The sequence below is a fragment of the Cibotium barometz genome, chromosome 60 (assembly GCF_041138505.1).
Source record: "Cibotium barometz isolate CiBa-2024 chromosome 60, ASM4113850v1, whole genome shotgun sequence".
NCBI classification, from domain to species: domain Eukaryota; kingdom Viridiplantae; phylum Streptophyta; class Polypodiopsida; order Cyatheales; family Cibotiaceae; genus Cibotium; species Cibotium barometz.
In genome coordinates this window covers 36,800,704-36,872,792 of record NC_141105.1, presented here as the reverse complement: position 1 = coordinate 36,872,792, position 72,089 = coordinate 36,800,704, and the positions used below count along the sequence as shown (strand labels likewise).

General features: G+C 40.7%; 2 protein-coding genes and 1 non-coding gene across 5 annotated transcripts; 1 reads left to right on the top strand and 2 right to left on the bottom strand.

Moving 5' to 3' along the window:
- The first annotated feature begins 12,188 nt into the window (after nucleotides 1-12,188).
- On the top strand, nucleotides 12,189-18,013 carry LOC147605309 (zinc finger CCCH domain-containing protein 45-like). Of its 2 annotated transcripts, none has more exons than XM_086793882.1 (6): nucleotides 12,189-12,532; nucleotides 14,755-15,039; nucleotides 15,171-15,295; nucleotides 15,394-15,551; nucleotides 15,785-16,090; nucleotides 16,205-18,013. In XM_086793882.1, the coding sequence occupies exons 1-6, from the start codon at nucleotides 12,395-12,397 to the stop codon at nucleotides 16,876-16,878; spliced, it is 1,686 nt and encodes a 561-aa protein (XP_086650008.1). In that variant the 5' UTR covers nucleotides 12,189-12,394; the 3' UTR covers nucleotides 16,879-18,013. The 2 variants fall into 2 exon arrangements, with proteins under 2 accessions (XP_086650008.1, XP_086650007.1); XM_086793881.1 differs by having other exon boundaries at nucleotides 12,201-12,532; nucleotides 15,752-16,090.
- Nucleotides 18,014-44,698: 26,685 nt separating this feature from the next.
- TRNAI-AAU (transfer RNA isoleucine (anticodon AAU)) lies at nucleotides 44,699-44,772 on the bottom strand. The gene has a single exon. It is a non-coding gene; the product is annotated as a tRNA-Ile (tRNA).
- Nucleotides 44,773-46,563: 1,791 nt separating this feature from the next.
- LOC147605307 (T-complex protein 1 subunit gamma-like) lies at nucleotides 46,564-66,410 on the bottom strand. 2 transcript variants are annotated; one of them, XM_086794433.1, is made up of 14 exons: nucleotides 66,173-66,410; nucleotides 61,265-61,326; nucleotides 60,623-60,695; nucleotides 56,426-56,493; nucleotides 56,166-56,235; nucleotides 56,000-56,068; nucleotides 55,836-55,907; nucleotides 55,642-55,715; nucleotides 54,992-55,269; nucleotides 54,475-54,859; nucleotides 54,213-54,338; nucleotides 54,019-54,123; nucleotides 47,195-47,269; nucleotides 46,564-47,103 (listed from the first exon to the last, which is right to left on the bottom strand). In XM_086794433.1, exons 1-14 carry the CDS (start codon nucleotides 66,195-66,197, stop codon nucleotides 46,918-46,920), a joined length of 1,668 nt encoding a protein of 555 aa, XP_086650559.1. In that variant the 5' UTR covers nucleotides 66,198-66,410; the 3' UTR covers nucleotides 46,564-46,917. The 2 variants fall into 2 exon arrangements, with proteins under 2 accessions (XP_086650559.1, XP_086650560.1); XM_086794434.1 differs by lacking the exon at nucleotides 61,265-61,326 and having other exon boundaries at nucleotides 66,173-66,311.
- Nucleotides 66,411-72,089: the final 5,679 nt, after the last annotated feature.

The following is a 72,089-nucleotide window of genomic DNA, read 5'->3' as shown; positions in this document are numbered from 1 at the left end:
AGAACTTGTTGAAGTCGAAGATTTATCTTATGTTCCACACGAACCTGAAAAGGTACTTGAATTCAGTGAAAGGAAACTTTGTAGTCGACTAATCCCTGAGGTTAAAATTTTGTAGAAAGATAGGGAAATAGAGGATTCGACTTAGGAGTCGGTTGAGAATATTTAGCGCAGATTTCCTTCTTTTTGCAAGAGTGAAATGTTTTGAGAGAGGGGAAGTATGTTATGTGCACATTATATGTGCATATACTAGGAGGCTAACCCACATTAGGCTTGTGAGCATGGGAGCATTTGAACAAGCTCTAGTGGAGTATGGGTTAGGACTAACCTTAAGGGTTAAGGTTAGGGTCAGGCATCCAAGGGTCACACATGGGAAATGGAGAGTCAAGAGTCACTTGAGGGCCCTCCATAATAGGGGCATGGGGCACACTCAAAGGGATGTTCTATTGTGTAGAGGATTGTATCTACATTCTTGCCATTTCACTATAGAGCTGAGTTCTGTTGTATTGGAGTTATACCTCTTGGTGGTATGGGACACTAAGGTTAAGGTATGTGGTACTCCATTATATTTCATGTGTGCAACCCTTGGGCTCGGGGGTGGTTGGGTGGTAGAGTTTATGCCTGATTTATGTATGTTTATGCTGTTGATTATCTAGAGAGATCTTAGGGTTTTAACAGAGAGAAAGAGAGAGAGAGAGAGAGAGAGAGAGAGAGAGAGAGAGAGTCCTATCCTTCTTCTCTAAGAAAAGCAAAATAATGTAGCTACGTCATTTTGTGAAGAGAGAGAGAGAGAGAGAGAGTCCTCTCCTTCTCCTTTAAGCAAAGAAGAATATACAAGAGAGAGAGACCTCACCTTCTCCTCTATAGAAACGATAGTAACGACAAAATGACAAAGGGAGAGAGAGACTTGTCCTTGTTCTCTACGCTATGCAAGAGAACGACATAGGGAGAAAGAGAGATACAATGTAGGTCACCAAGAAGAGTGTTGAGAAATCTGGTGCCATGGAGTGCAAGGAAGGTAGGGAGTGAGTGTAAGTCTAGCAAGGTGCCACATAAGCAAGTAGGAATCATCCCACATGAGCTAACAAAGCCAAGATGTACCCACCTCATATAAAAGGGGTCACTTTTAAGCAATCAAATCAAGGAAGCTCTCAAGTCTTGCATCATCCACCTTAGCTTAATTAGTTCATCTTCTCATCATTATGAGTGCACTGAAGAATCATCCACCTTAGCTTAATTAGGTTTGTTCCCAACAATGAGGCAATCTGGGATGTCCTCGAGTCAAGTTGTAAGCCTCATAAAAAGTTTTGACTTGAATGGTTATGTGGTGGAATTTGGTGAATGCACAGTTTGAGGATGAATTGAATGTAGAGTGATTTGACTTGAAGGGCAAAAACTTCATGGTTTGGGATGGAAATAATAGGCTTAAGGTATGGTTGTCAACGAATTCGAGAATGTATGTTTTGTAAAGGAGTAACTTCCAGAGCTTTATGGTTAGCATTGGTTTGACATGTAGATATGCTTTTGTGCAGCCTATGAGCTTTACCCATCTTGACATATAAGGGTCAAATGTGTATTCATTGAGGTGGACAAACATAGAGAAGAGGAGTTGCTTCTTGTGTTGTGATGAGCAACAAATCAGTAAGATACAATCTCAATGGCTCTTTTGAGTAGGTTCTTCATAATGGTCTCATTTTATGTTAATTTTGTGGATCATAGGGTCACTCATAATCACTTTTACCTTGACTCTCGCTCACGAGATCTTTATATTTAAAAAGTTAGGGGCAGTAAACAAGACTTCCTTCCTTACAAATTTGAGTGATGATGAGAAAATTATTTTTTGACTTAATTCTCCACCATAACATTAGGAAGAAAGAAATAGCAAACAAATGATATGTATGTTCCTCATTACTAGATGATGCATAGTTACCATGTTGCACTCTACCACCATAAAGATCATTCTGCTTTTTGTAATAATCTCTAGCTATATGTCCAAGTTTACCACAATATCAATGCCATGCATATTCTACTGTTGTGGTTACTAATGACCTCTACCATGAGATCCAAATCTCCCTCTAGCATGAGAGAGAGAGAGAGAGAGAGAGAGAGAGAGAGAGAGGTGTCAGTCACTAAGTTGTACTAAGGAAAGGTGGAGAATTTAGGTCCTACGGTATATAATACAACCTTTTACTTTAACATTTTGTAAAAATTACACATGTTTTAGAAAGTTTGAGGGATATGTGTGTGTGTGTGTGTGTGTGTGTGTGTGTGTGTGTGTGTGTGTGTGTGTGTGTGTGTGTAGATATGTAGATATGTAGAGAGAGAGAGAGAGAGAGAGAGAGAGAGAGAGAGGTGCTTCACCCGTGTGCTCTGCGAACATGCACATTACCCTCTTGGTACTACACTGCTACCATATGGCACATAGCTCTAGAGAGGAGCTCTCAGACCTGCCACATGGTAGATATAGGATTAGTTTCTTGTATTGATGCCCCGAGGGCTTCACCTAAAAATATGTAAGTGTAGCACATGAGTTCATCAGGAGGGGTATATTAATTTAAAAAAGTTAGAGATTTCATTTACAAGTGGGGGTTTTTTAACCTATTTTTTAAAAAAAGTGTAAGTTTATGAAGAAAAAGTCACCTCATGTTGACACGTGATTGAGCTATATCCCACATGTTGACTGTGTGGTGCTTGGAAAAATATGACATATATATAATAATTAGCCTTAGTACCCTCTCATTCCTCCAACACCCTTGGGTGAGTGGGCAACATGATGAGGTGATGGGGGGGACTCTCCCATCGTGTCTGAGGTCGATCCTTTCGCTAGGCCAACAGTGGTATCAGAGCGTTAGGATTGTGATTGTGTTGGTCTTCGCCATTAGCTTCTCAGCGTGTTTGCCTGCCGCTTGTGACATGCTTAGAGCTACAAAGCTCCCATGGGTGGCTGTTGGTGGGTTAAGGTCACGTTGGGGCCTGTGTTGCACCCAGGTGAGCCTACCACCACTCTTGGGGTCGATGCCAAGTCGGGGTTGTGTGCCTGCCTTTGTCCGTGTGGCTAAAGTGGAGTTGTGTGCTAGCTGACTGAACATCATCACGTTGTGTAGCATTCCGCGGGACGAGGGGGGGGTATTGGAACATTGTCGCCTCGTGCGCTGACACGTGGCTGAGCTATATCCCACATGCTGACTATGTGCTTGGAAAAATACGATATATATATAATAATTAGACTGAGTCCTCTCTGATCCCTCCAACACCCTTTGGGTGAGTGGGCAATGGGGTGAGGTGATGGGGGGGGGACTCTCTCACCGTGTCTGAGGCGGGATCCTTTTGTTGGGCCAACAATGATAGGGCTTAGGAAAATAACAAGGCTTTAATACCAAATGTTGAATATTCATGGAGGCTTATAAGCAACAAGGAAGCTAATCGTTAAACATAATGATGGGAGAGATTATGATTAAACCAAGAGCACTAGGTTAATTACACATAATGGACATTGAGATTAGCATAATCACACCATGAGTGGAGAAGTCATGAATCGTATGCCATTCATAAAAGCGTGCCTCTTAAATAGGTTGAATACAAGGCATAAAATGTGTATGGAAAATGTCAAGCACCTCCTCAATCATCTCCTAGATTCTCAATGATGCCCTCCTTGAATCTCTCATCAAAGTCAACATTGGTGGGTTCATAAATACATGGGAATATGCGCCTTCTTCTAGGTAGAAATGATGCATTTTTACAAGAGTAAAGCTAAGGTGTTATGTGCCCCAAATAACCTTAGAACTTGGGCATGAATATTGGGTGTATTTCCTAACACGCACGTGTCTCTGTGAGTGCATCGTCATGTAATAAAGCCTTAATGAAGGCGGCTGATGCTACCCTCATGCTCAAACTGTGTGTCAACTCTGTGTACACACGTGAAATAACGTGTGTGTCACCTCATGTGTGTGTATGTGTGTCTTTGTGTGTGCATGCATCGATGTATATGCACGTGTATGTATCTGTGTACGTGTGTGTAAGAGAGTGAGAGAGTGTGGGTGTGTATCTATATGCTTGTGTGTGTGGATGCGCGTGTGTATCTAGGTGTATGTGTGTGTATGTATGTACATGTGTGCACATGCTCCTTGTGTATGCATGTGTGTACATGCATACATGTTTGTGTGTGTGTGTGTGTGTGTGTGTGTGTGTGTGTGTGTTTGCACGCTCGAGTGTGTGCATGCACGTGTATATGTATGTCTGTGAGTTTTGTACGTGTGTATGTGTGTTCGTGTGCAGGCATGCAAGGTGTGTGTATACGTGTGTATGTGTATACATGTGCGTGCACTTGTGTGTGCATGTATACATACACGTGTGTATGTGTGCACGCTCAAGTGTGCATGCATATGTATGTGCATACGTATGTGTGTGTGTGTTGTGCATGTATGTACAATGAAAAGATGCAGGGGAGAAGAGAGCTTGAGCTCTTGCAAGCACACACACACACTCACAAAACCCTAAAAGAGAGCACACAAGGTGAGAGGCTGAAAATCTTCTTCTTCTTCACTCAACACTCAGCACATCATATACAAAGATAAGAGCACACACCATATGAAAGGTACTCAACCAAATACATACTAGGGTTCTCTATAGTGTGAACCCAACTAAATGAGCTGGCGCTATAACTATGCCAGTCTCTAGAATGGCTTCACACAGCCTGTCATCCCACTGGCTGCATATCACCCATGATTTCACCAACCATGCCAGTGGTGTAAGTGTGGGGCCTATCCCCCAGGTGGGTCATCAGTGTCCACCGCCTCACTAGATGAGCTCGATATCTCAACACTCCCCCTCGAGCTCAACTCCATCTCATGTACACCAAAGTGAAGCCCTGAATCTACGGAGCTTCTCTGTACCCAATGTTTTGGTGAAGATGTCAGTGACCTGATCCTGTGTGCTGACATAAACAAGGTCAACGTCTCCTGCCAAGACCTTCTCTCTGACAAAACGGTAGTGGACCTCTATATGCTTCGTAGTACGAGCATGAAAAACTGGGTTCCTGGCCAACTGTATACTGCTAATGTTGTCACAGAAATGACAACTTGTCTATCCATTGATAGACCCAAATCTACAAGTAGCTTTCTCAACCAAGCTACCTCACATGCTGCCATAGCAGCACCTCTGTACTCGGCCTCTGTACTAGATAGAGCAACCGTAGGCTGCTTCTTGCTGCTCCAAGTCACAGCAGCACTCCCCAAAGAAAACATGAAGCCACTAGTAGATCTTCTATCTGAGATACTACTAGCCCAATCAGCATCTGTGTACCCATGTACACATATCTCTGTCCCAATTTCATAAAATAGTCCACAATGCAAAGTAGACCTCACATACCTCAGTATGCATCTCAATGCATCCAAATGTGGCTTCCGAGGAACCTACATAAACTGACTCACCAACCCAACAGCATAACTCAAATCTGGCCTGGTGATCGTCATATAGATCAAGCTTCCTACTATGCACCTATACATAGTAGTATCCTCCAAAATCTCTCCTGAATCTGCACTCAACTTGCCATTCTGATCCAATGGCACTGAGATAGGCTTACAGCCTGTCATACCATACTTGGACAACATGTCCAAGCCATACTGTCTCTGCAGTAATCCAATACCATGTGGTGACGTAATCACCTTAATGCCCAAGAAATATCTGAGCTCCCCCAGATCCTTCATCTCAAACTTCTATCGAAGTAAGATCTTTACATCAAAGATCTCTGCATCATGGTTCCTCGTAATGATCAACAAGTCATCTACATAGATAACAACAAGCACAACCCCTCTATGACTGTATCTCACATACAGCGAGAAATCTGCTTAGCTACATGAAAGCCAATAGTGTGACAAGATATTCAAAAATCTTGTCAGACCATGCTCTTGGTGCTTGTTTTAAGCCATACAAGGCTTTCTTCAACCTGCAAACATGCTCGAGGTGACTCACATCCTCATAACCAGGTGGCTGCAACATATACACCTCTTCCTGCAAATCCCCATGCAAGAATGCATTCGTTACATGTAAAGACCATTTCTTTGACGCAGCCACTGCTATCACAACTCCCACTGTTGCCATCTTCGCAACTGGGCTGAAAGTTTTCTCATAATCAATGCCATATGTCTGCGCATATCCTTTGGCTACCAATCTAGCCTTGTACCTGCTAATGCTTCCATCACTGTTATGTTTTACTTTGTACACCCACTTGCATCCAATGGCTTTCTTGCCTTCAGGCAATTGCACTAAATCCCAAGTCTCATTTCCATATAGTGCATCCATCTCATCCATAGCTTTCTCCCAACACACATTTCCAACAGCCTCCTCTCCTGGTCCACTCAAAGACTATGATTGCTGATTTTGTGCAACCACATTTTCACTCACATCAGCCCCAACAGCTTCTTTTTCAGCAGCATACCAGCTGCTCATCTCATCAAAGACAACATCCCTGCTTACCCTCAACTCACATGTAGCAGGGTTATAACACTTGTACCCCTTTTGCTCAAGGGAGTATCCAATAAACACACTTTTTTTGCTTTTGGATCCAGCTTAGTTCTCAGCTCATCTAGCACATGCACAAATGCAATGCATCCAAAGACTTTCAGATGAGACAAATCAGGTTTTCTGCCAGTAAACCTCTCCTCTGGAGTTACATCATGTATGGCTGCAGTTGGAGTCTTGTTCATGATGTAAACTGCTGTAGAAACAGCCTCAGCCCAAATAGCTATGCGGCATATTCTTGTCTTCCATCAATGCTCACGCAATCTCAGCAATGTGCCTATTTTTTTGCTCAGCAACTCCATTTTGCTGCAGAGTGCACCTGCATGTAAACTGTCTCCGAATACCATTATTCTTCAAAAATTCAGAGAACTCATTAGAGAAGTACTCTCCCCCTCCATCTGACCTTAGGCACTTTACATATTTCCCTGATTGCTTTTCAACCATAACTCTGAAATTCTGAAAATGAGTGAACACCTCACTCTTCTCCTTCATGAAGTATACCCACACTTTCCTTGTGTGGTCATCAATAAATGTCACATAATACCTACAGCCTCCCATAAACATGGTCTTCGTAGGACCCCATACATCTGAATGCACAACATCTAGTGCATTTCTACTCACATTTCTGTTACGTGGAAATACATGCTTTGTTTGCTTTCCAAATTGGCATGCTTCACATATTCTCTGCATACCTTCAACTTTAAACTTTGGCAGCCCTGTCACAATTCCTTTAGTCTACATAGACTTCATTCTCTGCACATTCACATGTCCAATTCTTTTATGCCCAATGTCTGTGTCTGCAACAATTCCTGAACCATTTGCAAACATCGCATCACTCACTTCAGGCATGTTTACATTCAATGTAAACATTCTGCCCACTCTGTTGCCTTTTGCAACCAACCTGCACACTTGTCTTTAAAGTCTTCAACATAACAACCATCAGGGTAAAACCGAACCTGCAAACCCTGCTCAATCATCTGGCCAACTGAAACCAGATTCTTTGTTATGTTCGGAACATGAAGTACATCTGCAAGGTACTTCACTTTGCCATCCTGCATAGACAATGGCACATCTCCAACATGGCAATTAGATGAGCAGTGTCATCCCTTGTTTCCACAAAACCTGGTCTTTCAAGGTTTTTCATCTCCTTGAACCACTTCCCATGACTTGTCATGTGGTTCGAAGCACCTGAATCAACGTACCATACATCAGCTTTATGTGCTGCGCTTCAACATTTTCAGACATGGCATTCACGACATGCTGCATAACAAACAACCTTTCAGTATCCTCATGTTTGTTTCTGCTCGAGGATGCATAGTTGTTTTGTTGCAATTTCCCATTTTGCATGTCAGCCTGCTTCTTATAATAACAATCTGCCTGCATATGTCCAGGCTTACCATAATAAAAGCATCCACGTGTATCATTATGCTGCCTTTGCCAATTTCCATGACCTCTTTGACTCCCCCTGCCTCTAAATTGGCCTCTTCCGCCTGCGTGTTATTGTTGTTGTTGTAAATTCTAGGACTGTTATTGTTGCTTGCCATAATTCTGATTACCTGTTCGGCCACCTCCTTGACTGCGTCCACCTCCTTGATTGCGTCCACGGCCTCCTCTACCTCGTCCTCTTCCTGAACTTGTGTAGAAGGCCTGTTGCTCTGAGCTGTTTTTGTTTTGTGAAGACTGTTGGTCTTCACCCAAGCTCTTCTCTTCTATAATCAACATAGACACCAAATCTGTGAAATTGCGAATGTTTTCCCGAGTCTGAATAGACGTCTTAACGCCTTGTATTGTGGCCTGAGACCACATAGACAGACTTCCCACCTTGTCATCAACAGAAACACCAATAGATGCAAGGGATTCCACGATACCCTTTATCTTCAATGCATAGTCATTCACAGACATACTCTTTTTCTCCACAGTATGAAGTTCATTCTTCAACTGTATCTTTCGTGCCTTGGTATTTGTTTCATAGAGTTTTACCAAGGTGTCCCACGCCTCCTTGGGAGACTTGGCATCCTGGAATGTGCCCAATCATGGTGTCCTGTATACTGATAGAGAGCCAATACATAACTTTTCTGGCTCCTTAGTTCCAATCCTTAAACTCTTTCACATCTGCAGGCAGTCGGATTGATCTTCGGTATCTCCGGTGCCTCTTCATGCCCCTTTTGCGATCAGGAAATTCGTCAACCTAAACCTCCAAGCATGGAAGTTGTTCTTATCAAGTTTCTCAGCAACAATCTGGTTTATGCCATCATTTGACATCTTGCCAGAAACAGCACTCTAGTTTGTTCTGCACAAAGTGCTGTATTTTCTGTAGCGGTACTGTACTACACTCAAATGTCACAACCAGTGACCTCAATGTGTATACATACGCCCAATGGTAACTGTTAACCTCCTTGCAGCACACACAGTGTCTGCACAACCAATCTGTCTTCCTGTAGTTCTTAAAACAGAGTTCTACAGAGAATCGATGACTTACTCGCAGTGCTCAAAATCGCCTGCTCTCTGAAAAATGGAGGTCGTAACGCGCCCGAAAAATTCCGTCCGATAGGACAATATAGTTGCCCTATAGCTTTACTCCCGCGAAGAAAGCTCCTCAATTAGAGATCGTTTGTCGGTGCCTCCCGTAGAGCTCCCAAGAGACAAGGGTGTAGTCGCCACAATCTGGTTTATGCCATCATTTGACATCTTGCCAGAAACAGCACTCTAGTTTGTTCTGCACAAAGTGCTGTATTTTCTGTAGCGGTACTGTACTACACTCAAATGTCACAACCAGTGACCTCAATGTGTATACATACGCCCAATGGTAACTGTTAACCTCCTTGCAGCACACACAGTGTCTGCACAACCAATCTGTCTTCCTGTAGTTCTTAAAACAGAGTTCTACAGAGAATCGATGACTTACTCGCAGTGCTCAAAATCGCCTACTTTCTAAAAAATGGAGGTTGTAACGCGCCCGAAAAATTCCGTCCGATAGGACAATATAGTTGCCCTATAGCTTTACTCCCGCGAAGAAAGCTCCTCAATCAGAGATTGTTTGTCGGTGCCTCCCGTAGAGCTCCCAAGAGACAAGGGTGTAGTCGCCACAATTTGGTTTATGCCATCATTTGACATCTTGCCAGAAACAGCACTCTAGTTTGTTCTGCACAAAGTGCTGTATTTTCTGTAGCGGTACTGTACTACACTCAAATGTCACAACCAGTGACCTCAATGTGTATACATACGCCCAATGGTAACTGTTAACCTCCTTGCAGCACACACAGTGTCTGCACAACCAATCTGTCTTCCTGTAGTTCTTAAAACAGAGTTCTACAGAGAATCGATGACTTACTCGCAGTGCTCAAAATCGCCTGCTTTCTGAAAAATGGAGGTCGTAATGCGCCCGAAAAATTCCGTCCGATAGGACAATATAGTTGCCCTATAGCTTTACTCCCGCGAAGAAAGCTCCTCAATCAGAGATCGTTTGTCGGTGCCTCCCGTAGAGCTCCCAAGAGACAAGGGTGTAGTCGCCAACACAAATAGGGAAGAGTAGTTGAAGCTCTTACCCTCGTACCGCGTCCTGTGCTTCTCTTGCTTGAGCTCAGCCCTTAGCATGAACCTGGCTCTGATACCATGAAAAGATGCAGGGGAGAAGAGAGCTTGAGCTCTTGCAAGCACACACACACACTCACAAAACCCTAAAAGAGAGCACACAAGATGAGAGGCTGAAAATCTTCTTCTTCTTCACTCAACACTCAACACACCATATACAAAGATAAGAGCACACACCATATGAAAGGTACTCAACCAAATACATACTAGGATTCTCTATAGTGTGAACCCAACTAAATGAGCTGGCGTTATAACTATGCCAGTCTCTAGAATGGGTGTCACACAGCCTGTCATCCCACTGGCCGCATATCACCCATAATCTCACCAACCATGCCAGTGGTGTCTATCTCCCAGGCGGGTCATCAGTGTCCACCGCCTCACTAGATGAGCTTGATATCTCAAAAACAAGTGTGAGTATGTGTGTGTGTGTAAGCATGCAAGAGTGTGTGTATATGTGTGTATGCCTTTAAGTATATGTGCCTTTCATGTATATGTATGTGTGTGCACACATGTGTGGGTGGGTGTGCATATACATGCATGTATGTATCGATTCAATGTACATGTGAAAGTGTGTGTGTCGATTCTGTGTGTTTATGTGTGTGCAAATGAGTGGAAGTGTATGTGTGTATATGCATGCATATGTGTGTCGAGTGTGTGCACGCCAACTCTGTGTGTGTGTTTGTGTCAATAGTGTGTGCACACATGTCTGTGTCTGAAGCCTTAATGAAGGTGGCTCAGGCTACCGTCATGTTGAGACTATGTGTGCCAACTTTGCGTGCGCGTGCATAGGATTGTGTGTGGTGCCGACAATCACATTTGTTGTGAGTGCACCATGTGTGTGCTTATCTGTGCACGCACCTATGTATATGTACGTGTATGTGTCTGTGTGCACATACGTAAGAGAGTGTGTGCGTGTGCATCTATGTGCATGTGTGTGTGGATGCATGTGTAAATGTATGCATATGTGTGTGTGCAAGCGTGCACATGCGCTTATGTGTGCATGCATACATACATGTGTGTACACTGGAGTGTGTGCATGCAGGTGTATTTGTATATGTATGTATGTGCATGTGTGTGTATGTGCGTCATGTGCATGTGTGTGTATGTGCATCATGTGCACGTGTGTGGGTGTGTGTGCACACACATGCATGTGGGTGATTAGGTGTGTGTCAATTCTGTGTGTATGCATTTGAGTGTGTGTCTTTGTGTATATGCGTAGTCATTTGTGTGTGCATGTGTGCATGTAAGTTTACGACTATATGCGCGTATGTGTGTGTGTGTGTACATGAGTGTGTGTGTGTGTGTGTGTGTGTGTACTACGTACGAGAGTATGTGTGCATTTGTTTGTCTGTGTGTGCAAGAAGCGAGTGTGTGTATGTGCGTTATGTGCACTTGTGTGGGCGTGTACACGCATGTGTATGTGGGTGATTGGGTGTGTCGATTCTGTGTGCATGCACAGTTGTGTGCATGCATGTGCATATGCAAGTGTGCTTGTATGCTTGCATGAGTCTGTGCGTGTATGTGTATGTGAGTGTGCTTGAGTTCGTGCGAGCGTGTGCGCACGTGCACACGAGACAGTGTGTGTGCATGTGTGTGTCTGTGTGTGTAGGTACACGTGTTTATGTGTGCATGTATGTAGATTTTTTGTTAAGAAAAAATGTTTTTCAAAACTAGAAATGGTTATTGCTTGTACTTTTTTTTAAATTGGTGTGAGGTGTGCTTACTTATTATATCCTCAAATAGATACACCTTACATATAATGATGGGGTGTTGTATTTGAGGAAGAGAGATAAGTTTCCATTACATAAGTGAGCACTAGCACTGTCCCCTCCTTACACCTCTAAAATTTGAATTTGAAATGTGAATGAAGCTTGTCCTTCACACTTTAATTCTCCTTTGTTACAAGTGGTGAAATAAAATGGTCTCGAGTGACACGTGGATTAATGCTATGACAAGGGAAAGAATAGTGAGAAGAATAATAATGTAGAGGAGATAAATGAGGACACATGGCAACCACAAGTTATTTAGGTGCCACGCTGCCACGACAGCCTTTTTTTATCAAGTAAGAAAAAAACAAACGCGATTTTAGAAACGCAACGCAAATTCAAAAAAAATAAAATAAAATCCCCCTGAAACCCTAAATTTCTAGGGTTCCCTATATCTTCTCCATCACAACCACCCCAGCATCGTCGGCACTTGAGAAGATAAGATAAGAAGATTGGCATCTCTAGCAGGAAAACGTCCTGTGTTTCAAGGCTCCCTTGCTATCCTAATCCAAGACACGCACATGGCCCCAGAAGTCTTCTTCTCTCACTCTGTGAGGGGTGAGGAGCACTTCTCTCCTGTAAGCAAGAGAGTTGAAGGTAGGCCTAAGCGTGGAAGAGAGAAAACTGTGACTTGGCCGACGGAAGATAAGATGTGTCAGGTGGGTTCTTCTGTGCTCTTTTGAATCGCTACCGCATAGTTTGTGCTTTCCGCAGTATAGGTCTCGATGTACGGACGCATGGCATCATCGCGAAGCGTGGCCGTATACACCGCCACATGCCTTAAAGCATGGCCGACACGCCTTAAAGCGTGGCCGTACACATTCCCAAGCGTAATATGCTCAGTGGCTCACGTTGCTAGACATGGCCGTACGCAGTGCAGGCATTCCGGGCGTATGATTGGGCATATGGTTGAAAGAATTTCTATCTGCGGCGTGCGCCATCTGCTCAGTTTGATCGCACGCACCTCCAGGCATGTTGTGTTCATCGCCAGGGGCTGCCAACCCCTAAGGTCCTTTCCTTATTGCCAAGTGGAGGAGAATACCACCAGGCCTGAGAAAGTGGGGTTGCCTATGCTTGCAGCCATCCAGTTTTTATTGATGATAGCCTTAACCTAGAAAATGGGTTTTGGAAGCTCAATGGCATCTTCACTGGGCTTTTCCAGGCTTGGTATTTCTTGTGACCTTATGTCAATGAGTTCAAAATTAGTGAAGCTGTGCCTGGTTTGGGGTGTCTAGTGTCTACGCTGGTCATCTTTCCTGATTTGTCCTTGCTTTGGCGGGTTTTTGCACTGACGGCATCGTTTCTGATTTTTCCTTTCTTTGATGGTGTTTCTTCAATCCTCACATCAGTGCCACTCCATTCCCCTGAGTGACCAGACTAAGAAACTGTCAACGTATTTGAATGGATGTCTCAGTGTGGGTGGTATCTGCTCAGTTTGATCGCACGCACCTCCAGGCATGTTGTGTTCATCGCCAGGGGCTGCCAACCCCTAAGGTCCTTTCCTTATTGCCAAGTGGAGGAGAATACCACCAGGCCTGAGAAAGTGGGGTTGCCTATGCTTGCAGCCATCCAGTTTTTATTGATGATAGCCTTAACCTAGAAAATGGGTTTTGGAAGCTCAATGGCATCTTCACTGGGCTTTTCCAGGCTTGGTATTTCTTGTGACCTTATGTCAATGAGTTCAAAATTAGTGAAGCTGTGCCTGGTTTGGGGTGTCTAGTGTTTACGCTGGTCATCTTTCCTGATTTGTCCTTGCTTTGGCGGGTTTTTGCACTGACGGCATCGTTTCTGATTTTTCCTTTCTTTGATGGTGTTTCTTCAATGCTCACATCAGTGCCACTCCATTCCCCTGAGTGACCAGACTAAGAAACTGTCAACGTATTTGAATGGATGTCTCAGTGTGGGTGGTATTATTCTAAATGGTTTAAAGTTCACACATTCTAAAGGTTTGCTACACTAATAAATGGTAGCGCGAATGTCACAAATTGATTTCTGGAGAAGGAGCCTTGAGAAAACTCATCTTGAAGGGAAGGGAGAAGGTGTTTCCAGTGGCATGAGATTCCCAACTTTAAATGTATACCTGGAGTGTCCAATCATAGATCATTAATGAGCTTTATGGAATGTCCTCACTAATAACAAGAAATTAGAATGTCTTTATGATGAGTAGTAGAAGTTTGAGTCTCTTGTCTATTCATTCCGCATGGAGAATGCATCAACATCCCCGAATTATTAAATGTGATATGTATCTATATTCTACTGATGATCCAATCATGGAACTCATCATGTTTAGAGCGGGGAGGTGCTGAACTCAAAGGTTCGACACATAGGTTCACTTATGCAATGTGCATAGGTAAGAAGATATAACATTGTGCCAAATATGGGCTTTGGTTGTTGGTCGGTGTTTGGAAGATTGATGCTGCTCGAGGCCATGTGTAGATTGGTTATTGTTCGACCAAAAACAATCAGGAGCCAAGATTGCTTGCATCCAGAAAAGCACCCGTTACTTTTCCCTTTGATTTGTGTGCACTGGAAGCATGAGGAAAATAATTAGGTTCACCTATGCAATGTGTATGGGTAAGAAGATACTGCTTGCAGCCAGAAAGGCACCCATTACTTTTCCCTCAAGAACTAATGATATGCCGCTATCTTGTGCACCAGAAGCATGAGCAAAGTTGTTTCCAAAGACTTGGCCTTGATTGTACGAAGAAATGCACTAGATTACACTCAGAAAACCATGGTTTTCTTTGGGAGAAAGCCATGAAACCATAAGACAACAGTGAAGATTCCTTGCAATTGTGTGTTTTTAAATTTTTACATGCGATGCCAAAAGGTTTTATACGTAAGACCACCCTTAATACCTAATTTGAGTTCTGAATTACAGGTACGATTGTTTCATTTGGAGGATGCTCCGTCTATGTTAGGGTCTGGAAATCGAGAGTTTTTGCAACCAAGGAACTTCCATGCACACAGCAATCTTTTGAATGAAGAATCAGATATACCCCCAGGATTCCATGGTTATATGGCAAAACGTGCTCGGGTTGATTCTATGTCGGAGGTGAATGAAGATTTGGGTACGCCTCCAGGATTCCATGGTAAATGTGCTCGGGTTGATGGTGTGTCAGAGGCATCTATGGCTATCGAAAACCCATGGTGTCAACCACAGAAGGTAGTGATATTCTGCATGTTATTGTAGTAGCATTTAGGTGATTTTAGATAGGGTGCATGCTGTTTCTACAGGCACCCTGAGTTCATGTGTCTCCATATCATGTTTCTCATTGATGTTATGTTCCTTCGCAGTTTGTCTTGGATTGTGCTTGGTGGGTGGCAGAAGGAGAAGAAAGTGCAGAAGTAGGTGTGCAGAAACAGAGAGAAATGAGGGTGTTGGAGGGTTTCTATCCCCGCCTGACTTCTATTCCTGACAGGTAGAAGTTGCAACATTAGGCTTTCTTGGGTTTAACAACCGCTTTTATTGTGTCCTCTCGATAGCTGCTTAATGTTGCATTGGATGGACTTTTTGCAGTTCTGCTGAACCACAAGAGAGTTTCAAGGTTCTTCATGACACTTTTATTCCGCAAATACCCTTGATCCCTGTTGAGGAGGAGGATGAGAACGGTGAAGAAGCTGAATGTGGGAAGAAGACCACTGAAGAAGATCATCTATCAGATGTATCTATGCAAGGTAAATTTAAAATAACAAATGAAGAGCATCTTTCTATTCTAAGGTGAATCTGTTTCGATGTTTCGGCGAAGGATGGGCTCCACAATTTTAATCTGGCCTGTATTTTGACATTTTTGAAAAACAGCAGGGCACTGTGGGTAAACTTATGGAACTACATCAGACTTATCAAGGCTTGTGTTTGTCTGATTATTGTGGTTCAGAACATCGAAAGCTCGCTGATTATTGTGGTTCAGAACATCGAAAGCTCGCTGATGGTCAGAAGGCTGAGCTTCGTACATCCAGAGAAGGCATCTTGCACATTATTCCTGAAGCAGATTCTAAGGAGTATAGGCAAGGCCCCCCGACAAGTGATGCTGATCCTAACATTGCTGCTGCAGCAGCTGCAGCTTGCATGGTCGTCAATAAATTGGGAGGAAGTGATCTGGTGGACCAAGAACTTCTAGTTGAGATTCTCAGAAACCCCACATTGATAAAATCTCTGACTTGCTCTAACCAAGTTCCCAAGGAATCAGCAGTACTAATCAAAGGAAATGAAGTAGGTACGGCTGGTCAACTAAATCAAAATCATCATAATCTCAAACGGTTTGTGGGAGAACCTTTTCCCAGTCCCTTAAATTGGTTACAGGCTGATTATGTGGGGCACTTGAATGCAGGTTTTCCTTCACCAGTGAGTGTGCTTTCGAAATGGACAGAAGAGGCTTTGATTAATGCTTCATCTAAAATACCACCAAATGCAAGTGAAACTGCAAATATATGTCACTTCGCGAATGTAAACTCTTGTATGCCAACAAGTTTGCCACCAAATGTTTCAGAGAGTCCCTGTCCTCCCGGGGGAACTGCCTTGAAGCCAGAGGTTGGAGCAATGCCGGGAGTGCATGCTTGGGATGGGAAAACTATTAGGGGTTACAATTCTTCACATAGCCCATTCAAATGTTTGAATCCACAAGACCCATCCCTTGTGCATGCAAAGATGATAAAAGATGTAGCTTCTGTTCCATGTCAAAATGGATTTTATAAAGGCCATATTCACAAGCCGAGTGTAGCGTGTAGCATGCAGTCAGTGCAGGCATTACAGAGTGCTAGCCCTTCAATGAATGGCATATTGCATCAGGACATGACTTCTCAGAGAGGTCTACCTTTTAGGAGCTTAGTGATAGATGCTGGATATAAAAACATGCAAACTGCCCTGGGCATCTTTCGTAAACCAGGAGGGAGGGCCAAAAAGTTGTGTGTGTACTTTAATACCCCTAAAGGATGCCGAAATGGAGGGAACTGTGCTTTTGTGCATCAACAATTGAGTCCAGAACTGAATGCCATAGCACAATAAACATGTGTTATTAGAGGCAAGTCCATATGCTGAGCGGAAGCCAGTTTTGAAGCTGAGAGGAATGGCTGGCCTGTTGGCTCGAAATCGGTGATGTCATAGTTGTGGAGCTTAGCTCATTTGTGGGGATGTTACAATTGTGGTGCCTAGTATGCCTGTCCTCTTTGGTGATGAACTGAATATTATTAGTGTGTGATATCTGTCGCTCTTCATGTACCTCAGGAGAGCTGCAGATAGGTGCAATTGATTTATATTCTCTCATGGGGTAACCATCTTTTCATGATGTTGAGAAGAGGAGAATGCTGAACCTTGATGTTCTTTTGGGAGGGGGAGGGCGAGGGGGGGACGGGCGCATTCCATTGCAGAAAGGTTAGCTCAACTTCCTTCTCAAATACACACAGCTTGACCCGACTTACATTGCCTTTGTAAACACCTACGCGTTACCAAGTTCAGTTGCTCAAGAACAATGAGAACATTGGTAAGGGCCTTGTCAGCACTATCAAGCAAACATCGTAACTCATAGTGAAGATGGTGGATTGTAATGATCATTTTTCATCCAGGTAGGTTTCAAGGTTGTCACTTCTCTAACTAATGGGCCTAAAGTTCACATTGCAGTGAAGAGGAATTCTTACCTTATTTGAATGTCCGGCTTGATTGGCTTTGGCCTTCACCCGTGACTGGCCATTTATTTTTACCAAGAATAGTCAAAATTAACTTGGGAGTTCAGGGGGTGTTGTCCAAATATGAGGAAAGATTATGAGCTTGTATTTCAGGACAGTTTGTGAGATGGACAACAAGCCTAGTCAGTGGTGGTCTTCATGGAAATTCATGGGTTTTGTTAAACGATACGGGTCTTGTGCCGATCTGGTAGAAACCTGTCCCTATAGAGAGGTGTACATGAGCAGGGTTTCTTCATCCGTCTTTGTAAAGACTCACATGCATAATAATGGATGTTGGAGTGTAGCTAAGACTCGCTTATTTTGGCCAGCAGGCCTATAGCGCCTCTACAAATGTTGTGTAAACTCCCCACTCCCCCCCCCCCCCTCTCTCTCTCTCTCTCTCTCTCTGTCTCTCTGTCACAGCTACTACTTCAATGAAAACTTTTGACATTTTGAATTGATCAATTATTTTACTCAAACTCATAATAATATATATGGAAACTCCATTTTGTTATGCTGCAAACAGCTGGGTCTTTTTGAATAGTTTTTTTGGCTTAGCTGGAGTCCTATTTGTTTATTTTCCTTGCATCAATAACTTTTGTTCGTGTTGTCAAAGAGAGAGAATGCACCCATTTGGTACTTGCAAGGCCGCATGGATCTCTCTCTCTCTCTCTCTCTCTCTCTCTCACACACCTTTAATGGGTTTGAATCTACCCTAGTGACATCAAGACGAAAAGTTGCAATGCCATTAACGATGCCCTCCTCTCTGTCTCTCTCTTTGTCCCTCTTTCTCTTGCAGCTTGCATTGCACCCAACCTGCAATTCTATTTATTAAGTTTCTCTCTCTCTCACCTCTCTCTCACCTCTCTCTCTCTCTCTCTCACACACACACACACACACACACCAATGTGCAATGCCATTAATTAAATTTTGATGGGATGGTTTCGCTTTGGATTATGTTCTTTGTGAGCCTTATATTTTCAGAGTCCTCTCCACACTAATCATGAGCTCCATAAGCTCCATTAGATTTTGAATATCTCGACCATTACCTTCTATCTTGACATGGAACAATAAGGGAAAGCATTCCATTGGTTGCCTTTTCTAGACATCAGCGTTGACGGGCAACATAAAAGAGGAGATTATGTATGGTTGACGATACTAAGACACTTTAGATTGTTCATCATACTTTTGGCATGCATTGTCTTTCATCTACCTCCTTTTCCATTGATGATCTATAGGCATGCTGTAGTTGGAACTTGGTTACAGAGTTTAAAGATGTCCTGATAGGCTTTTACGTTAAGCGGCTATCTTCCAAAAGTTTCTCCAAGAATCATTTATGTTGAATTTTCACATGCTATAATTTGCATCCTAGTGCATGCCTTTAGATCTATCACGAAATTAGAGTATCACAATATATATATAAGATCTATATATTGTAGTATGGTTAGATTTGATTTCTAGTAAGAGAACTTTGCAAAACTCTATCTATTACCTACATTCTTGATAACAAAAACAAACCCAAAAGAGGGCAAAAACAATAGATAGGAGAAGATAGAGGCCCTATAGCATGTCTTTATAAGCTTTCCAATCAAAATCAAATTCAATCTTACAGGATTCAAGGGTCCTCATTTTTCTTGTTGTGTTGAGGTACATAGCTTTAACTTTCTCCTTGTGTTGCTCTTTGATGGTAGAATAGTGACCTCTATTCCAAGAAATTTTCCTTGTAAACATGGTAGTAGTTTTTCTAGATTCCAAAGGGACTAAAGTATGGAGGTTCTAGTAGAATTTTTACAATGTAAATAGGTTAAACATGCATATGGAATATGGTGGAGAGTAGTATGGTATCAAGTTATAATTAAGGACTTACATTTTATGCTTAGTGTGGCTCTTGGTTCAATTTGAGGAAGATGTAAAGTTGTTAAAGCCTTGTTGGATAAACTTCTAGTCATATACGGTTATCCATTGTCGTCTCTAATCTCACTTGGAAGGTAGGTAATATTTCTCTTTTTTCAATGTATGTCGTTTTTTTCATAAGGTGACTACTAAATCTATGAAAATGTAGTTTGGGAAGTTTTATATCTTTGACCAGGCTTACTTCATACGTTGACATATACGTATTTATTGAGGGACCCAATGATTTTTATTAGGAAAAAATATAAGTGTAGCATCTTTTTTTTTTGTGTGGACACTAGATGTTAGGTTTTTTTAAATAGAAAATACATGTAGATAAAGGTGATATGGTACCCTTTCATTTCTTCACGAGAAAAGGATGCCTTATTCTTTTTTTGTTCCATTATTTTTTTGTGTCCTTTTAGTAATATATATTACACACTTGGAAGGGATTTGCATTGGTGAAATAATCACATAGGAAAAAATATGTTTTTGTAATGCTTAAAATTACATTTTTACGTCTTGTAAGGTTACCAAACAAGTGCTAAAGAGGCACAAAGAAGGATTAGAGGTACCTTAAGTTATGGTCGCAAGGATTAGAGGCAGCTTAGGTTGTTATGGTCGCATACAAAAAAAAAATCCTCTTCGTCTAAATTTCCAATTAAAAAAATCACCTCATGCAATTTCTACCTAGTTTTTGTGAATTCAATGGGTTTTCAAAGACACAACATGCATTACAATTTTTTTAAAGGTGATGTCCAACCAAACCCATTATCAAGATTTGGCTTGTGTTTATCATTACTCTTTTAGCTAGTTTTTTCCTTCTTTCTATGAAGCTTTAAACTAAAAATGTCTTTTTTTTAAAAAAAAATCATTACTTATAAAGTAATGTTAAGCTTGATGTGCTAAGTTAACTTGATCATTTAAAAAAAGAGAACAGAAATTTCTAGAAAAAGTCATGAGAAGATGTTATCAAAATCACATAGAATTTTAAAAATAGCAGTTTTAAAATTAAATCATTATGTGGACTAGGAGAAATTCACCTCATCGGACATATAATGCTGCAACCCTTCAAACCTCTTTGTCCCGAATATAAAGTTATCAATCTATATAGAGGAGCATACGTTTAATACAAAACCAAAAGAAATCCTACTTAGAATAAAATCACTTATATAATACACTTAAATTCTCTATAGGTTAATCATTTTTTATCACATCAATGTAAGAAGTGCTAGCTTGAAGCTCAAAGTTTGTCTATAAAGTTTACATTAGCAACAAAATCTTTCAAACAAAGCGTTCAAAACATGTAACATTGCATAAGTTACTATGCATGATTCAAAGAAATAAACATTATACATTCTCCTTATGATACATCATTCTAGGTCTTACCTCTTCATAAGAATTATTAAATGCTTGAAGATTGAGTGTTGGCTTTAAGACCATGACATGTAAAATAATATAAAGTTAAAACTAGAACCACATAAATATATGATACAAAAACACCCATGTAAAAAAGAGTCTTACATAGGAAAAGAAAATATCAAGTTTAGTTTTTTTATCTCTTCATTAGAAAATATTTCATTGAGGAGTCAATGCAAGCTCCAAGACCTATGAATACAAAACAATAAAAAAAGTGATAAACTATATATGAAGCTTCTTAAATAATGCATATAATATACATTAACATTTTTAAAGAATAATGTATATAAATATATATACATATACATAGAGTTGAAGCATACAATTAATAGTTTAAAAACTATAAAATATACTTACATGAAGTGAGGAGCTAGCATCCATGTCATTACTTGCTTCATCTATGGATTGAGTCATTTCTTGTGCTTTTAATGTCTCCTTCTATCAAACACAAAATGTCAAATGCATTAGATTGGTTTTAAAAGTATCAATCCAATTATTAGTTTCTAAAAGAAGGTTCATAAGCACAAACATTACACTTACATTATCCTTGATACTCTTCTTCTTATTGTACTTTCTATTTGCTTGTCTACCTCAAACCCACCGTTTATAGATATCTTCCTCCAACCAAACATATTTAGCTTCAATGAACTTTAGAGTTGCAATCTTACGATGATGCTCACAAATAATTCTTGCCATATGATTGGAACTACCTTTTCTTCTCCCTCTATTATCATGCTTCTTGTTTTGATAACTTTCCATTTATCATTAATCGATACACATAACCACCAATCCTTCCAATCATTGTCCTCCATTGCTACCTTCCATCTCTTTTCTTGATTATGAATCATTTTTAACCATGCTACTTTCACTTGTTTTGTTGTGTAACTCACTACTCTAGTAATTGCATATTTTAGATCAGTTGAGGAGAATGATACATCAAAATGAGACTTCAATTGAACCATATCATTCCCCTCTATCCAAGGTGGAATGCATCCGACGACACAGCTTGGCTGAATCAAGCGTGTTCTCAATCTTAAGTCATATGTGATGACTTTTTTTCCATGTTGAAAGGGAATAAACGTATGAAGTAAAGAACTAATAGGCCTTATGCAATCCCATGTGTATGGAAAATACACATTTTTCAACACACTCATGCTAGTGGTATAATCAACATCTAAGCTTTCAAATCCTCCCTCAACTAGAATACATGTTGTCTGTAGTAGTTAGCTCCAAAAAATAGCCTTAACTCACCATTACACTGAAATGAGAAAAGAGATGTTATGCATGCTTTCCAATATCCCACCATGGAGACTAATGTTACATCTTCATCACATTTCACCACAACTTGGTCCCTAATCTTATAGACCTCTCCCTTAAATAGGACTTTCTTATATTCTGTTACTCTCTCAATCCCCCAGTTTAAATACTGCTCAGCATACCTTCTTTCTTCAACTGTTGCATCCTTGCATTTTAGCTTCTTCCCTCTACAATGACAACACCTTTTTCATGAATTACTCTTTGGCTTGCACTTGCTATGACATTCATAGTAGTAATGGATGATACATGCATAAACCCCAATGCATGCCACTCAGGACATTCATAATAGCCATGTTTATCTACTAAGTATCCATCTAGAGTAGAAAGAGCCCGATGAAACTCTCTAAACATGGTTTGGTGAGGCAAAAGTCTATCAACATCTTTTTGAATATACATAAATACCCATGTAAACAATTTTCTTCGGTGATAGTTTGCATAAGAGATTTCATTGTCCTTGTTGTTGGTTTTGATGTTTGCATAGATTGAGACCTTATGCTCATATATATAATGCCAAAATCCGTCATGGCTACCATGACGTAAAATATCATCCAACAATTCTCTGGAACCTATATCCATACATCACAAAGTAAAGCATCATCACAAAGTAAAGCATCCAACAATTCTCTGGAACCTATATCCATACATCACAAAGTAAAGCATCATTACTATAGGTATGAATTTAAAAGGGATTACTATGATACATGTTAGTGAAAAGAAGAAAAAGTGAATAGAAACATTCATCATACCTGCAAACATGCTCTAATGGGGCTGAATTTGGCCCGATGAGCTCCTCTCACCTTACTCTCCAAGAAGTGAGCAATACTCTTATAATGTCGATTTCTTCTTGTGACCATCCATTATCTCATGAGTGTAGTTATAGAATGCTTGGGAAATATCTATGAGGAGGAGACCCAAGTCATAGAATTTCTTAGGAACACCTTTGACTTCACACAATATATATGACAAACACCATTGCACAAATTTTTGATTTTCTTCTTCCTTGTAACTCTCAAAATACTTGCTAGGAAACCTCAACCATCGACCATATCGAATCGAATAAGGTGTGACTTTTTTCATTTTGTGAGTTGCATCATCTATTTCTCTCCTCACTTTATTGTCCACATCTCTCATTAGAGAACTGATTTACTTTGAAAACAAGTTCAATGCTAATATGTGCATGCAATCATATACCAAATCAAGAGACAAGTCAAAGCCATATAAATCATATAGTCTCTGTTGGATATGCTCCATCACATGCACACATAAACATCCTTTTGGTAGAGTTCAAACTCAAAGGTTATTGGCCCTCTTTTACTATTGTAATAGGCTCATAGATCAACCATACAAGGCACGCCTACATCCACTTGCTTTGAGATATTCTTGGAGGCAAGAGGTGGAGATATTCTTGGAGTTAATGAAGGCGATGATTATGGAGGAGATTAGTACCTAATCACCATTAGCTCTAAGCTAATGCATGTATCTAAACCTATTTAAAGTGGCATCTAATCAATGCAATATAGACTCCATTCCCATTATTATATTATCATTATGTTTGTATCAACTTAATCCAAATGTGATTAGTATTAATCTCTTCTTGCTTAGCATAATTTATACCTTCATCATGGCCTTAATCTCTCATTGGGATCCCTAGTGATTTTCATCATGGTATCAGAGCTAGGTTCATCTCCATTAGCAAGTAATTAAGCATATAATTATGTCCTAATCATAATTAGCCTTCCTTCTCCCTTCTCTGCAAAAAATGTACCTTGCTTTGCAACTAAGATTTCTCCCTCCACACTTGATCATTTTCCAAGGCCTTTAGCTCATTTTGTAGCCAAGACAAAGTTCTATAATCTGCTCAAGGGAAGTGGCATGAATCTGCTTCCACACGGTGCCATTGACTCTGCAAGTAGGTGCAAGCCAAATTTGGGGAAGAAGCCAAATTTGACGCGCTCACTTAAAATAGGTTCAAGAGATTTTAGGTATACGTTGCTTATAATAGAAGATTTTTAAATTGCAAATCTCAAGCCAATGGCTGATGAGAATGGCAGCAACAAACGATCCATCAGTCGTGGTAGTAAATCACGTTTTCAGCGTGTCTGCAAAAAATAGGCATAAACCCTTTGCCTACATCAATCTAACATATAAGGGCTTTGCATGGTTCAAATTTTGTGTTATTTGATTGAAGGATTGATGAGATATGATCATTTTTTCCAAATCTGTGTTTTTTATTAATAGGGTACTTAGCACTTACTCCACTAATCTTCAGAAATCTAGGTTCAACCTTAACATTGCGGAGTTACTCTTTCACCCTATTGCCTTATTTTGAAAACCCCCCTTCATTTGAGCCTCCAATTAAGCCCTCCAAATGAAGGTATTTTTTGCTAATTAACAGTTGATTGCCTCTGCTAATCAAGTGATTAAGGCTAATCACTAAGGTTATTTTGGACCATTTAAGGGTTTATACATTACATTGGGGTGTTGCTACAACATCTCCAAGAATCACATCGAAAATTCCCCTTGGTTTTATGCCTCAATTTCTTGCTCCAATTTAGGGTACCAATCAACATTGCATTGTTTTGGGGAAAATGAGATTAGTGATATTAATCATGCTTTTAATCATAATATACATGGGATTAGACATTAGTTTTGGACTTATCCAAGGCAAAGACCTTCCCAAGTCTTTCATAGCATGGATTATTGCATTTGCATTACCCGAATCAATGGGTGGAATGAAGAAGATGAACATGAAGATATGCATTGCATTGGATATGTTTGTTCATATCATCAACATGAAGAAGCAGATCAAGAGCAACAAGGGCTACATCAAAAAAGAGAAGATCAAGTGCTACAACAACAACAAGGGTGAAGTAAAAATTGCTAGCACCTCTACACATGAAGCAAACATTTCACTTTACAACCATCATGTAAACACCTCTTATGATGATGAAGAGGCATCATGGGCTTTCTAAAGCCATGTAATACTCTCCATTGCCCATATGTAAATCACCTCTAACCACCTATGATGTAGGTCATGTGATATTTCTATGCCTACATTGTCTCTCACTTAGCCATGTAGCCCTCAAAGGTGAGATTGATGGGAGTGTTGGGTCTCCATACCCAACTCATGATAGAGCACATGAGGCACTATGTTTCATGGAGTTACGATGGGGCTTTGGAGGGATACACTATGCTTAGGACTCATGCATTTTTTATGTAGAACTATTCTCATAGGAGCTATGCTATTGCATTATGCTTTTATTTTCATGTTCCATGTATGGATCAAGGAGGGTGTTGGATATGCTCCATCACATGCACACATAAACATCCTTTTGGTAGAGTTCAAACTCAAAGGTTATTGGCCCTCTTTTACTAGTGTAATAGGCTCATAGATCAACCATAAAAGCCACACCTACATCCACTTGATTTGAGATATTCTTGGAGGCAAGAGGTGGAGATATTCTTGGATTTAATGAAGGAGATGATTATGGAGGAGATTAGTACCTAATCACAATTAGCTCTAAGCTAATCCATATATCTTAGCCTATTTAAAGAGGCATTGTATCAATGCAATATAGACTCCATTCACATCATTATATTGTCGTTATTTTTGTATCAACTTAATCCAAATGTGATTAGTATTAATCTCTTCTTGCTTAGCATAATTTATCTATTCTTGCTTAGCATAATTTATACCTTCATCATGGCCTTAATCTCTCATTGGGATCCCCTGTGATTTTCATCAGTCTCCACAAACTTGATCTACATGAAAGACTTGCCTCTTTTAGTATCTCTTCACATTGAGCTTGGGTGCTTGCTTGCTCTGCAAGAACTAAATGTTTGGACATCTCTTTGGTAGATCTTTTCATTGGAGCTCTGAATTGATACCTATTTTTATCATACAAGTACTTCCCTGAGCTTGCACTGTCCAAAGTGGCTATTGCTTTCTCTATACGACAAAAAGCTTCACCACCTTCTTTACATGATCCAATCTTGCATTGAGACGGATGGTCTCCAGACACCATCATTAGCATAGCACAAGCTTGGAATCTTTGGTTATAAAAGTGGTCATCTCTAAAGATAGATGACACAGGATAATTGAAGTGTAAATCAATTCCATGTATGAAGAGACTTTCCAACTCATCCATCAAAGGTTTCATAAAAACATGGAAAAGTTTGCTCGAGCTTCGAACAATTTTCTTGCAGTTTTATGGAATAAATAACACAGATATTATTCCAATCAAAGATTTCTTCCCACAATTGAGAACTTTGATCTCAACCACACCATAATTTTTTTTTAGGTCATCTTTGATGCTTGGAAGCCATCCTGGCAATGCAATAATAAAGCAAAATTACGTAGATCTCCCTGTCCATTCAATAAAAGACACATTAGAGTGTAGTAGTATGTAACACACTTTAATATATACGTATAGAGAATATACATATAACAAAAGTCTTACCTTACAAAATCTTTTGAGGCTTCGAGCTCGACAAGCCTTACAAATAAACTTGTACATTTTCTCACTTTCATTCCAGCCCTCTAGAAGTGCTTTTGATTTTAGTGAAGGCGGCCATGCTCGATAAGCTTGTTTACAATGGACATTATCACATATCAAGCGCAACTCAAAATATGATTGTGGATCCCAAAACTCTTTAATATTATTACACTTAGTACCATCCCAAAAATCATAAATTCTTTTAGAATCATTAGAGCTATTAGATACCAACCATTTCTCTTTATTTTGCCACGTTTCTAAGAAGTCACGGCACAAAGGTCTACTTTTTGCAAACAGCTTCAATTGTTCACCAATGGGAACATAATCAAAATATAAAATTTCCTTTCTAAGCATGGCACACTTTGGACACTTCTCATTGCATGTTAAGCAATCACGCTTTAATTTTTTCTTCCCTCGTTCATTGTTATTGCATTGACATTCAAGAGTGTCGCCAATGTAGTTGTCTTCTTTACTTGGTGGATAGAGCTCAGCAGCATGTATAGAATTCTCTAATCCTTGGCATATTGTATATCGATTTTCATGAACCATACCAAGTGTTGAAAACATGGTATTTAATTTCTTCTAACATGTGGGAACACTTATGGCATCTAGACCTCCATCCCATGTTTTTGGCAACTGAAGCCTAATGTTCATCCTAAAGTGCTTGCAATTCAATCACTCTATGTATGATTTTATCAACTAAAGACAACTCCATGGCAACCATGTCCTCCTCCTCCTCCTCCTCCTCCTCATGGTGATAATGTTCATCACGTGTATCAATAAACACATTATTATCATCTTCATGCATCATCCCATTCAAAGGTCCATTGTCTTGTTCATTGCGTTCTACAACTTTGACTTGTCTAGTGCCGCATTGCTCTATTTGAGCTACCTTTATTCTCCATGCATAGTCCATTGTATTCTTATGACTCTCTCATTATTATTCCTGACACCAATGTGTGTGCGCACTTCCTTTCCAGATCTATTTCAACTAGCTTCACTCTACTGACTAACCTAGAACTAATCTCTATCTTCCTACTCCCCTACCTGTCGTATACCAGTTCCCCAGTAGGATCGCCCAAAAGTGGTTCCAGACCACCTAGTCAGCTCTAGAGAAGTAGTGACTAATGCAATGCCCAATGCAATAGGCCAACTCTAGGACGTTGAGCTACTTGTTTACTCCCCTACCTGTCGTATACCAGTTCCCCAGTAGGATCGCCCAAAAGTGGTTCCAGACCACCTAGTCAGCTCTAGAGAAGTAGTGACTAATGCAATGCCCAATGCAATAGGCCAACTCTAGGACGTTGAGCTACTTGTTTGCCTAAGTATGGGGAGATTGATTATGAATGCAAAGAAGGTTAGTTCCTAAGGCTGTCTTGAATCTTGACAGTATTCCACGTCAAGATTGAACACTGAATAGACAAAGATTAATAGAGAGAAACAACAATAAAACAAAGACCAATCCATTCTTGAGTATTACAATATACTACCTTAGCAAGAACTCTACTCATGAACTGCTCACTCAACTCTCTTATTCCTCTATTCCGTACTTTTTTCTTTACAACCACGGGTACTACCCGTTTGTAACAAAGTCCGATAGCAATCTGGGAGGTGGCCAAATGGGCTAATTAGATGAGGCATAGCTTCTGAAACATCAAAAAATGGAAAGAATCAGCATTGGTTTGAAAAGAGTCTTAAACTATGCAATGGGTATGAGTGACAGAACATTATATTGCAATGTTTAATCAAAAAATAAACTGTGGTAGATAGGTGTGTAGCACAGGCTCCAAATGAGAGTCATGAAACTCTTAAATGTGATGCATTGTCCAAGTCAACCTTGTATTCTGGACACTTAGAAGATTCCTCAAAACCACATAGTAGTCTGGATAAAGCTCTGTGGAGTCCTCAATGACATGTGATGCATTCTCCAATCATCATGTTCTCTACTTCTACCAATGTTAATACCTCTCTCTCTCTCTCTCTCTCTCTCTCTCTCTCTCTCTCTCTCTCTCTCTCTCTCTCTCTCTCTCTCTCTCTCTCTCTCTCTCTCTCGCTCTCTCTCTCTCTCTCTCTCTCTCTCGCTCTCTCTGCTTCTCCAAACAACTTCCATAGCGACCTTACACGTAGCCTTTCATGCACCTTCATAAGCTGTTGTCCTGTTAGTGGCTGTTTGTTCTGCCTTCTAGCTACTACATGGCCGAGCCACTGTCCACATAATCTAGTTGTTACACAGTCTTGAAACTATTACCTCCTATATATCATCACCATAGCTCCTGCTCCTGAGCTTTCATGGTGACCTTGATAAATATCTAAATGCCGATTCTTCTTCACTTTCGACCTCCATGAGTAGCTGCATTGCCCAGTGCCAACTCTCATCTTGTCTACATTCTCTTCTTTGCTAATGTGGACCACTAGTATTGTTGTGATACTATTGCTCTTTGTGCACAGTGTGGAAACTACATCACTCACCCTTAACCTTGTATTCTGGATATGTGGGGTCCTCAGTGACATGTGATGCATTGTCTAAGTCAACCTTGTATTATGGACACTTAAAAGATTCCTCAAAACCTATTTAGTTCAATGGTGTAATCCTCAAAGGTGGAGGTTAAGGTCCCAAAACTAGTGGAGGTAATGACACATTTTGTGCATGGTTGTTGTGCCATTTTCTTAGCATTTAGTTGAGATGTTGTAGTAGGCATTATGGCTTATGGTTGTGATGGAGCTGGTAAAGACAACTCTACTAAGGTCTGGATACATCAGTAAGTGTCCTTTGTAAACGTGTGCAGCCCTGTGAAGTCTCATGACCATAACATCCACAAAAAGTTCAATTCCCATTATAGTGTGCCCTTAGGACTAGACACTCACTGGTCAAATGTCCCTAACGACAGATTTCACACCATTAAATCTCTCTCCTTGGGTACATATGTATAGTTTTAGAGCTTTTTTGCCTTCATCCCCTCCTAGAGTACTTTCATAAAGTCTGTAAATTCATCGCGGTGTTTGCTAAAGTGTTACCTTTAGCAATGGGTTTGATAGTAGAAGTGCTATGTCCAGTGACTCCAGAAGCAAAAAATTTAGAATCTGATACTACTTGTGTGGTCCTGGCTTGGGACTAGCTTTGGGTATACTGAATTATTTGGTAATCGCTATTGTGCCGATTGCAAAGTCTCTTTTTTGGCTCTAGTAGCCTTAATTAGTGCCTCTACTTCCTACACTTCTTCTAATGTTTTGTCAATCATCAGGAATAAGCACTTGTGTAGGGGGTGGGTCAATTGCCACATTAGTTTGCTGAAGGTGTATGGATAGGGATATTAACGTGAATGCTTCTTGCTTCTTGTAACCACCACGAGACTACACCAGGTGTCTCTCTGGAGTTTACCTCAACTCCTCCATCAAGTGGTCGTCTCGGTATGTACTAAGGTTTGGTTCAGAGGTAGCATGCGGAAGCCAAACCTCTGAGGTAGCTAGGTTACACAATCACGATTGGTAGTTGGTGAGGCCTGGTTGGGGTTCTCACTTCTTGGGACTGGGGATCCTTTCATTGAGTCAAATTCAGACAAAATATCACTAGCCCCTATTCTAGGTCCTTGTACAATGCTAAACTAGGTTGTTCTGACGACCAAAGGTCTAGAGCCTAGTGTGTAGGCTAATACACACTTGCTCATAGATGCACTATCGTCTAAACAGGCCTATAATACATGTCTAGATCATAAGTGCATGACGTAAGGATGGTCAAGGGTAAAGATTAGCTTTTTTTTATCAATTACTTTTTTTGGGTATTAGAGAGAAACTTGTCCAAAGTGGGTTTTAGACAGTTCTGAACACTTTGGGAAGGGTTATGCATGCACTTTTTTGGGCTGGCCAGAGAGTTTCCTATTGTGGATCTGAGAATTGCAAATTTTTTGGGCCTTGTATAGGTTGTGCCAAAATGACTGCAACAACCTAAAACCTTTAAAAATATTTTTTTCCCTTTTTGCTTTTTTCTTTTTACTTTTTTTTAAAACAATTACGATTTACGATTTTTGGATTCACCACTACCCAAAAAAGGGGAGTTAGGATTCTTGAAATTTTCCTTTTTCCAATTTATCTCTGACTTGTGGCTTAAATGTTGAGAGAATGCAAGCTCATCGAGATTTGGTGGATAGAGTAGCATGTGGACACCAATCTAGCAGTGTGTGTGTGTGTGTGTGTGTGTGTGGACAATAATGGCCGAATCCAGCTGGCCAAGTGTGTGGACATTAGCTTTAGGTTATTTGAGTGTGAAGTTATCTCATTAGAAAAGTGTGCTGTGTTTTGTGGATTGCAATGAAGGAAAGCTATGGAGCTTCTTTACCTTGTGTGTGTGGATGAAATGAGAAACTATAGTTTAGGTGTGTCTCTTATGTATGCCCCTCTTCTCTTTTCATGGTATCAAAGCTTAGGTAGATCTCATTAGGGTTTCTTGAGTGAAATAAGCAAGAGGAAAATTTCTTGTTTTGGAGCTTTCCATTGAAGCTTTGGAGCAAAGAGTAGTTGTGGAGCACACCAAATCAACAAATATGAGAGCTTGGCCTATTAGGTAAGAATAGCTAAACACCCTTGAGCAGATTGTAGGTGATTTGACAAAATTTGAGCAGAGTGGACGGCCCAAAGCAATTGAAAAACAGATTTTTGCAAGCTCTCCATGGAAGTTGTGAAGAGGATTGTGTGAATGTATGGCATTGCGGAGCATTGTGGAGTTGATGTATTTGATGCATATTCTATTGGAGATGAGTAGAGATGCATTGGCAAGCCATTGAGACAAGTTTTGAGCAAGTGAGAAAGATTTGTAGGCAACATTAAGACTATGGAAGCTCATAGTGTGTGAAACTTACAAATGTTGATTCTATGCACCATTAAAGTGCTTAGAGTGTAGCTAAGTCTTATGTATCTCACCCCAATCATTACCCAAGTCAACCAATGGGTTTGATAGTATTGACAGTAGAAGTGCTATGTCCAATGACTCCGAAAGCAACAAATTTAGAATCTGATACTACTTGTGTGGTCTTGACTTGGGACTAGCTTTGGGTATACTGAACTATTTGGTAATCGCTATTGTGCCAATTTCAAAGTCTCTTCTTTGGCTCTAGAAGCCTTAATTAGTGCCTCTACTTCCTACACTTCTTCTAATGTTATGTCAATCATGAGGCATAAGCACTTGAGTAGGGGGTGGGTCAATTGCCACATTAGTGCTGAAGGTGTATGGATAGGGATATTAACATGAACACTCCCTGCTTGTAGCCACGAGAATACACCAGGTGTCTCTCTGGAGTTTACATCAACTCCTCCATCAAGTGGTCAGTATATACTAAGGTTTGGTTTAGAGGTAGCATGCGGAGACCGATCCTCTGAGAGGTAGCTAGGTACACGGTCAAGACTAGTGGTTGGCCGAGCTGGTGAGGCCTGGTTAGGGTTCTCACTTCTTGGGAGTAGGGATCTTTTCATTGAGTCAAAATCAAACAAAGTATCATTGGCCCCTATTGCAGGTCCTTGTACAATGCTAAATTGGGTTCTGACCAAAGGTCCAAAGCCTAGTGTGTGTAGGCTAGTATGCACCTAGCTCTGAAATTTTCCCTTTTCCAAATTGTCTATGATTTGTGGCCTAAATGTTGAGAGAATGCAAGCTCATCGAGATCTGGTGGATAGCGGTAGCATGTGGACACCAGTCTAGTAATGTGTGTGTGGACAATAATGGTCGCATCTAGCTGGCCAAGTGTGTGGACATTAGCTTTAGGTTATTTTAATGTGAACTTATTAGAAAAATGTGGTGTTTTGTGGAGTGCAATGAAGGAAAGCTATGGAGCTTTTCTACCTTGTGTGTGTGGATGAAATGAGAGAAACTATAGTTTAGGTGTGTCTCTTACGTATCCCTCTCTTCTCTTTTCATGGTATCAACGCCTGGGTAGCACTCATGAGCATTTCTTGAGTGAGTAAGCAAGAGGAAAAATTCTTGTTTTGGAGATTTCCATTGAAGCTTTGGAGCAAAGAGAAGCTATGGAGCACACCAAATCAACAAATCTGAGAGCTTGGCCTATTAGGTAAGAATAGGTAAACACCCTTGAGCAAATTGTAGGTGATTTGACAAAGTCTGAGCAAAGAGTGGGCTACAAAGTAACTGAAAAATAGATTTTTGCAAGCTCTCCATGGAAGTTCTCGAGAAGATTTTGTGAATGTATGTTACAGATATATATTTTATCATATTTTTTATGAACTAATAATTGTATAAAAATATGCTTAATTTATATTTGTTGTGAGATCCCTATCCCCACCCGGCAATTCAGGGGTGCTAGCAACGGAAGTAGTACTTCTTGCGTGGGGCAGGGTCCCACACTCAGGGCCTCCCCCACGGATATCCGAACAAGAGCCTAATCCATCGGTTCTTCCAAAATCGATGAACACAAAAAAAATTCCCTTGCCCGAAAAGCACGGGCGATTCCTCCAAAATAACTTTTCTCTAACATAGTCAAAAGCCTTAACTAGCTGAACTGATCTGACCGAACCCGTAAGTCCCATAGTCAGATCAGGAAAAGATTGCACTTGGATCATGGAGACCAACGTTTTTTTCCTCATTGACAGGCACAACCGTTGATTCTTTTCCATAGATCAATTTTTATCCGAGATTTACTTCATCTATCGTACCATAACAGAATTGAATCTCAATTCAGGGGCCATCAGTCTAGCCTAACCCCATCCAATCCTGTGGGTTAGCCAACCACCCACCAACCACTGTAGTGATGGGATCCAATTAAGAATTTGGTTAGGTTTTGTCCCGGGTACCAAGGGAAAAGAGTTCCCAGGCTCCCCAATCGGATATTCATCATGCAAACTTAAAATTAGTCACACCACTTACACACCCAATATGAAATTGCCTTTTTCACAGAATCAACTATCTTTAAAACGATCATTTAATGAAATCATAGAGTCACTAATCATAATCCTCAAAATCTCCGGTTGAATCCTTAATTCCAATCATTCCTTCATCGGTGTACCTATGGCATCATTGGCAACCAGAACGCTCACCACCTGTTCACTCAGGGGGCCTTTTCGTCGATAGTTCTTAGCTCATGGTAACCGGCATAATATTCCAATATCAAAATGGAATCTCCGTTGAAGATCAGCAAGATCAACCAATAGATCCATATAAAAGAGCCATGGACTCATCCGTTTGAGGACCAACAAGGTCAATCATCAACAGATCCATATAAAAGAGCCATGGACTCATCCGTTGAGGACCAGCAAGGTCAATCAACCAGATCCATGCCCGAATTCAGAAGACAACTCTTACTCCTTCTTCCAATATCTTCCCCAACACACGCGTGGGTATCGTCGGCGACCCAGAGCCCAAGCACCGTATGGTCAGCACCCTCTAGTTTCCTTCGCAGGTGACCTAGCGCTTCACTCATAGGCCGCTTCCTTGGTCCCTCATCCACCATACCAGAAGCTCACCATTTTAATCGAACCGAGGCTGGTCAAGACCTCGGTCGACACCTTGCTACGCGAGACATCCTCCATTGACTCTCCGTCAGCTGTTGCAACTTTATCAGATTAGGTCTCCACAACCTCATTCACAAGACGGGCAAAATGCTTCTCCAGCATTCTTGACATAAAACAGTCATTTAAAAACAGTTCAAAAATACAGTTTCTATAACGAACTCTCGTCTTTCCACATTGCTCCACATCAAACCACATTATTTAATTCCACAACCATTTCATAAGTATTCCTATTCTCATCCAATCACATCATTTTCATAAGTATTCCTATTCTCATCCAATCACATCATTTTCATCTCATCACATCTTTCCTCAATTTATCCTCATCAGATCTCATCCACTCGCACCTACCCATATCCACATCTCATCACATCACATTAATTCACATCTCATCCATTCAGACCACATCACATTCACTCACATCTCATCCACTTAGACCACATCACATCTCATTCATTTTACCTCACATCTCATTCATTCACATCTATCCCGATTCACATCCCATCACATCACATTCATTCATATCCATCATATTCACGTTCATTCATATCCATCATATTCACATTCATTCAAATCCATCATATTCACATTCATTCATATTCATTACATTCACATTCATTCATATTCATCACATTCACATCTATCCCGATTCACATCCCATCCCATCACATTCATTCATATCCATCATATTCACGTTCATTCATATCCATCATATTCACATTCATTCAAATCCATCATATTCACATTCATTCAAATCCATCATATTCACATTCATTCATATTCATTACATTCCTCAATTTATCCTCATCAGATCTCATCCACTCACACCTACCCATATCCACATCTCATCACATCACATTAATTCACATCTCATCCATTCAGACCACATCACATTCACTCACATCTCATCCACTTAGACCACATCACATCTCATTCATTTTACCTCACATCTCATTCATTCACATCTATCCCGATTCACATCCCATCCCATCACATTCATTCATATCCATCATATTCACGTTCATTCATATCCATCATATTCACATTCATTCAAATCCATCATATTCACATTCATTCATATTCATTACATTCACATTCATTCATATTCATCACATTCACATTCATTCACATCTATCCCGATTCACATCCCATCACATCACATCTCATTCATTTTACCTCACATCTCATTCATTCACATCTATCCCGATTCACATCACATTCATTCATATCCATCATATTCACATTCATTCAAATCCAGCATATTCACAGTCATTCATATTCATCACATTCACATTCATTCATATTCATCACATTCACATTCATTCATATCCATCACATTCACATCCACATATATTTATGACACATCACATCTCTTTCCATCACATCACATTCTTTCACATACACATCTATATCCATTCTTTCACATACTCATTCACATCAATTCTTTCACATATACATTCACATCCATTATCATCACATGCATTCACTCACATCCTATATCATTCATTTACGTTCTGATTCACATGACATCACATCTCATCCATTCATTCACATTTATCTGATTCACATCACATCTCATCACATCTATTTACCTCTCATTCTCATCACCTCTATTCTCATCACATCCATCCATCCATCTCATCACATCTATTTACCTCTCATTCTCATCACCTCTATTCTCATCACATCCATCCATCCATTCATTCCCATCTATCTGATTCACATCTTATCTCTTCACATCTATTCACCTCATATTCTCATCACTTCTATCCATATCACATCCATCCATCCAATCATCATCTATCTGATTCACATCTTATCTCATCACATCTATTCACCTCATATTCTCATCACTTCTATTCCCATCACATCCATCCAACCAATCATCTATCTGATTCACATCTTATCTCATCACATCTATTTATCTCATATTCTCATCACTTCTATTCACGTCACAGCCATCCATCCAATTATCTATCTAATTCACATCTTATCTCATCACATCTATTCACCTCATATTCTCGTCACTTCTATTCCCATCACATCCATCCATCCAATCATTTACATCTATCTGATTCACATCTATTCACCTCATATTCTCATCACTTCTATTCACATCACATCCATCCATCCAGTCATCTATCTGATTCACATCTTATCTCATCACATCTATTCACCTCATATTCTCATCACTTCTATTCACATCACATCCATCCATCCAATCATCTATTTGATTCACATCTTATCTCATGACATCTATTCACCTCATATTCTCATCACTTCTATTCACATCACATCCATCCATCCAATCATCTTATCTCATCACTTCTATTCACATCACTTCTATTCACATCACATCCATCCATCCAATCATCTATCTGATTCACATCTTATCTCATCACATCTATTCACCTCATATTCTTATCACTTCTATTCACAAAATTTAAACATAGAATTTAAGAGAATTCTAATTTTTTATATAAAGAATCTTTACGCATTTATTTATACATAATTCAAATTTAAGAAAAATAACACTTTTGAAATAAAAATAAATCCTTTATGCATCTTTCTATGCATAAATTCAATTTTAATGAGAATAACACTTTTGATATAAAAATAAATCCTTTATGCATCTTTCTATGCATAAATTCAATTTTAATGAGAATAACACTTTTGATATAAAAATAAATCTTTTATGCATCTTTCTATGCATAAATTCAATTTTAATGAGAATAACACTTTTGAAATAAAAATAAATCTTTTATGCATCCTTCTATGCATAAATTCAATTTTAATGAGAATAACACTTTTGAAATAAAAATAAATCTTTTATGCATCTTTCTATGCATAATTTCAATTTTAATGAGAATAAAACTTTTGAAATAAAAATAAATCTTTTATGCATCCTTCTATGCATAAATTCAATTTTAATGAGAATAAAACTTTTGATATAAAAATAAATCTTTTATGCATCTTTCTATCTGCATAAATTCAATTTGAATGAGAATAAAACTTTTGATATAAAAATAAATCTTTTATACATCTTTTTATGCATAAATTCAATTTTAATGAGAATAACACTTTTGAAATAAAAATAAATCTTTTATGCATCTTTCTATGCATAAATTCAATTTTAATGAGAATAACACTTTTGAAATAAGAATAAATCTTTTATGCATCCTTCTATGCATAAATTCAATTTTAATGAGAATAAAGCTTTAGATATAAAAATAAATCTTTTATGTATCTTTCTATGCATAATTTTAATTTTAATGAGAATAACACTTTTGAAATAAAAATAAATCTTTTATGCATCTTTCTATGCATAAATTCAATTTTAATGAGAAGGTCCTTTATACCTAATTTTTAATTAATTTCAATTGCACATTGGAAAGTTCTTTTTGAATTTTTGTTTCAAGGGAAACCATTTTAGACACTAGGAGGATTTTTATATCCAAAAATATCTCAATTTTAAATTACCTCCCTCTAGATATTTTCTCTCTCTAGGCCAAAACAGGGTAAAACATGATCTTTCTTTTATTTCAGAGAGGGGAATAATTATAAGATTAGAAGGGGGGTTCTTACACCTGCACACCTCAAAAGCCAGAGGGAGGAATCTTACATCCTACCCCACTTAAAAAACGCAAGATGTCCTCATCTCGCAAAATTAGAGAACTCTTTCCCTTAAGATCAACTAATTCTAGGGTTCCTTATAGTCTTGTGAACCCAACAAAATCTTGGAATAAAGATCCCTTATATAGAACTCATCATCAGATTTGACAATTCACTCAGATCATATCATTCAAATCCTTATCATAATAATGGTCCATTAGATCGAAATTTCTATCTGAACAGACCTCCATGGGAATTTTTAATTATACAGATTTTTAATTTGACATCCCTTAACTTGATCCACGGGGTCAAGTGTTTACAGCAGCAATCTGTCAGCACAATCCACTAATCTCATAGTGATTTGCTGAAGTCATTAACGTCATTCCAGTTATGAACATCATCACAGGGACTCGTCCCATTCATCCTCATTATGGTTTTGCTCAATTTATTACATTTCAACCAAAATTCAGGAATCATCATTTTTCAATCAAAATCCAAATCAACTCATCAGTTCTCAACCAGAATTTAAAAATCATATCAACCACACCACATTCTAATTCATCATCTGGATAGCATTTATGCTTATAATTTCAAGTCTTAGATTTACTCGTATATACTGCCAGTAAAGAGCTGCAGTTATACCCTCGGTATATACGGGTAGTCACGATCCTTGGAATTATAAGGTAAAAAACATCATGTCTAGGCCTCAAGCAAGTCAGGGATTCGATGCAATTGCGGTACTTCCATCTAAAGACCCAATTACTAATTTATGAATTTCAGTCTGGATATCAATCTGTATGAATTTCATCGCATAATTATAACCTTTTACCGTTACTTCATAAATTTTTGACAATTTTGGCTTCTCGGTTGATCCACATTAACCAAATTGCTCTGATACCAGCTCTGTGAGATCCCTGTCCCCACTGCACAACGAATTCAGGGGTGCTAGCAGTGGAAGTAGCACTTCTTGCGCAGGGCAGGGTCCCACACTCGAGGCCTCGCCCGGATATCCGAACAAGAGCCTAATCCATCGGTTCCTTCAAAACCAAACCCGAAAAAACTTCCCTTGTCCGGAAAGCACAGGCGATTCCTCCAAGATAACTTTTTTCTAATGTAGTCAAAAGCCTTAACTAACTGAACTGATCTGACCGAACCGATAAGTCCCATAGTCAGATCAGGGAAAAGATTGCACTTGGATCATAGAGACCAACGCTTTTTTCCTCATTAAGAGGCACAACCGTTGATTCTTTTCCAAAGAACAATTTTTATCCGGGATTTAATTCATCTATCGTACCATAACAGAATTGAGTCTCAATTTAGGGATCCATCAATCCAGCCTACAGTCCCGTGGGTTAGCCAACCGCCCAACTACTATAGTAATGGGATCCAATTAACAATTTGGTTTTAGGTTTTGTCCCCGGTACTACCAGGGAAAAGAGTTCCCAGGTCCCCTAGTCGGGTATTCATGCAAACTTAAAATTAGTTACACCACTTACACACCCAATATGAAATTGCCTTTTTCATAGAATCAGTTGTCTTTAAAACAATCATTTAATGAAATCATAGAGTCACTAATCATAATCCTCAAAATCTCCGATTGAATCCTTAATTCCAATCATTCCTTCACTCATCGTCGGTGCTGTCCACTCAAGGGGCCTTTTCGATAGTTCCTAGCTCATAGTAACTGGCAATATATTCACATATCAAAATGGAATCTCCGTTGAAGATCAGCAAGGTCAACCAGCAGATCCATATAAAAGAGCCATGGACTCATCCGTTGAGAACCAGCAAGGTCAATCAGCAGATCCATATAAAAGAGCCATGGACTCATCCGTGTTGAGGACCAGCAAGGTCAATCAACAGATCCATATAAAAGAGCCATGGACTCATCCGTTGAGGACCAACAAGGTCAATCGACCAGATCCATATAAAAGAGCCATGGACTCATCCGTTGAGGACCAACAAGGTCAATCGACCAGATCCATATAAAAGAGCCATGGACTCATCCGTTGAGGACCAACAAGGTCAATCAACCAGATCCATGCCCAAATTCAGAAAACAAACTCTTACTCCTTGTTTCCAATATCTTCCCTGACGCACGCATGGGTATCGTTGACGACCCAGAGCCTGAGCACCGTATGGTTAGGGCCCTCTAGGATCCTTCGCAGGTGACCTAGCGCTTCACTCATAGGCCGCTTCCTTGGTCCCTCATCCACCGTACCGGAAGCTCACCATTATAATCGAACAACCGAGGCAAGTCAAGACCTCGGCCGACCTTGCTATGCGAGACGTCCTCCATTGACTCTCCGTCAACTGTTGCAACTTTATCAGATTAGGTCTCCACGACCTCATTCACAAGATGGTCAAAATGCTTCTTAAGAATTCTTGACATAAAACAGTCATTTAAATACAGTTTCTATAACGAACTCTCGTCTTTCCACATTGCTCCACATCAAACCACATTATTTAATTCCACAACCATTTCATAAGTATTCCTATTCTCATCCAATCACATCATTTTCATCTCATCACATCTTTCCTCAATTTATCCTCATCAGATCTCATCCACTCGCACCTACCCATATCCACATCTCATCACATCACATCATCTCATCCACTCGCACCTACCCATACCCACATCTCATCACATCACATCTCATTCATTTTACCTCACATCTCATTCATTCACATCTATCCCGATTCACATCCCATCACATCACATTCATTCAAATCCATCATATTCACATTCATTCATATTCATCACATTCACATTCATTCATATTCATCACATTCCCTCACTCACATCTCATCCACTCAGACCACATCACATTCCCTCACATCACATCTCATTCATTTTACCTCACATCTATCCCGATTCACATCACATTCATTTATATTCACATTCATTCAAATCCATCATATTCACATTCATTCATATTCATCACATTCACATTCATTCATATTCATCACATTCACATTCATTTATATCCATCACATTCACATCCACATATATTTATCACACATCACATCTCTTTCCATCACATCACATCCTTTCACATATACATCTATATCCATTCTTTCACATACTCATTCACATCAATTCTTTCACATATACATTCACATCCATTATCATCACATACATTCACTCACATCCCATATCAGTCATTTACTTATTTTAGCATCGTCTATGCTTGCTGCCATCATGCAAGGATGCTTAGAGAAAATATTTATGTAGCCATGATTTGCTATAGATTTGGGATAATAAATAGACTCTAGGTATATGCATCTATGCCTTATCTCTTCAAATTTTAATAACACAACAGTAGACGACATCAAAGGACTCGGCGTGCAAGAAATAGAGTACTAAACCACTCAAGACATATTTGAGAAAGCAAAAGACAATATTGTACAAAAATAAGATTAATATATAAATAAAGCTTTCTCTTTTGTGGAGTATTGTCTTTTGTGGAGTATTGTCTTTAAATTCAAAATGTCAAACGTACAGTTGTGTGGTATAGTAATGGCCCAGTATCAACATTGATGGTCATGAATATCAAGCTATTAGCATCACTTTCCAGTACATGATGATAAACGATAAAGTAAGGATGGCTGCATATTATCTCAAGTTTAGAGAATATTACTTTCGGACATCCTTACCAAGAACTTTTTATGTGGCCTCATCATTGGGTTGATACAGAGGAAAAATTTATCATTGAGATTAGCTTGGATTTTCTTCCTTTCTATGCTTCAAATATGAATTTAGATATGATTACCAAGAAACTCGATTTAGTTAAGAAATATAGGATCGGAGAAAGAATTCAGTACTCCCTAGATGAATATTTGTTTAGGCTAAATCATTTGAGTTTGTATATTCCCTATCAAAAACAGGACAATATCAAAATTTTTGCTTGTTTATAAGAAGGGATTAGATTTCCCTATTACAATGTAATAAGAACTTTTGAGTAAATAAAGATATCCTCACCTTTACTCAATATGCTTGTCTCTAAGCTTCACTCATGCATTAAAAGTATGGAGGCATTACCTTCTCGCATAAAGATCTACTTTGATAACATACCACATAAGTTTGAAATAGATATTTACTTAGAGAGTGATCTCAATATGCATCAAAGGAGATCGATGCAAATATTGAAAGAGTTTGATTTTGAAATCAAGTACAAATCTGGAAAAGAAAATGCTTACAGATGCCTTAAGTCAAAAAGTATCCTTGCTTGCAATTACAGTTGTATCAAATCCCCTCCCAATAAAAATTAAGGAGAAGAGTAGGATATTTATTCATTGCCCCAATTTCACTTTATTAATCTAAGAAAGTAAAACTGTTCCAAAAATGAACAAATTTCAAGGATACAAACTTGAAGATGAATGCTTGTATTTCAACAATCACTGGAAGATCAAACATCAGGCTTATGAGTTTCTTATTCCTCCTCAGCCTACTGTGAAGAAGTATCATCCAAACCCTCAGCACATTTTAGAGGATGATCACATCATCATGCCAGAACAAGGACATATGAAGTTGAAATCTAAAGTGATCTTCGATGTACGTAAAAAACCTTAACGAAACAGGATTCTAAGAGAATGCTTGGTTAACTAGAACTTTTTCCCTCTTGTTAAAGGTGTAACTTGGTAAAAAGAGGAGGATCAAGCCAAAGATTATCCCCATTTCATGAGATGAGGGCATCTCAATGTTTAAGTGTGGAAGGATGTAAGATCCCTCCTACTCGTGTAAAAAAGAAAATGTTAAATGAAATAATTTTGGCACAAAAATAATAGATTGTGTATTATTCAAACAAGTTAAAGTTTGTAATGGGATGTGCACATGGAAAATTTGTTGTAAAATGTGTAATAACTATGCCATAACTCTAGTAAACCAAGTTTACTGTCACAACTTGTAAACCACTGGTGCAATATCAACCATAATCTCACCAACTATGCTAGCGGAGTATGGGCTGAGCCATAATCATGGTGTGTCCATCCATATCTGCATCGGTTGAGCTCAATATCTCAACTTCTTGGGTCCCATAGCTTCAAGGATATAAGTCTTCCAATTTTTTTCAACCATAATCTCACCAACTATACCAGTGGCGTATGGGCCAAGCTATCATCATGGTGTGCCCATCCATATCTACACCATTTGAGCTCAATATCTCAACATCTTGGGTCCCATAGCTTCAAGAACACAAGTCTTCCAAATTTGTTCCATCTCAACTAGAGCTGGCAATGTCTCTATCTACAAGCTATGCTTCACATGCTACCTTAGTGGAAGCACCATATGGTTATGGTTGGGGTGGTTGTTATATCATGCTACCTTATTGGAAGCTCCATATGGTTGGGTTACCAATGGTTGTTATATCATGATCATATCCGCTTCCAGCTCTATAACCAATACAGCAAACAAGACAACTATCTTTTATTCCATCACTAATTGCAACATTGGGAACTCAAACAACAATGTCATCGGTACTATGATCCCCTTATTCTTACCATGTTCCCCTTTCATCTCCTTAATTTATAGCTTGTAATTTTATCTTATTCTTACCACATGTGCCCCTTGCACCTCCTTAATTTATAGCTTGTAATTTTATCTTATTCTTACCATGTGCCATGAAGCTCCCTCGCTTTTCAAATGAGCCATGGAGCACCTCAGATGAATCTACCCACCCCACCCACTCCATGCACCCCCCTAGGAGGATGACACGCTTTAGAGATTTTCTCTTTAAAAATAATGTAAGAGTTACATAATCTTTTTGTCTATAATCAAAAGTACATCCACTTTAGTTGTTTTGAGAGAGATAACGAATGCTAGAGAGATAGAGAGATAGAGAGAAAGAGAGGATTTTAAAGAGAGACAGAGTAAGTATGTATGTGTGCATGTATTGAGTGGACACACATCAGAGATTTGCTCTTTATAATAAGTGATCTTGTTTTGGAATAACATGGAAATATGAATGATCTTTTTGTCTTTTTTTTTAATGTGAATGGCCTTTCGCATTTGCAAATATGAATGGTCTTCTTCTTTTAATGTAAATAACCTTTTTGCATTTGCGCACACACACCCACACATGGGGGGGGGAGAGAGAGAGAGAGAGAGAGAGAGAGAGAGAGAGAGAGAGAGAGAACATGCATGCATCAATTGCATGGCCTTTTTGCCCAAATTATTAAAAAAAAACCAATCCCCCTTTACAATTAGGTCTAGGACTATTGTAAGCTAAAGAAACAAAACAAAAAATTAAGCGAAATGATTGCCCACAACAAACGAAGTAAATCAGGGAGCAAAACAAATGACACCAACGTGACAAACCAAGTAATTCGAGGAACAAAACAAATATAAAACTATGACAAAATTGACTCGCATAATTTTTTTTTTTTAAGTTTGGCTGGAATTAGATAGAACAACACGCACACCCTACATGCCACCGCTTGCAGAGGGGGGGAGCTCAAACCCATGACCTCAGGATTCTCGAGAACCACTTTAACCACTCCACTAACTCGCAGTCGACAACCCACAGAATTTTCAAATAAAGGGAGGACTATAGTTGAAAGAAATGGCATAACATGGAAATATGATTGGTCTTTTTGTCGTCTTTTTTAAAATGTAAATGGTGGCATAACATGGAACTATGATTGGTTTTTTTGTTGTCTTTTTTAAAATGTAAATGGCCTTTGCATTTGCAAATATGAATGGTCTTTTTGTCTTTTTTTTTTAATGTAAATGGCCTTTTTTGCATTTGCACGCACACAATGGGGGGGAGAGAGAGAGAGAGAAGAGAGAGAGAGAGAGAATCCATGCATGTATTGCAAAAACTCCTCGCGTGTAAATAAAGAGCAAAACCTATTGACACCATTCAAACCAAGTAATTCGAGGACAAAAACACATATGATATAAAACAAGGACTAGAGGAAAACTGGCCCATGCAGGTTTCGAACCTGCGACCTTCGCGTTATTAGCACGACGCTCTAACCAACTGAGCTAATGGGCCAGCTGTTAAAATCGATTTGCAAAAACAAAATTTAAGGCAATTATTAGTCATTTCCTTGAAATCCGTATGTACATACATACGTCTAGGATTGCGAGGTTATATGCTGCAGCACACAGGCCACGAAAAGAACAGAATGTATGAGGGACAGATAAGCTTAGGATCATATGCTCCTGTTCTCTCAAGAGAAAGTCCTGAATCAATAAACTTAGAACAGTTTTTATTGATTCAGGACTAAAGAAACGAAAGACGTAACATTTTTTGCACTCCGCAGGGTGAGGAGCAAGAATTACAGCATGTCAGTTAAAAACTTTTGAAAAATAAGACGTTCACATTCGTTTTGAAAAATGGGGAGATTTAGCATGAGGTAACTATGCCTACAGTATGAGGGTTATGCACATCCAGGTTCAAAGTCGTCGTGATGGAAATATGTGTGGCTCTGCAACAGTAACAAAAGCGATTGAAATGAGGCTCCAACGTAGGAGTCCCGTAGAATGCCTCTGTTGGTGAGCTACCTCCAACCATTCCCTCTCTTTTTAACTTGCTAATCTATCGTTTCATTCAATACTTACAAACTGTGGAAGGGTGACAATAAGCAGTGGCGAAGAAAACAAATGGGCATGGTTGTAGGAGTGAAGTGATACAAAGGATATAACAAATAAACAACATGAACTTCCCTATAAATTTGGAAATGCAAGCATATATGTAAAGAAAATGAATTTGATCAATTGTACTCCACAGATAAACTGACCCGGTCTGCGAAGGTCTGATTAGGAATCAAGTGAGACCAAGACATCCAAAGAACACAAATAGCCAAGATTTGTAAGCAACTTCACGCATATGGATGTAAATAAAATGAATTTGATCCATTGTACTCAAAGATAAACTGGACCAGTTAGGAGTTGCTTATAAATTTTGGCTATTTCTTTTGATGTATTGGCCGTTTCTTTTTTAAACGGTCTCGAACCAACTGGCTTGAAGTTGCTTACAAATCTTGGCTATTTCTGTTCTTTTGATGTCTTGGTCTAACTTGATTCCTGATCAGATCTTCACAGACTCCCCGTGTGAATTTCTATATTTGTCTATAACTTTATAAGGTATGGATTGCAGGAATAGTCTACCATAGATTGAAGTTAGCATGAGGGTATGAGGTTAGGTTGAAAAGACCTTAACAAGTACATATCCATGGCCACCTTTTTTAGAGAGAGACATCACTCCATTCCAGATTCTATCATCTTCATAGAACTGTGAGATATTCATTACATACTAAGCACAAGTTCAGAAACATAAATCACAATAAAAGATAGCTTGAAAGGCATCCATTGTGCAGAGTTAGAACGGAAATCGAAATCGACCCGGGTTTGCCTCACTCGCTAGTTCAAAAGAGTACATTCCTCACTTCTCTTTAATTAAGAAACTATTGAAAGAAAATCTCACTTTAACCAAAAATACTATTAGGAACCAATAACAAACGGCTTTAATTTGAAGAAAGTTTTTCATCTTAAAGCCACTCCGAGTACCAAAATGCTCTTAAAAAAGAGCTCAATCCTCTACGGCCATGTAGCTCAGTTGGCAAATGGCTTGGCTCTCACAGAGAGTGCCCAGGCTCACCCCCCTCTGGCTGTGGCTGCCGGATCCAAAGTTGCTCATCACTACATATATAAATACTCTCCCCAAAAACAAAGGCTCTCAATTATGAGTGCACTATGAGATTATCAAATAGGTGCCTCTGATAAGGAGTAAATAATTAACTGTAAATCACTTTATGTTCACTTCAACCCCATGTCTGCCTACTTTGACTTAAAACATAATACTTGCAATTCACAAGTCAAAAGTAAGAATTCCCCTCTTATCAAGTGCAAATTCTTCAAAATCTCAACAGCAGTTGTTAAAATCAAGCAAAATGTCCTAGCATTGACGTGTAGAGGTTGTGCAAGCACGTCTAACCTTTGGTGGAGACACACACCACATAATGTCCTGTAAGAACGCACACGAGCCAGAAGCATACATGGGGTGTGGGTGTGTGCATCTAGCCTGGCCACCTTGCTGTGTCGGGCAAGACTGGCATTGCTAAATTCCACCACAGCTCGAGCAAAACCAGTACAAAATTTTAGCCAAGCTTACTTCTCGCATAAAACCTTTTTCAAATCACTCAGGAATCATCTGCTCACTATCAACATCCTTTTCATCGTCAATTTGAGGCTTCGTTGGAGTGGCGGAGGGTGCTTGCTTTTTCTTGATACCAGAGACAATGTCATCTATCCTCAAAAGCATACAAGCTGCTTCAATGGCTGTTTTGAACGTTTGTACTTTGACATTGTAAGCATCCAAAACCTGTCAAGGTCGAAACCCCAAATAGCTGAGAAAACCCTGGATAAGTAGTATGTGAAAAGATGACAAAGCATATATATCATTGATACACTACCCCTATTTCTTTCATGTCGCTTATCACCCCCGTATTTCCATCAATACCAATCCAAGCATTATCGCCATTAGCATGCTGCAGTCAATAACAATGTCATGGTTACTCAAACTTCCCATGACCAAACATGCCAGGTGACAATCAAAAAACAAGCTAGCTTTTCTGTATTCTTAGATATGTCATTCTTTCTTGCACGTCAATTATGTAGGCTGGCTACCTTCTAAAAACTGGTCATCCCAGGACTTCCCAATGCATCTACATAAGTGGCGTAGACAGCGTCTAATATGCCAGATATGAGACTCTCAAGTTGGCTCTAGCACTAGATCACCACCTATTTAGTGTGCCAATGGGTCTTTTTTTCTTCTCTTTATGTATATATATATATACACTTATATTTATATTTATATTTACATTTATTTATTTATTTATTATTTCAATTTTTATTTTATTCTTATTTTTATTTTTTTTATTTTTTTTTTTTTGGGGGGGGGGGGGGGGGGAGGGGATGGATTGCTTGTGTTGCCACACCACTGCACGTAGGTCGCACATGCACATAGATGTACTGCTGGTTTAAAGATGAGCTTCGAGAAATTTTGAGAGCCCTGGTCAGGTCTAGAAGGACAACTCGCCAAACCGCCATCAGGGTAGGCCGAGGTAGGTCAGTCAATACTCATGCGAAGTCTCACACGATTTTCTAACCCACCTAGAGTTTAAGTGTATACCAATAATCCACGGCAGCTTATTACGAAAAATTCAGGGCACCACATATATGTGGACAGGTGGTAGGCAGGCTGGGCAGCTGGCTGGACAGGTCAGATAGATTATTAGGCCAAGTGCAAGGCGCCGAAAGTGTGTGACAGGCAGCAGGCAGACCAGGCAGCTGACCGGATGGCAGACAGGTCGGGCAAGCCAAGCAACATGTTGGGCAGATCAGGCAGCTGGTTGAACAACCGACTGGGAAGCAAATCCAGCATGCCACTTGGCTGAAAATAAGCACCTCCTTTCCCCACTTGAGGCATAATCAGATCAACCAACCACTCCCCTTGGGTGACATGTGGCCTCATCTGTTGTAACTTGGTTGAACACAATGCTAATCAATACACTTAAATACACTAAGATTTGATGGACACTTGTTCAAATACAAGAAGTAAATTGCTGAATTGACAAGAGACACACGAGACACACAATGAGCCGGAACGGTCGACCCCTCCCTCAAATAAAGTATATTGATCTTGGGAGAATCAAGTACATAGTGTCATGGGCATTTCTGACCAGATTTCCATACCAATGCATATGAATACAGTATTGCAAACAAGTGGTTGTCGATGTAGACTTGCAACCCACACTACCCTCTCAAGTGCCTATGTTCCCTATCATCTGCTCTCTATTGTTCCACCAACACATGGTAGCAACAATCTGCAAGAGAGCACGTAGGACAAGAGAACACTACACAAGGTATGTGATCTTGTAATCCGGTTCCTCCCTCCTGCTGCTTGTTTCCATATTTAAGCATAAAAGCTTACCAATAGCAAGTAGAGTCAATGACAGTGGAAGTCTTCGCGATGGAAATCCTTGGAGTGTTGAGATCTTTGATTTGTCGCCTTTCTTCGCAACAAAAGTCTTCAAGAGGATGAAGGGAACCTTGGGAAAGCTTCCCCTATGGTTCAACTTGAGAAAGGAGAGCTGAAATTAGGGTTTTCAGCAAAAAGACCAAAAATTACAGCAATAAAGAGAGCTGTTTTGCTGAATTTCAGTCATTGGGAGTGTTTAGGAGAGTGATTAGCATCCGGAAACACTCTAGGAAGCTTGAAAATCACCTTAGCAAGCTTGGAAATGGAGTTGGGAAGGAGAATGTGCAGAAAATGCAGCCCAACAACCCTCATGAAGGAGGCGCCAAACTCTAGAGGGAGGAAGAGGAGTGAGGTGGTGAGTTGTCCAGTGTAGGTGACAGGCAGGTGCTTTGTGGAGCAAGCTAGAGTGGACACATGGCTGGTTACTCCCTTTGTACAAAGGAGATAAGGTCTGAGCGGTGGACATTGGGTTATGTCCACCTCGGGACATCAATGTGTGTGAACACTGGGCTGGTCATAAGTTATAAGTGAGTTTTGGTCGCCCAAAACTTAACGAAGTGTATACACACTCACTTATAAATTAGTGCTAACTCCTAAGGCCAAGTTTATGACCAATACTTACCACCTGTCACATGCCACATAACCATGTCAGCAGACAGTTTCACACGCACGGTTCACAAGCGGGCGTCCCCTTACCCGGAACTACACATTGGTCAAGCAAGCATGACAACAGCATGCAATTTCAATTGCAAGCAGTCACATTAAGATGCTATGCAATGTAGCATTGGTATGGACAATCCCCATTCATGAGACTATACCAAAATAGACGTGCTTCAGGCAAGTACACGAGATACTAGACCCAATGGAACACCAATCCACCAAGCATTTCCGAGCATGTACACGGAGGCACAAGTCCCAACGGAAAGCCAAGTCTACAGTATCACATGAGTGGCATCAATCTCCGGCATAAACAACTGCCACGGACACCAATCCAATGTACATACATGATAAGAAAGCACGGGTGGACCAATTGGGTGGCCAAATGGTGACATCCCCCCCCGGCTTCTAAACAGTTGTCCGCAACTGAAAAGCATCCAAATATGTCTGAAGCACATGCGGGCAATCTTTGAAGAACTCTTCATCTACCCATTTAGCATCAATGGGAAGATAGTTCCTAAACTTCACAAGGTAACGCCTCACAACTTTGCCTGCAGCAAGCTTGCGTTCCTTGTGATACACAATCTGCTGTGGCTGCAAGATCTCCTCAAGCTCATCCACTACTGGTGGATCCTCAATGACCAATTCACTGAGCTCCGGCCCTATGTACTTGCAAAGGAGACTCACATGAAAAGCATTGTGTATGTGCCAATGACTAGGTAATGCCAATCTGAAAGCCACTTCATTGATCTTCTCGATCACTCGAAAGGCCCATAGTACCTGGTTGCAAGCTTAGGATATGCACCCTCTTTGCCAGGCCTCTTTGCAAGTCTTGCTTTCTCAAATTTCAGCAATACCCAATCATTCTCTTTAACATCCAATTGCCTTCTATGCTTGTCGGCAATCTTTTTATGCTTATCTTGTGACCTTGCAATGGCTGTCCGCACCTGAGCAAAAGCAATATCCAAGTCTCTTACATACTCATCAGCTGCAAATATCTCATCCTTCGTGCGAAGGATGGGTGGCAAAACAACCTTACCATAAACAATCTCAAACGGAGCCTTTCCCGTAGATGCATGCACCATGTTGTTGTATGCAAATCCCACAAGCGGTAAGTACTTCTCCCAAGAAGACTTCTGATCCGCCACATAACATTTCAAGAGATCCAACACAGCTGAATTTACAGTCTCACTTTGCCCATCCGTTTGAGGGTGATAAGCTGATGAGAAGTCCAATTTGGTGCCCATATTATCAAATAAGGCCTGCCAAAAGAGACTTGTAGTCCTGGGATCTCTATCCCCACAATGGACTTCGGCATTCCATGATGTTTGAACACTTGTGCAAGATATATTTTAACCATATGCTCAGCTTTGATGGTCTTTTTGACCGGCAAGAAATGAGCTTGCTTGCTAAACCTGTCCACAATTGTCCAAATTGCATCATTACCTTGTTGGGTACGTGGCAAGTCCATAATGAAATCCATTGTAATACTTTTCCATGGCTGCGTGGGAATAGCCCTCTGGCTTTGTGGAACACCACCAACAAACCTCCTGGGAGCTCTTCCCGATCTTGTGTTCCTTGCCTTGGGCTTCGTATCCCTGCACTTTCCTATACCTTGGACCTTTACACCATCATATGGGACTGAAACAATGTTTAGCCTTGCTAAGCCTGATGCTCTGATACCAATGTAACACGCGGAAGCTCTGAGAGTCTTCTTTCAGCCCTAAACACCACTTAGAACATGCTGATGCAAAAACGTAGACAGAAGAGAGAGAGAGAGAGAGAGAGAGATGGAAATTCAGTATATTCATATAGTACAAAAACGTACCCTACATCTACAGCCATAGGCTGCCTTTCATAAAAGGTGGAATACACCAAAACAGTCCTACTCTAAGGACCCACTCCCTAGTGGAGTGAATGAACATAACAATGAGCACTATGCCTATTTACAGGCCCTTGGGAAAAAGGAGAACTGGCCGACCAGCAGTTGGCCAGCCGACTAGACAAAATCTCATAAAGCTTGATGCGCCTGCAGCCACCTCTCATCCGGTTCAGCCGACAGTCCTTGCAGCCCGCGATATCCAAGTCCTTCTCCAAGTCCACACCAGCCAAAACAGCACTTTATGCTCCAACTTCTAGTTCTTATCATCTTTTTATGGCTGCCCCTTCTGGACTAGCATCAGGATATGTCCATGGGCAAACATGCACATGACAATTATATGGCAAACATGCCCAGTTCTTAACTTCTTACATGTATCACAAAAGACCAGGTTGGCCTGCAAGGCTGTAGGAGGAAAAACGCAGCACAGAAGTGCCATCCAAGAGGCAAAAAACAGCCCCAAATCAGTGCCAAAAAACCACTGATTTCTGCTCAAAGTAAATATCAAACGCAGCCACCAAGGGACATAGGAGAAAAAAAACAAAATCTGAAAAGTCTTCCTGTCGATTAGCAAAAGCACAGAGGCCTTGATACCATCTGATAATAGTTGAAGAGAAAGCAAAAGCAATATAGAACAGGAAAGACGATGTAATCAGCCAAGAGTGATACAACACTTGAGCAAATGATGAATGAATTATATGGCAAACATGCCCAGTTCTTAACTTCTTATATGTATCACAAAAGACCACGTTCGCCTGCAGGGCTGGATGACATGTCCACGAATGATAAAAATGCCTAAAATGGCCTAAAATATGTGGGATAAAATACCCAAATACATCACATAAATAACTGCATAAAAGAGGGAATAAAATGGGATAAAAAGAAGATTAAATGCCGGAGATGACATGTCCAACAGAGACTGTGCTGAGTATGAGTTGCTCTAATCATCCTCAATCTAATGGGCAAACAGAGAGGGTGAATCAAGTTTTGGAGGGTATGCTTCGTGCATACCTCTCCAAGAGACCAGATTGGGAGAAGTACATCCTAATGGTCGAGTTGAGTGCCCAAGAGTTCAAAGACATTAAGTACGAGGAAGGTTGGGAAGTTATCCCCTAGGTATTGTGGAGCTTACAGGATCTTAAAAAAGATTGGTGAGGTTTCTTATAAACAAGAGTTGTCTCTGAATGTGAAAGTGCATCCAGTCCTTCATGTAAGTCGACTGAAAGAGATGCTGCAAGCGGAGGATAACCTTGTTACCCTCAAGAACTTGTTAAGGTTCAAAATTCGTCCTATATTCCAAATGAACGCGAGAGGATTATAGATTTCATGGAAAGGCAACTTAGGAAAAAGTTGATCCCTGAATATAAGATTAAGCAGAAAGATAGGACAATGGAGGACTCGACTTGAGACTCGGTAGCTAGTTTAAGTAAGCACTTCCCAAATTTCATTAAAGAGTAAATGTTTGAAGAGAGCAAGAATGTTATGTACCTAGACACTAATCTACAAATTAGGAAACTAATTCAATGGGGTTAGAGAGCCCTAAGATTAAGGATTAACAACCCAATACTTGGCTAGGGTTCCTAGATTTATAAAAGAAGCTTATTGACCCTTTATAGCGAGTTAGCTATTTATGGCGTAGTTATCAGTATATAAGTGAGGCTTGGGTTATTATTGAAACATAGTTGGGCAGATGCACCACCAACAGTCTAGCTTGGACCAAGAGAGCATACATGCTCATGCCACGCACATGGCAAGTGCGTAGGTTGGCATGTCGAACGCCTATGTGCAAGCTTCGATGGTATGGGACGCGAGAGTTAGACACGGGCCTATGGGATTATGCAAGGAGCCCTAGCCTTGGTTCGGGGGAGATCGGTGGATGCCGGTCGGGACGTGAGCTACCCTATTACTCATAATTTGGTTTAAGACTAACCTTGGTTTTCAGCTGTGTTTAGGGAGATTCAAGGAAGGACTTTACACCTACACCGTTGTCTAGCCCTTGGAAGTCCTTTTCTACTACTATCTGCCGTGTAAATGCTTTTGAACGTTTCTATTGCCAAAAAATTGACTAAAAGCTGATTTCTACTTACAAATTCAACAAATTCATTGGTAAGGGCTTCTCCAAGTTTATTTACCTACTCTACATCCGCGTGCTTGACCACTAAAGTCTCCTATGTCTTGGCCTGGCACACACATGCTTGTGTATGGATGCTAGCGGAGCATAGCTGCTTGTGGCAAGACATTGGGAACCTCATACACACCCTCCTAGGGCCGTTTTGAACGCTTGACTGGTGATTCTCACATCACTATGAAACATGAGGTTTTCTTCCATGCCTGGATCCCAGACCCTTCCTATCCAGGGAAAACGGTGGAGTTTCTTGGCACTACAAGTCCCCCAGTGTGGCTTTTCTCTCTGCCTCCAGCTGTAGCCTCCCTCCAATAGAGCAACCAGCTGAGAAGGGAGCCCCCCTTCCTTATCTCATATGTATATTTGGACTGATTTTATTTTAGCAGTTTTGTATTTAGCCATACGGCTGGGTTTTCTTTATAACTAATAGAAGGATCTTTCTTTTGGGGAAAAAAAAAACCCGACATGTCCATAGAGTTGCCTCGTGAAGTAGTGTGATAAAACTCGACATGCCCTCTTTTGTCTTTCCTTTTTGAAAACAGCAGACACCTGATTGAAACATACCACATAAAAAAAATAATGCAACAGCAACTACCTTGGCTTGCAGAGTTGTCATTGTTCTGATAACATTCACCCCACAATTCTGTGCCAAAGTTCGAGGGATAGCTTCAAACGCACGAGCAACCGCTTCGTAGGGCCACTGATAAAGCAGAAAACTCTACACCAGTTCAACAATTGAATGCTCAGAAACAGCATAAGCAAAAGAAAGGGGTCCTGAACATGCAACACCTTATCGACACCCTCCACAAATGAGCTCTTCTGCTTCAAACTTGCTGAAACTGCCATCTCTGCTGCTCCACCCCCAGGTACAAGCTTTGGATTTTTAATCATGTTGCGTGCAACACACATTGCATCCTGCAATACTTGGTACTATCAGAGTCATCAATCAGAGAAAACTGAATGTAACCATTAAGTCCACTAGTAAGACAAAGCACCAAGGAGGAAAGGTCTTAAGGTTCCAGGTCTTCTCGAGGATACCTCCTTAGATTACCTGCATATTCCTCTCAACTTCATTAAGTAGATCTTTACTGGCCCCTCGTAGAAGAACTGTGCAAGCCTTGGGGTCCTTACATTCTGTGATGAAGGCAAAGAACTCGTCCCCTATTTTCTTTACCTCAAACAATCCTGCACCCGTTCCTACATCACTTTCTTGTAGTTCATCTGGACGGTTCACAATGACAGCTCCACAAGCTTTTGCAATCCTGTTATTATCGGTCTTCCGCACTCTCCGGATCGCACTTATATTATTCTTGCTCAGATGATGACAGGCAAGATCACTAATGCCCTTCTCAGTGATGACCAGGTCTGGATTGAAACTAGCAATCTGTGTGCACAGATTCAAAATATACTCCTCCTCCATCTTCAGAAGCGCATGCCTGCAGTTCATAAGCTATCATGAGACATGGCCCTTACACAAGGCTTAACAACACAATCTTCATAGCAAGAAATTACAGTACACTCCTTGAGTTGCTGCAATGTAAGACATCTAAACAAGGCAGGGTACAAACCAGTCATCCTCATTCATGAGCTCTGCATTGGTCATGTTCTCCCCTTTTTTGTACTCCAATGGGCAATCAAGAAGAATGATTCTTGGATTCCCAATCCGGCGCCTCATCTTTCCAGGAGTTACAACATCTTTATTGAACATGACCCCTTTCAAAACTCTGGAGTCCTCCAGCTGCCCACCAGGAATCTTCTCAACTTTCACATACTTCTTTATATCCACATCATGTAAACCGTTCCCCAAGTCAACTGAAACCAATATTGTTGCATCGATTGCCAGATCCTGAAAGCAAACAGTCATATGCATACAATTACATCAAAACTATAAGAAAAGCTGCCGTCTATCGGGGCCAGCTTACCATGATCCATCACAACTCTGATGTTATAATTAAGGTCTTTACACATACAGCCTGCCCACTACCACTGTCAGGGAATCTGTCAGGGAAGCTAACGACCAGGCATGAGACTGCAGCTCTTGGCTAAGCAATCAAGTCCGTCCACAACCTACCCATCCAGAAACTGCAGGGTGTATGTGTAAAGACAAGACACTCGGTGCAAACACATTACTCAGTGCCATGTGTATCCCAGCTACACATGGCACTGATCCAAAACACCCAAAACATACAGTTTTCAGAGAATAGAGCTTGCTACATACAGCAATCAATGTCCCAAACCGTCCAGTGAATTTTGTGCCTATGCAGCTTTTCACCATATTCAGCATTGACTGGCCTGTTAAAACAGACGAGAGCCCTGTTTTGTTTAGTGGCAAAGCTTCACAAAAAGTCAAACAAGGGTCATGATGCACACAAATCATGTTTGTTGAGTTACCAATATGAAAACCCCACTTACGGTCATTCACATCTATAGGAACTGAAATCTTGTCCAGAGCTGCGATAGCGTCTTCAAGAGCCCTATTATAGGCTGCCACCATTCAACACATCCTTTTAGATCCCGTAAAATGCTCATTGAAACCCCAGAAAGGAAGTAGAGCCCAATTCACAGCCAAACACTACCTCGACATATAACCGTGGGATGATAAGCCTTGTCAATAAATGATTCCGCCACGTAGAGCATTTCACCAGCTGCAAGTAGAACCAGATCCAAAACTCAGCCTTGTCTTCCATGCAAAATCAGCCTTCTTCACAAGATCACTTGACTATGACAAACAAAGACCCTCACCTAGCACAATAACTGATGTTGTTCCATCCCCAACTTCCTCATCTTGAGTGCGGCTCAGCTCAATCATTGACTACAGCATTGAGAAAATATACTCATGCCTTTTAACACACACTTACGCATAGACCTACACAACAGGCTAAATCATAGACCAACATAATATGCTAAATCATAGACCCAAAGACCACCCTACATCATAGACCCACAAAGCTTCTAGTAGCTACAATCCTGAACATTGCTTAATCCATCTTTAGTAGCAGTACCCTTGCTGCAGGATGGGCTAGATCCAATTCTCTCAAAATAGCATTGCCATCATTTGTCACCACAATACCTGCCACGCAAGTTTCACAAGTAATAAGGCTCAAAAGGTTCTGATTGGTTTGTGTACTTACTTCAAATAAGGGTGTCAGCAGAATACCACCACAAAAACTAACAAATGAATAACTAGTGACAGTCCAACCATGATGACCCTAATTTAGAACTTTCTTCAATTAAACATACTTAAATGTCTGCCAAGCATTGGGCACAGCGAGGAGCACAGTATAAGGCAGTGGAGAAGAGTGTGGAGCCTGCACTCTAGTGGGGGTGAGTGTCGTTTGTACAGAGCTCACTATAGTTGCAATGAACCCTGTTTCATTCAGTTTGAATGAAACGAAATGTTTCATGAACGTTTCATACAAATGAAACGCATTTCATTCAAGTCCACCTCGGAACTGTACGATTTAAGGTTTTTTTTTCCAAAGCTCATTTTTCAAAAAAACACCTACCTACGCCTGTGAAAACGTTTGAAGGAGACCCTGCATTGCAAAAAACAGCCCCTTCCAACTTCTCCCACACTTCTCAAGTTCCGTGCCCACCATATCTCAAGTTGGTTGTGTTGATTTGTGCCTTTTTTCTTCAATTTTGTTTTAAAAAATTATAAATTTTGAAATATGGGGATTTTCATGCCAGGGTGCCAATCTTGCCCTGCCTTTGTCAAGATGCCTCGCACTAGGGATGCCATGTGGGCCCATGTCACTCTTGTATCAAGATATGGTGGTTCAAGCACCCAAAAGTGGAAATGTAATTTTTGCGAGGTTTGCTCAGGAGGGTCCATAATCCGTGTTAAGGCCCATTTCACAAGTTTAACCGGAGAAGGCATTGGTGCATGCAAACTAGTGCCTACAAACATCAAAGTCAAGCTACAAGAATGAAAAGATAGCAATTGGTAGGACACGGTTGTGAGCCTCTGCCTGAGGATATTGAGGCTCGTGAGGATACAAGTGATGCATCAAAGAGAACACGGTTGGGTTCAGAGGAAGATGCACAGAGCAAAGCAAGATTCAGGAATGCTGGTATTTCCACTCCCACAGCAACACAAAGCCCTTTGCCCACAGGACCTAGAGCATCTCTAAAGAGAGCAAGCATTCAAGCAAGCATGCAAAAGCAGGCAATTAATGATGCAACTAGGAAACTCACTAGGCTTTTCATCCAATGTGCTTTGTCTTTTCACATTGTGCGCACCCCACGGTGGAAAAAGGCCATGAGGTCGATCAGCCGCATTGGATGTGAGTGGGAGGGACCCTCCTATGAGACCTTGCGCACTAAAGAGCTCAGAAGAGAGTAACAAGCAGTGGAGGTGTAGATGGAGCCATTACAAGCCACTTGGGCCAAGCACGGTTGAACATTGTTATGTGATGGGTGATCAGATATACGCAAGAGGAATGTGTACAATGTTTTGGCATGCTCTTACAAGGGCACTATGTTTTTACGTGCCATTGATGCATCTGTGCTTGGGACCCTGTTGACAAGAGAGTTTATATGGTCACACCTCCGAGAGACTATCATGGAGATAGACCCAAAAACATAGTGCAAGTGGTCACTAACAATGGCAGCAATTGTGTCTCTATGGGACGGATGCTAGAGGATGCGTTCTCGCACATTGTATAGACTCCATGTGCATCCCATAGCCTAGACTTGCTCATTGAAGATCATGCAAAGATTAGGTAGATTGCTGACATCTTTGACATTGCGTGTAACTTGGACCAAGAGGCCCAAGGTCTTGGCAATGTAACAATAGTAACCTTGAGCTTCTGAAGCCCTAACGAACCAAGTTTGCATACATATTCATTGTGGTTGAGAGGGTAGTGAGAGTCCAATATGGACTCATGCGCACCGTGGCTTGCCGAGAGTGGAGGAGCTAGGAGGAGCATGAGGACTCCAAGGCAATTGCTTTGCATGCAAAGTGATGCAAGAAGGTTGGTGGAAGGAGAGGTAGAGGCTTTGTTGAGCGCCCTTCAACCAATCTACAATGTTCTTAGCATCGATGACATGGAGAGTAGCACTCTTGGACTCTTGTACGAGTTCATGGACTCGATTGGAGAGGCTCTTAATCGATGCACTCTCTTGACAGATGAGAGATACTCAACATGCCAAGTTTGAACTTCCAACTAGTTGCCTTCTTGTTGTAGCTTGTATCATAGGCTTTAGCTAAGAGCTTTGATCATTCATGGCTAATTTTCAAGGTTAAGAACATCGGACGGGTTTGGAACAACCGATGGAATTGGTTCCATAGACCAATCCACGCAGTTGCCCACATATTGCACCCTCTCTGGCAGAGTGAGGCGTAGTATGTTAATGAAGAGTTGGAAGACGGATTGCAAGATTATATTCAAAAATGGACAAGAGGAAACGTGAAGCTCGGAGGATGAGTGGCTAGTGTATTGGACTGCCAACCACGCATTTGATAGCTAGACCGCTGTCATGCGAGTCAACCAGTCTCATGGTGGGAGAAGTATGGGATCGGTAGCCCTCACTTAGTGAGTCCAACTCTAAAAGACAAGACTGTTATTTCAACTTTTAAGTTATAAGTTATAACATGTACATAATACATTGATCAATGATGATTATACTTACAAAGTTTTTGTCTTTTGATGGCAGAAAAGCCTCGTCATTCGAGTCCTCTCACAGGATTGCAGTTCGGGTCTTGGTGAGAGAAACTAGAGCACATGGACCCTCTTCCATACATAGAAGAAGAGTAGGTTGTCTACTGCTCAATTGGAGCGGTTGGGGTATTGTCGTTGCAATCTCCGCCTAATTGGGCAATCGGGCAATCCGATAGAGCCTCGCTACGTCAATGTCGATAAAATCAACATTGAGAAGATGAAAGATGTCTCAAAGATTCCTTAAGAGGAGCGCGACATATATGCCATATTGTATGAGGAGTTGATGTCACCTACTCATGCCACATAAGCATCACCACCAACATTATCATAAGATGCTAGTACCAATGCAGTAGCTAAGACGAGTGTGGCAACTGAGGTAGCTTCTGAGAGTGATGTTGAGTCAACCGAGGAGGCTACTGATGAGCACATCGAGGATGTTACGGATTGAGTGCCCAGACTCTAGTCTTTGGAGCTATCATGCTCCTCTAGTTTATCATGCATGATTACATCTATCAGCATGCTTTACTTTGTGTATTTCAGACTTCCGTTTTCTTTTTTTGTATCAACTCACGATTCATACTTTTTGTGATGATGTGATCACTTTGAGTGCTCAGTGAACTATGTCACTCTTGCCTACAGACTACTTTCTATATTATTTCTTGAGTTTTGATCAATTGCCATTATTGATGATGGAATCCGGATCTTGATTCTTGAATTATTTATGCCAATTGGTCGTTTGGGTGCCCACTGTAACTTGTAACTGGGTCACCCAGATTCTTTAGTTTTAACTTAAACATGTTTTAATGCGTAAATGATACAAGTTTGATATTGTTTTCCAAGGAAAGCAACATATTTTTTACATATGTATGAAAGGTTTTTGAAACGTCTGGGATTTGAAAGAAACATTTATGAAACGCGTTTCATGAAACGCCTGGCAACTATAGAGAAAACCAAGCTGGCCAACCCCCTCTAAAGTTCAACACAAAGGCACCATAAAGTGGATTCAACCATTGACACATAGCATTTCTCTTTGGAAAACACTCATGAGTGAAAACCCCTCCAAAAAAAAGGAATCCAATACCGTCCCAACAAAGAAAATCCTCCCATTGATCTCTCCCAGGCATAGAATAAGGAAATGGCCAATTGCAAAAAATATGGTTCTCTAGAAGCACCGTTTCCATTTCTGTTACTTGTTTCCTAATCTCACCTAATGATTTTTCCCACACTTTTCCACCGCTAAGGTTTAATTTTTTTTAGATTTTCCTTGTTAACTCTTTTTTTTTATTATCTATCCCAAGTATCTCCACTAATTTCTCCAATTTCATCAATTTTACTTAAATCTACAATATACTGTTAAAGACACACCATTTCTGTTTCCTAGTTTCAAGCCGTTTCAATTCAAAGACATCATCCATTTCCGTTGCATGCAACTAGAATTCCAAGGGCCTTGGTGAAGATAAGGACATAGTCGTAATATCAATAAATAATTACTCAATGCTCAGTCTCCAATGCTTCTTATTTAAACCAAACAAATACCTCCTCCAGCATCAAGGAGCATCTTAAGCATTGCCCTTGGCCCCAGGGTTGTGCGAATGATGTCAGCAACAGCCTGTAAATCCAATACACAATTTAGCCTTAACTCATAATAAAATGTGTCCATATTTAGCATGATGCATGGCACAGAAGGTTAACATCACAAGCTGCATATGCTGATGAAACAAAACCATGAAACAGTGAATTGCAACTGTTGAGATTGCTACAGATTGAAGTGCAACTCAAGTAGTGAAAGGCAGGTCCTTTCATGGTTGCCATGGTTGACAAGTACTACAGTTAAGAATTGATGTGGACATCCGGGTACAGACAGATACCCTCGTACGGCCAACAATTGACAGGGGTGCACAGATCCCAAACAGTGAAGTGTGTAAAGGAATGGTGGAATTTATGTTTTAGAACATGTCTTGTGCTATTTACAAATATGTGTGAAATTCAAGCACAGACGCACAAAATACAGACATGATTGCCCATCCAGGAGAAAACTGCATCTGGATCTGCTCCTATCTTACAGGCAGAAATATCTGAGTAAGCTCCTAACACTAAGTCCCATAACTTAAAAAAGAATCCTCACAACTGGGAAGGCATATACAAACAGGACCAGCCTTTGATAGGGCCAAGACATACCCTTGAGGCTTGTATATTTGCATGATGTACATTCTTTCCTGATTCTCTTTTCACAGCATCATCTGAGAAATGAAAATCAGTTGTAAGCTAGGGAAACCATTAATTAAGTGGCTTCAAGCTCACATTAGAGCAGTTAACATCATCAGGATTTAATTCATCCACAAATTTATAGCATGTAGCTTCTTGACGCGATAAACTAAACTGCAAGTCTTAGATGTACCTACTTTGAAGCTAACAACACACATTCAACTGAAGCTCAGATAAAAAGCCACAGACAGCAAAAACTTGAAATTGATTTCTCACTCACTACAGAAGCATACAGATAAAACAAAATTATTACAAGAAAGTTTCCACTTAATACACTAGAAATGTGGGTTAGATGAAGTGTCCACGAAACATCCCAATGGCTCGCTACTGCTACGTCTCCTCCCCCAATAAAAGCAATCAGCCTACCCAAGGTTACAAAACATTTGTGAGGTAATATATTGTAGTTGCCTACCCGCACAAAGAGTAAGAAAGAAATAATGAGGACAACTATTTTATTTAAAAAAACAGGTAAAAAGTGAGCCTATTCTAGCACATTGTGAGATTGAATCGTCCAGACTACTAGCGTGACTATGCCGCTGCCAGGTTTCTTGTGCACCTGAAGAACTAGAGTCCCCATAATATATACCTAGATGAATCCAAGAACATGCCCAAATTCACCTAATAAGAATGTGCAATTTATAACCTCACGGTAGTCATCCACAAGACGATAAATCCATAGTTACCGCGGAACGGCGTTCCGCCTTCCTGGAACGCCGGAACGCCGCTCCGAAGCGCAAGGCGTGCCCGGAACGTGGAAACGGGAGCCGGAACGGGCCAGTTGCCGGGGAGCGTGGCGGAACGCAAGTCGGAACGCCGGAACGCTAGGGCGGAACGCACGTTCCAGGCGTTCCGAAAAAAGTGTCCTTTCGCTAGTCGCCGGCGGCCTTTTTTTCCCAGCGTACAGCGGTTTTTCGCTTTTTCGCTTGCTTCGTTGGCTGCGCCTGCTTCGTTGGCTGCGCGCCTGCAACGTTGGCTGCTCTCCATACCACTCCACGCTGCCCCCTTCAACCTTGGCTGCCCCGGCCCCCCTTGGCTGCCCCACAGCCTACAGGCACACTCTCCATTCCACCTTCCTCTTGGCTGCCCGGGCCTGCAGGCTGCCCCACACTCTCCCTACCTTCACTCTTGAGCCTTGGCTGCCCCAGACTGCACAGTGCACACTTGTCACTCTCCCTACCTCCTCTTGGCCCCTTCTTTTGCTCGGGTGGCACTCGTGACTCGAGTCTTGAGCACTCAGCAGGTAAGATTTAAAATTTACGCAATGAACATTGGATTTTGGAGATTCTAGTTTGCTGCATTTTTTTCCACTTTGTGGACACTTTACTTATGTCTCATGCAAGGGCATTTTGCATGTTTTTTTAATTTTCAGCCATTTATCAATTTCAATGGCACCTCCTCGTGGCATAGATGCAGAAAACAGAACCCCTTGGTGGAATGAGGTGGATCTTGTGTCCAGATATGATAGTGCAAGAGGAGGAGGGTCACGCAAGTGGAAGTGCCACTTTTGTGGATCCATTAAGACTGGAGGCACGGATCGTGTGCGAGCCCATTTGTTGGGGGTTAGAGGCAAAGGCATTTCTGTTTGCCCTACAGTGTCAGGAGCAGACATCATTCGATTGCAGGCACTTGCAGATAGACTTGATGCAGCAGGGAGTCGGCCCTCTGTTCTTGATCCTCGAGGTACATCATCATCAGCTACACCTGCAGGCGTGGCATCTTCAGCGAGTGCATCTACTCCATTATTTGGGGCTGCTCCACAGCCATCCGCACATGGAACAAATGCTTCCCAGACCCAGGCTTCACGAGGTCCAGTGCAGGCTAGTCTTGTGGCATCATGGCACCCTGGGAGGAGGGCACAAGTAGATGCATCAGTGGCACGGTTTTTTTATGCTGCAGATGTTCCTTTGGTAAAGGCCCGCAACCCATACTTTGCAGATATGGTGAAGGAGATTGCTTCTTTCGGACCTGGCTATGCTCCACCTTCATCCGAGGCATTGCGCACTACACTTCTAGCCACAGAGAGGACGGCCATAGAGGATGCCTTGGGACCCATTCAGGATGTATGGCGTAGATGTGGCGTCACTATCATGGGTGATGGTTGGAGTGACACCAGGAGCCGCTCCATTCAGGGTATCCTTGCCTACTCCAGAGGATGTAGCTTTTTTATTAAAGCTATTGACAATTCAGAGGCGGGCAAAACTGCAGAGAGATTGGCAAATATTTGGAGTGAAGCCATTGAGTACGTGGGTCCCAATAATGTCATCCAGTTTGTTTCTGATGGAGAGAACTCAAACAGGGCAGCAAGGAGGATCATTGAGGATAGGTACCCACATATTTGCTTCACTCCTTGCATGTCACATGGGCTCAACAATCTCCTCAAAGATATTGGTAAGATGCAGTGGGTGGAGCCTTCTATTGAAATGGGCAATCACATTGTTTCATTTATCACTCGCCACCACTACATTTTGGCTGTATATCGACAGAGATCCCCAAAGGATCTCTTAAAGTATTCAGATACACGCTTTGCATATAACTTCCTTATGCTAAAGCGTCTTTTTGAAGTGAAGAATCATTTGAGGCAGCTTGTAGTTTGTGAGGAGTGGGATGCATGGCGAGAGCGTACCTCAGTGGCAGGTATTCGATGCAGGTCCATTGTTCTTGATGACACTTTTTGGGACACTGTTGAGGTATTGTTGCAAGTTGTGCGGCCAATCATTCTTATGTTGAGGCTTCTTGATGGAGATGAGCCTTGCATTGGCAAGGTGTATGAGGGGATGGACAGGATGATTAAGAGAATCCTATCTCTACAGACTTTGGATGGGGGTAGGAGACAGGAGCTATCTCGTCTTGCGACAAGCAGGTGGACAGAGTATCACTCTGCATTAGAGGCTGCTGCATTTGTGGTGGATCCAGAATTTCAAGGCAAAGGACAAGAGACAGATGCAGAGGTTGTGCAGGGTTGGGAGGATATCTTGAGGAAGCTTGTACCCAGTGCAGATGATAGGAGGAGGGTTCGTGAAGACCTTTCCTTCTATCGACAAAAGAGAGGCCTCTTCGCTTTGCAGGATGCACAGAATGATAGGTTCAAGATATCCAGTGCACGGTGGTGGGAGGATTATGGGGCAGATACACCATTGCTGCAAAGATTGGCCATTCGAGTGCTTAGCCAGGGTGCTAGCTCCTCGCCATGTGAGCGCTTATGGAGCAGTTTTGGAAACATTGCAAGCAAGAAGAGGAACAGGCTTGGTGTCCAGAAGGCAAATGACCTTGTATTTGTTAATGCAAACTTGCGTTTGCTTAACAAGTTCAGGGCTGAGTGTACTCCAGAGCCATTTATTGGATTTTGCCTTGATCTTGATGACAATGATGGTGAGGATCAGCCAGAGGGAGAGGATGATGTGGAGCAGCATGAGGATGAGCAGACTGAGGGACAGCCTGGACAAGAGGATGAGATCCCACTTGCTGATGACTAGTCTTTGACTCACCGAGTCACCAGTTACCTTGGCCCTTGAGGCTAGTTTTGTACTTGTCATGCGATGTACTTTCTTTTTCAGTTTCTATATATCCAGATTCCACATGCGATGTACTTTCTTTTCAGTTTCTATTTGGAGTCTGGACTCTTCAAATTTTTAATGTTTAAGACTTTAAAGTTTAATCTTGGATATTTTAAATGTTTTGTCATTTTAGTCCTAAATGCCGACATGTCATATGACGTGGCGTTCCGCGACGTTCCCGATCCGCTCCCGTTCCCGTTCCCGCTCCTATTCCAGCATCCGACGTTCCCGGAACGTTCCCGTTCCGTGGTAACTATGGATAAATCATCAACTCCATCGTGCATAGTATGGAGTGGATACTACGACATCCCCACTAACATCATCAATAGTGGGTGTAGAACTTGGTATCAATATATGCTCCCACACACCCCCCACGCGCGCACACACACACACACACTCCCATGCACGAGCTCATGCATTTGGCATGGGTATCTAGAGTAAACCCATAAAGAAATGCTTTCATACACTTTGAGAAAGGATGCAAATCCCATCTTCATCCATTTTTTAGCTGCTATCCGTGCAGTTTGTGAAGCTGTAACTCTTTGTGTGTGGCCAATCCACCATTCAAAGTGTGCCACCTCATCACTCGTGTGCCAACTTTTCATTAATCATGTCCAGCATCCCAACCCCAGACAACTGCCCTCCACATTAAAATAAGCCCAAGCTTCTCTTGGTGGACAGGCAACTGCATGTGAAGTGACTTTCCTACCTGGCTGCTTCCAAGGCCACAGACACCAGGCCAAGGCCTTAGCAGGATGGCCTTGCCCATTTACCCCTTGTGAAAAAGGGGACCTAACTTGCACCATGCAAAACTGCAGCTTTTTTTTTAGTAGGTGCAAAATAGTGTAAATAGGATACTCCTGCTCTCACACATTTGCAGTGCTACTTCTCATTCGTGCACCAAAAACATGAAAAACAATGTGACCATATATAGTTTTTTGTTCTCGACAGTCTTAGGGTGAATTCCGCGCTGTCTCTCTCCGTGAATGTCACTGACAGATCTTAACCTGGAAGAATCTTCCGAGGAGACGAAGGGTGCCCGATTTTATGGCGGACCTGAACAGGGAGCCATCCTTTGAGCTTTTTCTTAGGACCACAACTCACCAAACACTTCAGACTAAGGGCATGATCAAGATGAGATTCAATAAAAAACAAAATCCTGCTAGATATGTTGTTTTCTAATCTGATGTGCCTGTGATCTGTGTTGGTTTAGGTCAAAAACTGTGCATCAAAGAGTTCCTCGATTGAAAAATAGTGGACCACTTACTCAGAACAAGAACTGGCGCTTGCATAGCTGCGAGCTGAGTGTGTGCGCGCGCGCCTCAGACCTTGATCAAATCAAAGCTGTGTGTCTCTCGTCGTGCTGCTTTACTTCTTTTTCTTCTCCCCGAAGGCGTTCTTGCTGCAACTTCCCGCTCTATATACCCTACTGGGTCTTACGGTTCACTCTAAACATTTCTTCGACGTTTTCAAACGCAAAACCCGTTGGACGGCCGCTCACAAACTTGAAAAGTAAAAAAAATGTAGCTCCAAAGGCTAAAGCATCCATGTGATTCCATGTGTGGGCATATCGTGATACCAATCTCTTCCATAATAGAATGCAAAGCAGCCATAGCGTCTACCCTATGGGAGCTCGATCTATTGTCATAGATATCTTAGATCTATAGCTACTAGCCAGAGCAACGAGACGCTTGAGATCGAGAGCATATGGCTCTCAAAAGGGATTGTGCACACTCTATTACGTTTTAAAGCTAATCATAAAGGTTAGTGATTAAGAGAGAACACAAGATAAGCTTAAAGAGATTAGGTATACATGTATTATGATATTTGGTCTTTTTTATAGGAGAGACCTACCTTTACAAGGTGCATACATATGTTGCCACACCACATTTGCCATATGTCAAACTATAATGCCAAGTGTCCCTAAGAGGTGTCACCTACATACATCATTGCTTACATAAGATCCTCTTAAGAGGTTATTCCCACACACAAAAGAACCCACACACTAGCAGATGTTCTCATACACTAGAACCGCTTCATTTAAACCTAGAATACTAAGTAAATAGGTGCCAATTTACACAACCACCTAGCACTTGTTTGTTCCAAAATTAATCACTGTTAATATTTAGCATCCCCCCCATAGTGATAATGTGGCTAGAAAGCCCACTCATCATGGACTATGTTTGTTATTATCTAGCTACTGCTTCTTATCGTTAGAGGTAGAAGTAGCAGAGTTTGTAAAGTCTTCATCAGCTTTTAACTTTGCAAGTCTCTTCCAACACTCTTCGATGTAGTGTATTGGCTTGTGGTGGCAAGAATGACACTTTCCTTTCTTCTCCCAAAGATCACCGGATGTGAGGAATAATGGATCACTTGATTGAAAGAGCGATTATTGTGCATCACGAACATCCCACCATCTTTGATCTTCAGTAAGTGGAGGCGGCTATGCTAGAGCACTTACCACCACTTGAGTTGTGGTTTCGATCCCCCTTTTTATGCTGCAGTTGATGTTGCTGAAGATGTAGTGGTTGCTACTATTGCAGGAGGAGGATCTCGCCCCCGTAACAATACCACAGTCCCTTGGCTATATCAAAAGAAAAAGACTTTTCATCAATGAAGCTCCACAGTGAATAGTTGGGACCATCAAGACGGTCTTTGATTTTATCATGAATCCACTAAACCCTGAAAGGTCAAAAACTAGTGCTCTTTGTTGCGACATCCTCACAATAAGAGATTTCCCAAAGTAGATATATCTGTAAGAAATAAGAGAGTCGCTAATAGTCTTGTGAGAAAGTACGAGAAGAGAATTGGATATTGCACATAAGGCATTGTGATATAAGATGCTATCACCCTCGCCAATATGTTTAGATCATCGTCTACAATCTAGATCATTGTTGCCAATGCTTAGATATCGTCAATCCAATCATCAAATTGTTAACTTTTAGGTTGTTGGATTTCCAAATAGCAGCTTCTTTGGATCATTCAACATTCGGATCAACTACACTTTAGATCATCCATCAAATATCCAGATTGCAGATCTGGCTGGATTCCCAAAGAGTGGAAAAATAAGAAAATATAAAAATTCATACTTGTATTGTTTATATGCATCCTACATGTCCTTTCTTTTCTTATGTAACTTTATTGTTTTACTGTCAAAAAATCTTGAAAAACACAAAAAGATTATAAAAATTCATTTAAAACCTTTAAAAACCATAAAATCCTCATAAAAAGAATATTCACAAAGCGAGCCTAAGGGTGCTAGAATAAGTCCCTATGCATTTGTGATCAGGTCAAATCGTTGCCTAGTCATATGCTAACCCGACCTTTGAATACGAGACTTTCTCTCACTAGCTACTACCTTAGCCAGTGGTATTGGACTACGAGTAGAATTGACCTCCTTCATATCGCCAAACACTAGTTTAAAAGCATACTAAGATTCCTTCACAAAAAAAAGAGACAAGATCAGTATAATGAAGCTTAATGACAAGTATTCATGGGTGAATCATCAAGAAAGCTTGAAAGAGCTCAAGCCGCTCATTAATTGGAATGGGCCATTAGTGAGAATGTTGGGGGGGAAAGTATTCATGGGTGAATCATCAAAGAAAGTTTGAAAGAACTCAAGTTGCTCATCAAATTGGAGTGAGAGGAGCCATTTAGTGAGAATGTTAGGGAACAAGTTCACACTCAAACGACAAGTGAAACCTATGTGCTACAGTGCTATGGGTATCATGTAATTATAAAGGCTCCAATTTACATTGACCACAACGGGGTGCTCTTAGAGATATGATCACTTCTGAAATGCTAAGATGTGAACCTTAGATCTTGGAGCGATGGTCGCTTCTGACAATGCCAAGACGTGAACCTTAGATCTTGGACAATCCAAAAGTTATACCTCAGGCATCATACACAAATTCTGTTGAAATATACAAGTGAATAGGGTGTGTGCGGGAACAAGCCCTTAGCAAGAGGCTGTAAAAGAGAATCTGTAAATGTGAGAGAAGCTATGAAAAGGTGAGAAGTATCTACTGGGAGAGAATAAAGGATAGCATGAGAAGATTTAGGAGGTGTGGAGATATTATGGGAAGAGGTGGAGAGAATCAAGCAAAAGAGAGGTGGAGTGAATCAAGGAGAGATCGGTGGGATTAGATGCTTGGATATAAACTCTATAAATTGAGGCATTGGCCTAATGAGAATTTGCTGATTTTTTATTATCCATGCCTACATTAAACTATCAGTAATTGCTCACTGATCACCTCTTAATTATCATCTAATCTCTTTTCTAATGATGTTGATTCTAGCATTTGATCCACCATAGCTCATCACATTGCTGCAAATTTAACAAATTCTATATGGACCCAGAGGGAAATACGTATATCTCGACACAAGATTCCTTTAGTATATCTGATCATTCAGTGTGCCAACATGAGCATAAGGACCATATAGAGTCCTCGAGAGTTCAAGAACTTGTATAGAGCCAGTTGTGACTCAACCTCCAAACATAGTAGATAGATTCTTCTTGATGAGAGCTCGAGTTAATCAAGGCGATACAGGCTTGTACGAGGATGCCCGAGGAAACCTCTTTAACATCACCAGCATACAGAGGGGTGCAAAATGAAATCACAAGTTGTTGGATGCCTCTCTGGTCAGCAAGTGTTATCATCCCACTAGTGATCAAACAACATATGCGGATGAGGACAATAACATATACGTCCTAAGAGCGACTGAGGAAGTAAGAAGAATGAAAAGGTATGGGCAGGGGGGGAGTTCTTCCATCTAATACAGACCTAGAACATAGGACTTCAAGGCCATGCAAAGTGAGGACCTCTCCATTTAATATAGACCTAGAACAAGGCGATCTAGGCTAGTACGAGGATGCCTAAGGAAACCCCTTTAACATCACCGACATATAGAGGGATGCGAAAGGAAATCACAAGTTTTCGGATGCATCTGTAGCATTATCATCCCACCAGACTAAAGAATGTATGTAGGCGAGGACAATAACACATACATCCTAAGAGCGGCTGAGGAAGTAAGAAGAATGAAAAGATATGGACAAGGGAGAGTTTTTCCATCTAATACAAACCTAGAACATAGGACTTCGAGGCCAGGCAAAGTGAGGACCTCTCCATCTAATACAGACCTAAAACAAGGTGATATAGGCTAGTATAAGGATGCCCAAGGAAACCTCTTTAACGTCACCAACATATAGAGGGATGTGAAAGGAAATCACAAGTTTCCAAATGCACCTCTAGTGCTATCATCCCACCATTGATCAAACAACGTATCTGGATGAGGACAATAACGTGGCCGAGGAAGTAAGAAGAACGAAAAGGTATGATTGGGGGGGAAGGTTCCATCTAATACACACCTAGAACACAGGACTTTAAAGCCAGGCAAAGTGAGGACCTCTCCATCTAATACAGATGTAGAAGATAGGACTTCAAGGCTAGGCAAAATGAGGACCTCTCCATCTAATACAAACCTAGAACATGAGACTTCAAGGCCAGGCGAAGTGAGGACCTCTCTTAAGGAAATCACCTTAAGACCAAGAAGTGCAATGTGACGAGAGGAGATTTTTTTAAATTCCATATAAGGGATGTTTTCCTCCGAAGCTAAAGTCAAGCTTCCCTTAATGTTAGTCCAAAGAACATTCAGCTTCCACATGGATGAGGACCATTAGGTGAGAGCCTTTGGAAAGAAGTAGATCGATAACCCCAGTTAAACCAATCATGCCAATCTAGTTTAGGATGGGGAACCTCGAGAGTTGAGAGCCATGGATATAGGGCCTCAAGTGTACCAATAGCTCCTAGAGCACCAATATGTGGATATCCAATGATGCATTTGGGTTTTGTATCCCCTTAACAGCTAGGAAAAGTATATTTTGGGGTGCCAATATGGATATGTGGGACCATCCTATACTTAGGTACCTAGGCACATAGTTGCAATGGCTCCTGATCCAATTGCAGAACCGATAAAAATTGGTTCAAAGCTCACACAACCCAGACACAAGAAGAAACATTGATGCCATCCCCAACACTAATTAGACCTTCTAAGGGATTAAGGAAATGGAGTATGGTCATCCTAGGATAAGGCCCTCTCTCTCATAGCCATGCTAATTCCTAAGTTCGATAGAACAGGAGATTCCTACAGCCATCTAGTTGCTTTCAAGCAAGTTTGTACTATATACAAAGAGAGCGACTGATCCTCGAACAAAGATAGATATCTTTGGTTTAACCTTAGAGAATAATGCTTTGCTCTATTTCTTATTGTTAGAAGATTCCCAAAACCATGCCAATCCAATGTATAAATCGAAATAGACCACAATATCTAGGAGATAAATTCAAGCATTTTTCTATTGACAAAGTCTGAGAATCTTTAGGAACATTAAAAATAAACCAACGCTCCTGGTTCAAAAGACCGAGATGAGCATCCCCTATCAACATAAAACTATGCACTATCATGAGCACTCCTAATAGAATCTCGAGCTTCGGTTAGCTTTTCTTGCATATCATGCAAGAAATCCCTCGATGCATCAAGCTCGATGTCCTTATTTAAGACCGACATCAATAGGTACCCTAGGTTGATATCCATACATAAGCATGAACAGACTAAAACCAATAGCCATATGTTTAGAACTGTTATAGGCAAATTCCATCATTGGAAGATATTTTTTCCAATTTGATGCTTTTCCAGAGACATATACACGAAGCATATCCTCTACAATCTGATTCATACGATCTGTTTGCCCATTTGAGTGCAGATGATTAGAGGAATTCATACTCAAAGTACTTTCCTTGTTGTAAACCATTCAAAGTAAAGTAGGAAAACATGGTATTATAATAGCAGGAACCAGGTATCCTCTACAATCTGATTCATATGCTCTGTTTTCCCATCAGAGTGCGGATGATCAGAGGAAATCATACTCAAAGTAGTTTCCTTGTTGCAAACCATTCAGAGTAAAGTAGGAAAACATGGTATTATAATAGCAAAAACCAGGTATCCATCGGCGATGATCAGAGGAATTCATACTCAAAGTAGTTTCCTTGTTGTAAACCACATTCAGAGTAAAGTAGGAAAACATGGTATTATAATAGTAGGAACTAGGTATCCATCGGTGACCCAACATACCCACATCTACACATGGTATTATCGATGTCCCGAATTACCCATACCAGCATAGAGAG

Excerpts from the sequence above, each read along its gene's own strand:
- LOC147605307 (XM_086794433.1), bottom strand. The coding sequence starts at position 66,197 with ATGCAAGCGCCAGTTCTTGTTCTGA. Across the intron at positions 61,327-66,172 it reads AGCGCCAGTTCTTGTTCTGA|ATGATGCTGTGAAAAGAGAA; the intron begins GTAAGTGGTCCA and ends TTCATTTCTCAG. Across the intron at positions 55,716-55,835 it reads TCCTATAGATGTGAATGACC|GCCAGTCAATGCTGAATATG; the intron begins GTAAGTGGGGTT and ends CTGTTTTAACAG.
- LOC147605309 (XM_086793881.1), top strand. The coding sequence starts at position 12,395 with ATGGCCCCAGAAGTCTTCTTCTCTCACTCTGTGAGGGGTGAGGAGCAC. Across the intron at positions 15,040-15,170 it reads CATGGTGTCAACCACAGAAG|TTTGTCTTGGATTGTGCTTG; the intron begins GTAGTGATATTC and ends GTTCCTTCGCAG. Across the intron at positions 15,296-15,393 it reads CTGACTTCTATTCCTGACAG|TTCTGCTGAACCACAAGAGA; the intron begins GTAGAAGTTGCA and ends GACTTTTTGCAG.